This window comes from Brassica napus, chromosome C2 (assembly GCF_020379485.1).
Source record: "Brassica napus cultivar Da-Ae chromosome C2, Da-Ae, whole genome shotgun sequence".
NCBI lineage: Eukaryota > Viridiplantae > Streptophyta > Magnoliopsida > Brassicales > Brassicaceae > Brassica > Brassica napus.
In genome coordinates, this window is record NC_063445.1 from 27,841,428 (window position 1) to 27,913,516 (window position 72,089).

Here is a 72,089-nt window from a genome sequence, read left to right on the forward strand (position 1 = left end):
GTCGGAATTCCGTCGGCCATTTCCGACGGAATTCCGACAAAATATGGTTCGTCGGAATTTTCCGACGACTTTTCGACGACATTCCGATAAAAAATGTAACCGTTGTAGTCGTTGGAAATTCGTCGGTATATTCCGACGAATTTCCGACGACATCCCGATTAACAGCAAAGTCGTCGGAATTCCGTCGGTATTTTCCGACGGAATTCCGACGAACCATGTGACCGTTGCCGACAAATATATATGACCGTTGTATAGCCGTTTGAGATTGGACAATACCGACGGAATTCCGACGGACTGCTTTACATCCGTCGGAATTCCATCGGAAAGTCGTCGGAGGTCCGTAAGCAATTTCCTATAAATACAACCCCTCCTCATTCAACTCATTCACACTTCATTCTCTCTTCATTCTCTTTAGTCATAACAATTCCGGGAAAATCATGTCTTCAGAAGTTTATTATCGTTCGTGGATGGATAAACCTCATTTGGATCCGAACACCAATTTGCTTACGGAAGAATACGTTCAAGGGATTGGAGAATTCATGAGGCTTGTTCAACAGCAACCGGATGCAAAAAGTGGTATGTTAAGATGTCCCTGCTCTTCTTGCAATAATAATAAGGTTATAAAAGAATTGATGTTTGGACTCATTTGTATATGAAAGGGTTTTCACGTAATTATAAAGTTTGGTACCTTCATGGGGAAACTGGTTATGAATATGGTAGTACTAGCGAACCTCAGCCTGTTAGTGAACCTCAGCCTGATATTAGGTTAGAAGAATCTAGAACGGATATAGATTATGGTGTAGGTACTGAGCAGATGGTACATGATCATTATAGAGGGGAAGAACCAAACCCCGAGTCTAGGAGATTTTTTGACATGTTGGATGCAGGAAAACAACCTTTGTATCAAAATTGTAGAGATGGTCATTCAGTCTTATCATCTGCAACTAACATAGTATAGATAAATAATTTGTAAAGATGTTTCGTGATGTTATATTCCTTTATGATATAAATACAATTTAGTGTATATAAATATTTTTAAACATATTAATCATTCTCCGTAAACATAAGATCATTAGTATATATAGTATATCAATAAAGTTTAGAAAATATCTCTCGATCTTGCATATTCCTAGATACACAATTTCAGTTTTGTGAATATAAATATCTTTTACACATATATCAATTGTAGTTACTATATGTAATTAGTATACTAATAAACTTCAGCAGATATAGGGTAGTTACTAACAAAAATATTGGAAATAAAAATAAGTCTAAAAGTTAAGGGATGTTACATTTATCTTTAGTGAGATATGAATAGGTCCAAAAGTTAATGACAATATTTTGAAGTAGATAAAAATTAAGACTTTGTTTTAATAGATTAGATTACATTGAAATTTTAAAGTACATTATTTGTCTAACAAGAATAAAATGTCAAAATGACATTTTTTTATAAAACCGAAAGAAAATATATTTTCAAACCATATGTACTGTACTATAGATGTTATTGGTTTATATATTTTGATTGATTTAAAAATCCATATAGTATTTATAAATCCAAGTAAAATATGCAAATCCGGAGGTTTTTCCTCGGATTTGAGTCTTTGTGTTTTTAACTAAAAAATCCAAACAAATCCATTCAAATCCATTATAAAATCAAATATATTAGTAAATCCGTACGATTGAATAACACTTGATTTGATCAGAATTTATGAATCATTAAACCAATAACACATGATTTTAATACAGATTTGAAAATCATAGAACCAATAACACTAGATTTAGTTCGGATTTTCAAATCCATTAAAATACAATAACCAATAACTCCTACTAAGAATGTAACTCTAGGTAATAAAAAACAAAGATGTATGTAATTATCTTGTAATTTAAGGAAATCATAATTGAGAAAAAAACAAAATACTTTTGGAAAAGGTAATTTACGTTTTACTCCCTCTGTTCCTTAAAGATCCATTTTTTAGAGAAAAAAAATTGTTTCAAAAAGATACATTTTTTACATTTTCAATACATTAATTAATGAAAAATTGTACTTTTCAAAAAATACAATTGTGTTTAATAAAATCTCATTGGTTAAAAGTTATTGGGAATAGTTAATTAAGAAAAATAATGTATTGGAAAATACAATTTTAAATGTTTTCTTAATAAGTGTGAAAAAAACTATAACATGGATCTTTTAGGAACGGAGGGAGTACATGATATTGTCGATAACTGAACCCAAATAGTAAGAGATCAAGGATTTAAGTTTTAGCATTTTATTCAAACAAAAGTATGATATATTCATGTTCTGAAACATTAATTCGTAATGAAACTAATCCATTTTTGTGAATTGAGTCGTATTTCTCTTGTACATCCAATGGTATTCGCCAGCATGCCGTAGTCTAGTATATACGTGTGTTTAAATTGACTTACCGTCAAACATAATTATCCTGGAGATTATGGTTGATTTAGAAAATATCATAATTTTTTTTTTTGTTGCTAAATTGTAAATATCATTTCAGAAATGAAAGATGAGGTTTTACAAAATGTGATTAACAAATAAAACCTCTAGACTTGATTCTACGGCAAAAAAAAGTGAAAAACATAGAATCAAAAGCAATCGATACTTTAGCCGTTCTGCGTGGGAGCGAACAGGACTAAGAGCAACGATACAATCTTGTAAAATCCAAACTAGAGGTCGCGCCGAGACAGACTTGATGGGGGAGAACCCGAAGACTAGGGAACAAGAACACACAACACTCACAAGAAGTTGATTCATCCAGCTGCAATAACCAATTGTCATCTCTTTGAAGAGAAAACACAGGCCCGCTCAAGGACTGCCCTCAGATCCGGGCTGGGACAAGGTCTGAACCAAGATCCAACAATAGACTGGACAACACTAACCCAAGTGCTTAATAGCGCTCAACTTCCTCAACCAAGCTCGTCTTCTAAGCCAACGAAGAGAAAGGAGCAGCATCACCACTCATGAGCCTTACTACCTCCTCTAGGATTGAAGTGAAGAACCTGTAACACCAAAAAACCGAAGAAACCTCCACTGCCCGTATCAATTGAAACCTGCAAATCAAAGCCCAGACTAACAAGCAATGCCAAATCTGTGCGAAGGTGGGACGATGAGCTAATTAAAGCTACAACTCAACAGCAAGCACCTAAACTTAATTCAATAGAAGACAAACACGCCATCTCCATTTTAGAATCTGAAGTCCCGGGACCTAGAGCATAAGGTGTAGCACCCAAGAACCCTTGACAGATAAGACAATATTAACAGCGACATTTGAAATCCAAAACCGACAGAGTTTTGCAGTGGTCGGGAGATGCGGACTCAATCCGGCGAAGAAAGGCTGCGAAGGTACAATGCAGTCGCTAGAGGCACCAGAACCTGAGCTCTCTCAGCACGGCGAGGATTCCTTCGACAGACGCGACGGAGCTCGCCCTCAAGACCAGATGAGATCTGTATCACCGACCGAACCCATAACGGAGAGGGAGATGGACAAGACGTGAGCTAATACGGGGGCCCTCTCACAACACCGAGAGGCGTCAGAGAGGGTAGCAGAAGACGACGGAGGCGCCTCGAGATGTAGAGTTACGGGGGAGAGAGGAGATAAGGCGCGTGGTGGGCAAAAATATCATAATTTTAACCCCCCATGTTGTTTGGCTGAAAGAAGCACTTTTGATTTCATAAAACGTATATAACCCGTGTAACGAGACAATTATCATTCCACTTTGTTTATTATATCCCAATTGGTGCTCATACCACAGGATAATATATGCACCACTTGACACCAAACACATAGAGGGCTATGTATTTTTCTCATATGATATTTGCCATATTGTTTAAAAACGTGCCATTAGAAAGTTGGACGTATGTTGTATTGAATTTACGTCAAAATTTTGAATTTAACTCGGAGCTAAGCTCAAATCGAAACTAAGTTTGCAAGAATATAAATTAGATGTTATATGATACAGTAATTATATCAAATAGAAACTGAAGATAAAATTTAATAACTTAAATTTTAATAATATATAAGAAAGAAAGAGTAAAATTTCGGGATTAAAACAAAAACTGTTCAATTTCCTTTTTGTAGTTATTTAGGAATCCATCATATAATGGAAAATCCAAAATTCATAAAGTTCAATTTAGACAAACACTTTTCAAGAAGTAAACATAGATTTTTGTATGCTATTTTTTTTTTTTGACATAAAAAACCATCATTTTTCGTATACTAATTAACCTTTTCAAACCACCATTTTATACGATAGTAAATAAAATAACAACGGCGTTGGCGACTGAAACAATTGTCACATACATATTCCAGTAAATGCGTAGTTATTATTCACCACAGACAGTCAAAATGTAAGTGACAAATTAAGATCATAGGTTAAAATTTGTTAGTAGTTGATATGCAATGGTGCAGTCACAATAAAATTTGTTTGGAACGCCCAATTCTTTTTTTTTTTTTGAGAAAGGGCCTTGGAACGCCCAAAGTTTTCGGTTAAATTTTACCGCCCTGAATGCACATGGTTATATACATAATACATCTATAGTTTTGGTTAAAGGTTAAGCACTAGCTAGATGCATCACGAGAAAAAAAATGATAATACTATTAAAATATTGTAAAAAATAATAAAACTTCTGCATGAAAATCAGGGCAGATCTGAGAAAATTTAGCTACATAACATCACATTTCGCAATGGCAAGGGTCATATTAACGCATATGGCCTCCCCTAGATATACCCTTTTCTGTCTGTTTTTGTCATCTTTAATTGCAGTTTAGAATCTTATTATTGTGAAGACTATTTGATCGAGAAACGGTAATAAATAAGATGTGGGCTTAAACAAAGACGTCTTATTAATGGTCGGAGAGAAAACGTTCGGTCGGTTACAAGGAAAAAGAGGAGAGTGCGACAGAAAGGAAACCGGCGGCTCGATGAGTTACCGGAGAAGTACAACTAACGGCGAGATGAAGTAAGAGTGAAAACCCTAATCTAGCCGTCAAATGTTGGTCAGTGGTTTCGGATTCTCCTCTCGTTGTCTCTCCTTTTCTTTATATAGACGTCCCGATGCCTCGCCCTTGACCTAATTTACGCCATCTTGGTGGGCCTCCTCTGCTGGGCCAAGAGGCCCGTAGGCGTCCGATCAGCCGCTGAGCCGAACGCACTTCAGTCGATGGTGATCAACTAAAAGTACTCAAGAGTCAAGCCGAGAGACCTGACTCTCGAGCCGTCAGATCGAGCCATCGCTCTTCCTAATTCGGGCTAGGCCTTCCTATTCCTCGGGCCTTGTGGGATGGTCAAATCCATCCTCTACAGTAAGTCCCCCCTAGTCCATCAGTGAGCGGAGTGATTTCCAGCTCGTGATGGATTCTAAGGTTTGGGGGTTTGAGGGAATAGGAGGTCTGTCGGAAGATTAGAACGATTGGTCGGTGAGTCGCACAGCGTTGTCCTCTCGAAAGCGAGCAGCAGAGGCTTTTATCTCTCCTTTTGGTCGTCGTGTCGCAAGAAGGGTTCGTCGCGAAGGTTCGCTGGATATTTGGGAGAGTTTCAAGGCCCATTAAAGCCCGTTCAGGCTTAATGACGATACCTCGAAACCCCCACCCCCTTTATCTTCTTCTAGATGAACCGAGAAGGAAAAAGAGGAGAGTGCGACAGAAAGGAAACCGGCGGCTCGATGAGCTACCGGAGAAGTACAACTAACGGCGAGATGAAGTAAGAGTGAAAACCCTAATCTAGCCGTCAAATGTTGGTCAGTGGTTTCGGATCCTCCTCTCGTTGTCTCTCCTTTTCTTTATATAGACGTCCCGATGCCTCGCCCTTGACCTAATTTACGCCATCTTGGTGGGCCTCCTCTGCTGGGCCGAGAGGCCCGTAGGCGTCCGAGCAGCCGCTGAGCCGAACGCACTTCAGTCGATGGTGATCAACTAAAAGTACTCAAGAGTCAAGCCGAGAGACCTGACTCTCGAGCCGTCAGATCGAGCCATCGCTCTTCCTAATTCGGGCTAGGCCTTCCTATTCCTCGGGCCTTGTGGGATGGTCAAATCCATCCTCTACAGTAAGTCCCCCCCCCTAGTCCATCAGTGAGTGGAGTGATTTCCAGCTCGTGATGGATTCTAAGGTTTGGGGGGTTTGAGGGAATAGGAGGTCTGTCGGAAGATTAGAACGATTGGTCGGTGAGTCGCACAGCGTTGTCCTCTCGAAAGCGAGCAGCAGAGGCTTTTATCTCTCCTTTTGGTCGTCGTGTCGCAAGAAGGGTTCGTCGCGAAGGTTCGCTGGATATTTGGGAGAGTTTCAAGGCCCATTAAGGCCCGTTCAGGCTTAATGACGATACCTCGAATCCCCCACCCCCTTTTTCTTCTTCTAGATGAACCGAGAAGGAAAAAGAGGAGAGTGTGACAGAAAGGAAACCGGCGGCTCGATGAGCTACCGGAGAAGTACAACTAACGGCGAGATGAAGTAAGAGTGAAAACCCTAATCTAGCCGTCAAATGTTGGTCAGTGGTTTCGGATCCTCCTCTCGTTGTCTCTCCTTTTCTTTATATAGACGTCCCGATGCCTCGCCCTTGACATAATTTACGCCATCTTGGTGGGCCTCCTCTGCTGGGCCGAGAGGCCCGTAGGCGTCCGAGCAGCCGCTGAGCCGAACGCACTTCAATCGATGGTGATCAACTAAAAGTACTCAAGAGTCAAGCCGAGAGACCTGACTCTCGAGCCGTCAGATCGAGCCATCGCTCTTCCTAATTCGGGCTAGGCCTTCCTATTCCTCGGGCCTTGTGGGATGGTCAAATCCATCCTCTACAGTAAGTCCCCCCTAGTCCATCAGTGAGCGGAGTGATTTCCAGCTCGTGATGGATTCTAAGGTTTGGGGGTTTGAGGGAATAAGAGGTCTGTCGGAAGATTAGAACGATTGGTCGGTGAGTCGCACAGCGTTGTCCTCTCGAAAGCGAGCAGCAGAGGCTTTTATCTCTCCTTTTGGTCGTCGTGTCGCAAGAAGGGTTCGTCGCGAAGGTTCGCTGGATATTTGGGAGAGTTTCAAGGCCCATTAAGGCCCGTTCAGGCTTAATGACGATACCTCGAATCCCCCACCCCCTTTTTCTTCTTCTAGATGAACCGAGAAGCCGAAACGCCGCGAGGGTCCGCTGGGTTTTTAGGGGGAATTTCGAGGCCCATTTAGGCCCGAATAGACCTAATGATGACGCCTCGAGTTCCTCCCTCTCTTCTCCTTATAAATACGCGGACTCCCTTTCATTTCCTTAAGTTTCCTCCGCGATCAAAGGTACTTTCTCTCTCCTTCCTTTATCTCTCTAAGTGTTATAGCCTTCGTTCGACGTGATCTTCGCCGTCTTGCTTCGCCATGTCGTCGGTTCAGAGATTATCGAGGCAACAGAAAGGAAAGTCGGTTGCGGCGACGTCAACGCCGGCAAGGAATCCCGACGGAGGTCGTATCGGGGATCTCGAGTCTACCCACCATGCGGCGATGATGGACACCGTCAATTTATCTCGTTCCCAGAGGCTTCTGGTCGCAGATGCTACGAGGCTCGCGAGGGAAGGGAATGAGAACGTCGCTGTGAGAGACGCGACGGAGTGTGCGAGAGACGGGCAGAGCGGGGCGATGCCTGTCGACTCGGTTACTTTGAGGGCTCGCCCTATGGAGGGCGATCCTCCTGAAAATGATGACCCCGAAGTTGAGTTAGTGCCGACGACCTTCTATCCCGACGGGATTTTCGAGGAGCTTCCGCGGCTTCTGCCTGACCTACTCCGCCCTGCCTTCGTGGCTGGTCAAGATTGGGAGGGCGTAGAAGAGACTAAATCGACCCCGAGGAGCGTGGAGAAGGTTCTTCGGGCCAAGGGTGCTACAGGCGTAACCTTCCTTATCCCCACGAAGGAGCAGAGACCTTGGGCTCCTCTGATCGGATATCAGACAGTATACGAGTCCTACTTCCAAGAGGACACTCGCTGTTGGTTCCCGATCCCGCGACTAATCACCGCGTACGCTAGGCGGCGAGACATCGCGATTAGCCAATTATTGAATGGCTCGCTGCGACTGGCCGTCACCTTATCGGTTTTAGCGGAGCAGATCGACATGCCGATGAGCGTCAGGTCTTTCGAGGAGATGACCTCGATAGCCGACATGAAGGATGGAACCTACTCAGTGAAGATGCGACCAAACTGTAACGTGTGCGCCGGCCATCCGAACAAGACGCTGAATTGGCAGCGTTCTTATTTCTTTCTCAAATCCGATGACTCGGCTTTCGAGGAGCCTCCTCAGGAGGATTATCGGGTTCTTTGGAACCGTTCTTGTGGTAGAGTATCTTGTCGCGAACTACGTCTGACTTTGTTGTTTTTAATGAGACTCTTCTTTCCTTTTGTTCGCAGTTGGCCATCCTACGTCTCCTGTCTATCCCGAGGATTTACTGAAGAGCGTTCAAGCCGTCGCTTTGCTTAGAATCTACCGTTGGTCCGAGATCACCGTCGAGAGGACCTACGAGCTTAAAGACCGGATTGCTCGAAGTGCGTTCTCTCGCCATTTCTGGTATTCTTTTGGCCGTATGGTTTATTTATCGCGTGCTGACCTTTCTGCCTTGTGTTTTCAGGAGGGTGGAGATCTGATCTTCCGACAGCTCTTCCTATTCGCAAGAAGAGACTAGACATTTTTCCGAGGGATATCCAGAAGTAGGTCACCGAGGCAAAGAGAATGGGAACCCTTCCTGACTTAAGCGCGATGCTAGCTGCCCAACTGGGGCTGACTAGCGGGGGCGGGCCTTCGACGGCTGTCCCTCGCGCTGGCGAGGTTTCCCCTTCCGGTGCTGCAAATACGGGGAAGGGTAGGAAGAGGAAGAGGGGTAGATCGGGAGTCGAGGGGAGTGCCGAGGAGGCGAGCGACGTTCCCCCTTCCGGCGATCTTCAGAAGAAGAAGAAGAAGAGGAAGAAGACCAAGAGGTCTGTTGAGGCTCAGTCGGAGGATCCCGAGGAGCCAACTGGAGCCGAGGAGGAAGAAGAAGAAACTCAACCTGAAGAGGAGGTTTCTGAGGTTGAAGTCTCGAGAGAGCAGGACGATGCGGGGGAAGCCGATGGATCTGAGGCTTCCCTTAATGCCGCCCTCCCGGACGGTTCCGAGGAAGATAGCGGAGAGTCGCCGCTTTTGACGAGGAGGCACAACGATGAGATCGACGATGAAGTACGATCTCCTATTCCGGCGTTTCCTCGCGAGGGAACCCCGGTTCTTACTGGGGATGGGGCCGTTCAGATCGGCACGTCTTCTCGCGGCTCCGCCATCTTAAGGAGGGTTCCCGGGGCTAACTTTCCAGACAAGGTCTCCTTTCACTACGAGGGGCCGGCCCCTCTGGCGTATGTTCCCGAGAAGTGCGGAGAACTCCTTCGCCAACTCAGGGGGAGGGCGAAACCTCTACCCGCCGTGAAGGACCTCATCTTCGGGAGTGAATATGAGGAAGCTGCGAGGGCCAAGCTGCTGGTAGACGTTTCGATCTCTTTTTTTGGCTTCGTTACTTGGCTCTTTCTTACGATTTTCATCTCCTCGTCCGTTTAGGGAGATAGCGCGATGAACGTCGTGATCGACAAATACGACACTGCCCTGAAAGGAGTTTCGAGTGAATTTGAGCTGGCCAAGAAGGAGCATGCAGAGAAAGAGGAAGCTTCTGCTCGTCAGCTCAATACATCAAGGGCTAACGTCGAGAGGCTCAACGGGATGGTTACTCGCGCTATTGCTCGAAGAGATGGGCTCAAAGCCGATTTGGTGGCATCTCGCGGCATTATTCATGAACTCGAGCAGAAGAACGCCGAGCTTGAGGGCGAGAAGGCTTCGCTCGCTGCATCTCACGAAAGAGAGATGAAGCGCCTCAGGGATTCCAGGATCTTGGAAGTGACGAAGGAGAGGGGAAGAGTTGAGGCTGAGATGTCTGCGAAGGCTAACCGTCGCTTCACCAAGATTCGCTCCCGAGAAGAACGGCGAAGTCTTTACGACAAGGCCCGGTTACTTCATAGCCAAGCCTTCGGGACCAGGAAGTGCCTTGACGCCTTGAAGAGGGCCGGGAGCGACATCTCGCAAGCCACGATCGATCTATTCGCGGAGCAGGAGAAGAAGTACGAGCAGGAGGCCGAGGAGCTCAAGGTTGGCGAGATACCCGAGGGAGATCTCGCACTTTCTCCTCTTGTACTGGATTCTCAATTTGTGGATGCTCGAATTTTGGCGAGTCTCGACCCTTACGGGTTCAACGCCGGCCTGATTGACCCCGAAACCGCAGCGAATCTTCTCGCTCCACCTTCTCATCCGATCGAAGAAAGTCGCGGTGACCCGACGCCCTTTGTTGAGGGTTCTTCGGCTGAGGGATCTCGTCGAGGTAATGAGGAGGCTGTCGCTCGTGAGTCGAGTGTCCGGGCTTCGGAGCTATCTGCCCTTAATGATCGCGAGAGTGACCGAGAGGATTAGCTTCGCTTGTGTGTTGTTTCTTTTGAGTCATATATGACTCATTGTTGTAGCTTTTCGAACCTTCGCCTTCGAGGCTTTTATTTTGTTATTTTCTTTTCATCTCGAACTCTTTTAGTGATTGAACTGAATCTCTTAACTTAGATTTGTCTATCAAAAATCGTGATTTCTCAAGATTTGAAGTGACTCTGTTCGTTCGGTGTAAATGCTGACTCGAGACGTCGAATCATCATAGTTTTAAGCTCGTTATGACTTTGTCTCGGTCGATCTCTTTGAGTCGCGACCGTTTCCCACTTTGAGTTTTAATTGTTAATTAAGAGTTTTCGACTTTGACGGTTCCAAGTCGATCCTAACGTAAATTTCAAGCGTTTGGTTGGTCAGACCTTACTTAGTCAATTATAGGATGAATTGGAGTCGAGGAGCTCAAGGTTGGTTTAGGTCGCAATGCGGTCGATTCCCGTGAATATGTGTCTGGTCAGGACGTATTCAACGTGGGATGCGAGTGCCGATACATTTGTTCGAGGAGCCGGGGCGTGCTCGTGTAGGCATCACTGAAGTGATCGTCTGCTTCGGAGATCGATTCCTCGGGGAGGGGTTTTGTTTTTTTTTTTCGGCTGGACCCTTTTTCTTTGGGCTGCCTACGTATCCCTTTGCGGGAATCAAGCCATTCGTAGTTCTTTTTTTTTGCGAGTAAAAGTAGCCTTTGGGGCGCATTTACTCTTTTTTTTTTTTTTTTTTTTGCGAGTAAAAGTGGCCTTTGGGGCGCATTTACTCGGGTTGGTGCTTGCTTTGACTAAGGATGGAAGAGGCGGAGGTGTTTGGCGTTCCAGGCTCTCGGTACTGCTTCGCCTGTTGAAGTCTCGAGGCGGTATACTCCTGGCTTGATGACTTCGACTATCTTGTATGGTCCTTCCCAGTTGGCTCCGAGCTTGCCGGCTTTCCACTCCTTAGTGTTTTCGAAGACCTTTCTTAAGACAAGGTTGCCATTTCGAGAGGACGCGACTTGACCTTTTTGTTGTAATAGCTCTCGATTTGATGTTGGTAATTCTGGATACGGAGTAACGCTTGGTCGCGCTTTTCCTCGATGTCGTCGAGTGCGTCGAGGAGCATGTCGCGGTTGAGTTCGGCGTTCTGTGGCATTCGCAATCGGCGCAGACTTGTCACGTTCACTTCTGCGGGAGCCATTGCCTCGACGCCGTATGCCATTGAGAAGGGTGTAGTCTTCGTCGCCCCGCGAGGAGTGGTTCTGTGGGACCACAGGACACCATCTAGTTCGTCTGCCCAGCAACCTTTCTTTAAGTCGAGTCGTTTCTTCAGACCGTCTATGATGGTCTTGTTCGTCGATTCGGCTTGACCATTACTTTGCGGGTTTCTCGGTGTCGACATGTTGAGTCGAATGCGCCATCTGTCGCAGAAGCCCTTGAAATGATGCGAGATGAATTGCGAACCGTTGTCCGTGATTATCTCGTATGGGAGCCCGTATCGGCAGATTATGTTCTTCCATACGAAGTGTTGTACCTCCTTGTCGGTTATGCTGGCGTAGGCTTCGGCTTCAACCCACTTGGTGAAGTAATCGGTGAGGACCAGGATGAACTTCTTTTGTCGAGATGCCGGCATCGGACCAATGATGTCCATTCCCCATCGCATAAATGGGTATGGAGCAGTCAAGGTGTGGAGAAACTCCGTTGGGCTGTGTATGGTTTTGGCATGACGCTGGCATTTATCGCATTTGCGCGCGTATGTCTCGCAGTCGACGTTCATGGTTGGCCAGTAGAATCCGAGGTTTTTAACTTTTAGTGTGAGAGCTCGCCCGCCCGAGTGGTTGCCTGCTGCTCCTTCGTGTGTTTCGGCCATGACGAGTCTCGTTTCTTCGCCGGCGATACATTTGAGTAGTACCTTTGTTGCAGTCCATCGGTGTAGTTCCCCGTTCATGACAATGTAGTGTGCGCTGCGTCGTTTCAGTCGCCGGGCGTCCCATTTCTCGACGGGCAGTAAACCTTCCGCGAGGTAATCGATGAGTTCCTTGCGCCAATCTGTTGGGTGATCATCTGGCGAGCGAGATTCCACTTCGTCAATGTCCATCGCGTCGTTGATTGCTGCTATAATCGCGGCCTGTTCTGCCTTCGTGTCGATGCTTGGTTTCTCGATTTTGTGGATCGGGATTGTCCTTTTGACTTGGTCGTGTAGCTTGCTTCCCAGAGCGGCGAGGGCGTCGGCACAAACATTTTCTCCGCGAGGAACCTTCGTGAGTTCGAAGAACTCGAAGTCTCGCGTAAGGTCCTGGACGAGTTTGAGGTAGGCGTCCATCCTTTCGTTGCGGACGTCGTAATCACCGAGGTATTGGCTTACGACGAGTTGAGAGTCGCAGTAAGCGCTGATTCTTTTGGCTTTCACCGCCTTGGCGAGACGGAGCCCCGCGATGAGGGATTCGTACTCAGCTTCGTTGTTTGATGCCGCGAAACCAAAACTGAATGACTGCCGAATGAGTTCCCCTGTTGGTGATTGCAATTGCACTCCTGCTCCTGATCCTTTACTCGTGGATGAACCGTCGACGTGGAGGATCCAGTTTACACTTGGTAGGATGAGGTCTTGCTCCAGCTCTGGCGTCAACTCGATCAAGAAATCGGCAAGGACTTGTGACTTTGCTGCTGTGCGATTCTTGTATACGATGTCATGTTCGCTCAGTTCCATCGCCCATTTGGTCAACCGTCCCGATTGGTTAGTATTTTGCATAACCGTCCTGAGTGATTGGTTGGATAGTACTTTGATCGTGTGCGACTGGAAGTAGGGTCGCAGTTTTCTTGCCGAGATGACGACGGCTAGGGCCATCTTTTCGAGTGTTGGATATCTCGTCTCAGGCTCCGTCATTCTTTTACTTGTGTAAAAGATTGGTTTCTGTTCTCCCCTATCTTCTCGAATCAATACGCTGCTGACGGCGGAAGATGTGACGGCGATGTAGAGAGATAGTGTGTCGCCGGCTTCTGGCTTCGATAGCACGGGTGGGGTCGTGAGATAATGCTTGAGTTGATTGAACGCCTCTTCGCATTTTTCATCCCAGACGAACCTCTTGTTTCCTCTTAGTAGCTCGTAGAAGGGAAGACACTTGTCGGTCGATCGCGAGATGAACCTGTTGAGAGCTGCTATGCGCCCCGTTAGTCGCTGCACTTCGCGGCTGTTTTTCGGGCTTGGAAGGTCGAGAATCGCCGAGATCTGCTTGGGGTTGGGTTGTAGCCGATGTAGCCGAGGAATTCCCCGGAGGTGACACCGAAGGTACATTTGGCCGGGTTGAGCTTCATCCCATAGTCGTTCAAGATCTTGAAGCAGTCGTGCAAGTTATTTAGGTGGTCGTCGGCCTTGAGCGATTTGACTAACATATCGTCGATGTACACTTCCATGGTGTTGCCAAGCTGATCAGCAAACATTCGGTTAACGAGTCGCTGATAAGTCGCGCCGGCGTTTTTAAGCCCGAAGGGCATCACCTTGTAGCAATAAGTCTCTTTGTCGGTGATGAATGCCGTCTTCTCGCGATCATCGGGATGCATCAGGATCTGGTTGTATCCCGAGAAAGCGTCCATGAAGGTTAGGAGTTCGTTACCAGCGGTTGATTCGACGAGACGATCGATGTGAGGGAGTGGGTAACTATCCTTTGGGCATGCCTTGTTGAGGTCCGTGAAGTCGACGCATATGCGCCATTTGCCGTTCTTCTTTTTGACGACGACCGGGTTGGCTAACCATTCAGGGTATCGAACTTCGGTAATAAAACCCGCGTCGAGGAGCCTGTCGACTTCGTCGTTCACTGCTTTAGATCTTTCTGGACCGAGTTTCCGTCGTTTCTGTCGGATGGGTTTGAACGTCGGGTCGACGTGCAGTTCATGGGAGGTAACTGCGGGGTCGATCCCCTTCATGTTGGAGGTCTTCCAGGCGAACGTTGAAGCGTTGTCTTTGATGAAAGAGATGATCCTTGAACATATGTCGTCGGATAGATTGACGCCCACTCGGATGATTTTCGTTGGGTCGGATTCATCAATTGCGACTTCGCGAACTTCCTCCTTCTGGGGGTATATCTTGTGGAGTGGTTTGCTGACGGAGTTGACGAGGGAAGCCTGTTGCTGCATCTTTACAGTTGCAATCAGCAGTTCTCTCGCGGCTTGTTGATCTCCCCGAATCGTCTGTGTTTTTCCATCTTTGCCGGGAAACTTGACGCATTGATGGTACGTCGAGGGAACGGCTTTCATGGAATGCAACCATGGTGTTCCGAGGATGGCATTATATGGTGCTTTGGCTCGGATGACGGAGAACTTGACGGTACGGGTTATACCACCTGCGTATACTGGAAGACGAATTGTTCCAATCATTTGCTCCGAGGCTCCGTTGAAGCCAGTGAGAGTGCGAGAAGAAGGCTTCATATCTCTTAAATCGACTCCCATTTTGTCGAGTGTGTCGCGGAAGATGAGATCGACTGAGCTGCCGGTATCGATAAGGACTTTCGCGACTAGGCATTCTCCGATGTCGAGGTCGACGAGGAGGGGATCGTTGTGCGGCATGTGGATACCCTTGGTATCTAGTGCCGAAAAAGTGATCTGGTGATCATTTTCGACTGGAGGTGGCCACTTCTTGGAGGTGGTGGCTTGTCGTTTGTAGTCTTTGACAGCTCGAACTGAGTCGCCGCAAGGAGGTGATCCTCCCATTATGACGCTAATGTGCGGGGTGCGGGTAGCTCTCATTGATTCGAGTTGCTTCCTTAAATCATCGGTTGTGTTCTCGAACTGGGGAGTTTCTGCGGGCTTTTTCTTTTTTGATTCGAGACGTCGTCGCAGATTGGACCCTTTCGAACGGTTGAGTTGGGTTCGCAGGTCACCGGCCTTTGAATTGAGCTGGTCGCGAAGGTCGCCGTTTTGACCTATTCTCCTGGCGCTAGATTTTGAGATGGTCGCGCGGAGGTCGGCGCTTCCTACGTGCTCGTTCGTAGCGCTCTTTCGCTTCAATAGGGTGCGCAGGTCTTTGTCTGTTGTCGGGGAAGTGAGAGACTGCTCGACTTTGCTGTTCAGTTTGTCGCGTAAATCTGGTTGCATTGTCGAGGAGTCGTCGTCAGAGGAGTCGCAAGGGCGAGAGAGTATGACTTCCACTCGTCGCCGGCGACGCGGATATTCGTCTTCTGACGAATCGTTGGCGGGGCCAACGTTGTTGACAAGAGTGCGCTCAGGGCTCGCTCTTTCCTCGCTCGGGGCCGTGTTCTGTTGAGACTTCTGTGCCTTCTTCTCCTTGTTCTTACTCCAACTTTTGGTGTTTTTCGGTGTCGTTGGAGAAGTGGGCATTTGAATCGTCCCGTTAGTGATCCCGTCGAAGAATTGCCCGATGAGGACTTTGCATTCTTTTGTATCGTGGGAATCCCTTTTGTGGTAGAGGCACCATTTCTTTGGATCCTCGGAGTTTGAACTCGTTGGCTCGGACGACTTTGATTGCTTCGAGGCGGAGTCTCGATCCCAGTGATTCCAGCCTTTCTCTCGCGTGATGGCTGCTGATTTTGGAGACTCCTCATCATCGACCGAACTAACGTAGCCTCGCTTCTGAGTGGTATTTCCACCGGAGGAGTGCTGGCGAGGCTCGGAGCGGGTATCGTTCGTTCGGGAGGATCGCTGCCTCGCCGCTGCTTCTTTTGCGAACTTTGCTCTGGTGTCTTCTTCCATGCGGATAAAGTTTTGCGAGCGAGCGATGGCGTCGGAGACAGATTTGGTCGGGTATCGGTAAAGATCCTGGCGGAATGTGGAATCGACGTGCAAGGTGTTCATCAAAGATTCGACGGCGATATGGTCGGGGATATCGATCTTCGAGACAATAGCTTTGAATTTCTCCATGAAGTCGCGGAGACTTTGGTCGCTGGCGTGAGTGAGGTTCCACAAATCTGACACTGTTGCTTCCTGGTTGGTGAACATGATATAGTTCTTAAGGAAGGCCGTTGAGAGGTCGTGGAAACAGTCGACGGAGTTCTCTCTGAGGCCGGTGAACCAAGTAAGGGCCGGGCCTTCTAGGGGTTCGACGAAGAGTTGGCAAAAGCCGGCGTCTTTGTCTTCGTCGGTCAGGTTTGCGCGTCGCATCGCTATGTTGAAAGATGTGACGTGAGTGGAAGGGTCGGAGAGACCTTTGAAGGTTGGAAGACGGAGTTTCTCCATCTTCTGTAGCCGCACGCCGGTAACCTTTTGCGTGAAGGGTGTACGAAGAGATTCCGCGAGTACATGCTCGATCTGGGGCGCGGACGTCGTCACCTGGTGGATCTTAGAATTGATATCGAGGACCGACTGTTTTAACGCGGCTAGTTCGCTTGTGGTGTGCGCATCGGTGTCGTTACCGGCACTTTGGTTATCGTTATCCCGCGTAGGTGCCAAGTCGGTGGTTCGTTCTGTGGCGAACAGGTGTCGACGATACTGCGCCGTTGAAGCTTCGTCGTTTGCAGCGAGGGGAGCAAGGATCTTTGCTATCGCCGTGATTTGGTCAACTGCCGCCTTCTGTGCCGCTTCTTGTAGGGCGAGGCGCGCCAGGATAGTTTCCATAGCTGCAGGATGGGGAAGTGGAGTTACTGGTGTAGGCGTAGGTGTCACCTCGAGAGCTTCGCGCTCCTCGCCTGAACTGTCATTGCTAACGACCATAGTTCCGACGTTACTTTGCTAGTGGCCCCACGGTGGGCGCCAACTGTTTGATCGAGAAACGGTAATAAATAAGATGTGGGCTTAAACAAAGCCGTCTTATTAATGGTCGGAGAGAAAACGTTCGGTCGGTTACAAGGAAAAAGAGGAGAGTGCGACAGAAAGGAAACCGGCGGCTCGATGAGCTACCGGAGAAGTACAACTAACGGCGAGATGAAGTAAGAGTGAAAACCCTAATCTAGCCGTCAAATGTTGGTCAGTGGTTTCGAATCCTCCTCTCGTTGTCTCTCCTTTTCTTTATTTAGACGTCCCGATGCCTCGCCCTTGACCTAATTTACGCCATCTTGGTGGGCCTCCTCTGCTGGGCCGAGAGGCCCGTAGGCGTCCGAGCAGCCGCTGAGCCGAACGCACTTCAGTCGATGGTGATCAACTAAAAGTACTCAAGAGTCAAGCCGAGAGACCTGACTCTCGAGCCGTCAGATCGAGCCATCGCTCTTCCTAATTCGGGCTAGGCCTTCCTATTCCTCGGGCCTTGTGGGATGGTCAAATTGAAAACTTTAAGTAAAAGAATTGGAATGAACTCCTCATGGTTTTTAGAAGCATATCATAACGCACTGGTCCAAAGGATTACATTTTTTGGCTTATTTGCTTAACCATAAAGATGCAGTTCTTATAATAATCATACAGTTTTGGAACATAGTTGTTGGTAATCCGAATTTTTATATTTTTCTCTTAATAATGGATGACTGTGAGATTCTTGTCAGCAATTAAAATAAACATTTATAGCCTCGTTATTTGTATAGTAACTATATCTTAAGCTATAGTAAATCAAACAAATTGCAAAATTATTCATTAGGCAATGATTAGTAGGGATGGACATTTTGGTTTAATTATGGATCAAGTTCGGTTTATTTGAGTCTAAATTTTTTTTTAATCAAAGTCAACCCAAATTAGTTCGGTTTGGTTTAGTTTTAGTTCGGTTTAATTTGGTTTTGTTTGTATTTAATTTGTTCAGTTCAATCGAGTTGATGTTTTAGTTTTGTTCTAGTTCAGTTACCAAAATATAATTGATAAAACACAAACAAATTATCATTTGACATGAAAACATTATTTTCTTCGTATTTAAATGCAAAGAAAAACATCTTAATAAAAACCTAGAAGAAGTAGTCCAATAGTTTTATGTTATTATCTTCAAACCTACTATATTTATAAATATAGGTAATTTTTTGGTTTTGATGTTAATGTATGAAATTTATATTTATTTATTTTATTTTAGTTGGGTTTGTTTTATTCATTTAGAAGTAAAATGTATAAATATATTAAAATTTTATATAATTAGCATACTCATATTATCTAATTAAATATACTTCATTTTTTTCGATTCGGTTTTAAACCGAACCAAACCATTTGAGTAGATAAAATTTTGAGCCAAATGGTTTAAATATATATATTTTGGTTTGGTTTGGATCGGATGAGTCAGTTTGGTTTGGTTCGATTCAAGTATTTATTTGTCAATCCCTTTCCCTGGTGATTAGTGATTAGTGATCTGGTTTGGGGAAAGATTATCTAACTAAGGCCCAATATAATGCAATATGATTTGTTTCTATAAGCCATTAAACCCATGTTAGTGGTCACCACTTAAGTTTCATTAATAAATTAGTCAGCATTTTAGATCGTTGACCGTGGAGTGGTTAGACTATCATGAAAAGCCGAACGAGATGCTGACGCGTGTCATTCTGATTAAGAAAGAGATTTGTCTGTTGCCTGATTTGTGCTTCCCCCTAATAAACAGCAAAACCCCGTTTCAAGTTGAAGAAGCCAACTTCTGAAACAATGCAAATGGGAGATGATAATCCCAGGATCATGTTCGGTGTGATCATCACCGTTTATGTTGATCGTCAAACGACGACCGTCCGATCGTTTCGAGCGAGACCGAGAAATGATGGGATGTGGAAGCGTGGGATCGGAAGGACGAAGGGATATGATCGGAGAGCGAATCTTTTAGCTTATATTCGTCAGCTGAGGTCTGAAAGTCAAGCCGGAGATTCGAAACACGACGGCGTAGAGTGCGAAAACGTACCCGACCGGCCGAACGCGAAGGTAACATTTTACTGATTTTCATTTCTTTGTTACTCAATTGACACAATGGGCCTTTACTATAAGGAGGAGATATGGGCCATGGGTTATGAAAGTAAGCTTCTGTTTACTGACTTGTGTTTATACTTTACGCAAAGATTAAAGAGGAAGTAAGCGGTTGCATCTGGAATGTATAATCTGATTTATGTACCATTTAATCCTCTTGGTTCTTACAGCTAAAACCTTATTTCTTACTACTTTTTTCAGTAAATAAGTAAACTGTAGTTTTAAGCTAAATTCGGATGTTAAGTAATTTTACCTTGTTGTGATTATTAAAATGGCAGAAGAAGAAACAAAGGTGGATAAGAAAAATGATGAGTAAGTTCCGGTTACCGTTTCTCCGGCCATTTAGACGGAAAAACAGGACGTGGAGATACCGCCAGTTTGTTCCAGATGAAGAAGAGGGAGAAGCAAAGAGCAGAGCTTACAGTTCAGATCTTTGGGTACTACTTCTGTCTTTCGAATTATATTTTAGTATATGCAACTCGTTTTATTTGAAATTATTCTTAATTAATCTTGTTTTCTGAATGAAGAAAAAGCTTAAACATGTGGTCGGAGGGTTATCACGCGGCTGCATACGAAGTAGAAGAGACTCATGAAGACAATTTCAAGAAACAGACTGTTGTCCGAAGTTAGCAGTGGGGAATGATTACATTTCATCTATTTTTCTTTCCACATAGCCTTTTTATTGTTCTTCCAGAACTTGAGGAAGATGAAAATCAAGTCAATACATAAAAACATGAAATCAAAAGAAACTGGAAAAAGGCATAAGAGCCTTGTTAAGAGTACAACAATGCAGAAACAAGAATACAATTACAGAAAATACATATTTACTTCAAACTAAATTTTAAAAAGAGACGACTGCAAGTTTATTCAATTCCCTGTGTGGCTAATCATGTTAGCCTTTTTATACTGCTCCTGCAATTTTGAAGTCATGCTAGAGAGAATTTGGTTTGGTTAAGTTAAAAGTTACCGACCTCTATTGCCACCTCTCTGGTTCCTATGGACGAGAAAACCTGAACGGCTTGGAGGAGCAGGGGACCGTGAAGATGATGCAAAGTCGCTCGACTCCATATCAATAAACCTAATATGACGGTTTTGTCCTTGCCATGAATCAAGATCCAATCCGCCGTTGTTGCTCAAAGAATCATCTGAGCTGTAATCTTCTTCATCTTCTCCATCATAAACAACCTCCCCTACGCGGCTCGATGACATAATCTCCCAACACAACAGCACCTGGGGTCAACGACATTATCGTGCTGATCACGTCTCTCCTGTCTCTTTCTCTCTCAAGCCTCTTCCATTTGGTCTCGAGAGCTGGATCAATAGCTCTAGGGCAAGCATGTGGGTGTTTTTCCGACATGTGTTTCTTGAGCTTCTTGAAGTTTCCCTTGAAGAAACAGTTTTCCTGCATACAAGTCCTTCTCTTGAAGTTGAAATGCGCCCGTGCTTCTTCCACAACGGTCCAGCCTTTCACTTGACCTCTGCATAGCGGACACAAAAGAGCTAGTTGTTCACTGCCGTGTGATTTCCTGTATTGGTCAAGGCAGTTGGCGAAACGGGTGCTTGTTGGGCACATGTAAGGACGGCATCCTTTGTGGTAGGAGGAACAGAGTTGTGTGGAGACTCCAAACATACTGGGCATTTTGTGCCAGACCATTGTTTCTTGCAACAAGACGGTGGTGATGGGTATGGTGGAGTAATGTGAGCCCTAGGATTCACTTTCTTGATTTTCCCCATTCAAAACCTATTCAAACACAAGAGACCATTGTACACAACTCTACTTAAGTTGTGAAAGCTAATGAAACAGTAACATCCATGTGAAATGGTAACCAACAAGCAAAATCAACGAACCACCACTAGTAACGCTCTAAGCGACGAGTTGACCATGGAATTGAAAAAATGTTCAATGCTCACTAACAGCTATAGACCACGGATCTGGATCCGAAAATCCTACTCAGGAAGTCATGCATAAGCAGATAAGCTACAAGATGTCTACACTACACAACTTGTATGCAATCGAGTGAGTGTTAATCCGAAAATGGTAATCACAAATCAAAGCCACAACTAGATCCAAAGATATTGAGCAATTCGAATCAACAATTCACGCAAGAACAAGCAAATCATCAATGCTAAACGCAGATTTTCGATCCACGTGTTAAGATCGAGACGAATAATACAGTTCAATATTCGACAAGGAACAAACAATGATTCGAGATCTTTCGCTAAAACGGAATCCTAAGCGAGAATCTAAGATAGATCGTAGACCTGGCTTTACCGAATCTTATCTGAAGCGAAAATGGCTAGGTTTATTGGATGGGGAGAAGGCGCGAGGTAAACGTAACGGGGGAGATCACGGTGGTTTCCGGAGGATGAGAGAGCTCAGTAGCTTCAAGGATGTTCGAAAAGGGAAATGCGATTGCTTCTACTCATTGGCGTACGCAAACAAAGCCAGAGAGTCTCTTTTTGTTTTTAAACTTGCGGTTATATTCCTGAACGCCGTCGTTTTTAATGCAACTGTTTTGATATGTGGGCCTTACGCCATTTCTGTTCCTTTTTGGAGGCCAACATTTGAACCCACATAACCTCAACAATTAAATATTTGTTATGAAATAACTTATAATTTATAGTATCGAGAAATTTAAATAAGAATAGAATTTAATATCCGTAGAAAACAAATAACACTAATATAAGTGAGAGAGTTTATTATAAGTAAGAAGAAGAAGATGTAATGGTGTACAAAAGAGTGAGATGAGTGATGGTATTTATAGTGAGCAACAATACATAAAATATCAAAGATGGTGCTTGATTTGGTAAATGAGTGGGTGATCATAGTGCTTGATGAGTAGATGATCATAGTGCTTGAGTTGGTAAAGGAGTGGAGGATCATTTCAAAGTTTATCTTATAACACTCCCCTTGATCATCCATCTTGTATTAAATTAAGTTTCGTAACACTCCCCTTGGGGACCAGTGTCACTCTCCGCTCTCGATTAACGTCTTTGTTGCCTCGTTAAAAACCTTTCTAGGAAAACCCAATGGAAAAAACCATAGTTAGGTAAAAAGAGTACAACTACGTAAGCTCCCCCTCGATTGAGCAGTCATAGATCCTTCTGATGACGCATTCCAATGTTATGGACATGTTTTCTGAATACCGAAGTAGGAAGTGCTTTTGTGAAGAGGTCGGCTGCATTGTCGCATGATCGGACATATCTTACTTCAATCTCTTTCTTCTTCTCGAGCTCTTGAGTGTATGAGAAGAACTTTGGATGTATATGTTTTGTTCTATCACTTTTGATATATCCTTCCTTCGTTTGAGCAACACATGCTGCATTGTCTTCATATAGAATAGTTGGCCCCGTACTTTTGTCAATCCCACTACTTGAACAAATGTGTTGGCTTATTGATCTTAGCCATACACATTCTTTACTTGCTTCATGGAGTGCGATGATCTCAGCATGATTTGAAGAGGTAGCCACAAGCGTTTGTTTCTGAGAACGCTAAGATATAGCAGTGCCTCCGATCGTAAAAACATATCTTGTTTGCGATCGGGCTTTGTGTGGATCTGAAAGATATCCTGCATCTGCAAAACCAACCATTTGACCATTTAAATCTTTAGGGTAAAATAAGCCTAAATCAATAGTCCCTTGTAGGTAACGAAAGACATGTTTAATTCCATTCCAATGTCTTCGTGTTGGAGATGAGCTAAATCTTGCTAGAAGATTAACAGCGAATGATATATCAGGTCGTGTATAATTTGCAAGGTACATCAAAGCTCCAATTGCACTTAGATATGGTACTTCCGGACCAAGTATCTCTTCTTTTTCCTCAGGTGGTCGAAATGGATCAGTTTCAATGTTAAGTGATCTAACGACCATCGGGGTGATAAGAGGAGTTGATTTATCCATGTTAAATCGTTTCAACACTCTTTTAGTGTATGTGGATTGATGCACAAATATATCATTTTGTGAATGTTCTATTTGTAGGCCAAGACAATACTGTGTCTGTCCAAGATCTTTCATCTCAAATTCTCCTTTGAGATAGTCTGATGCGTTTTGTATTTCTTTTTGAGTTCCAATAATATTTAGATCATCAACATATACCGCGATTATCACAAATCCGGATGTTGTTTTCTTGATGAAAACACATGGGCATATAGGATCATTCACATATCCTTCTTTTGTTAAATGTTCACTGAGACGATTGTACCACATACGTCCAGATTGTTTTAACCCATATAATGATCTTTGCAATTTTATTGCACATAACTCTTTAGGTTTGGAACTTAATGCTTCTGGAATTTTAAATCCATCAGGGATTTTCATGTAGATATTAGTATCTAATGATCCGTATAGATAAGCTGTAACAACATCCATGAGACGCATCTCAAGATTTTTATCAGCGGCTAGACTCATCAGGAATCTAAATGTGATCGCATCCATTACAGGAGAATATGTTTCCTCATAATCAATACCAGGTCTTTGAGAAAATCCTTGGGCTACAAGGCGAGCTTTATACCTTGTAATCTCATTTTTCTCATTTCGTTTTCGAACGAAAATCCATCTGTACCCAACTGGTCTCACATCTTCAGGTGTGAGTACAATAGATCCAAACACTTTTCGTTTGTTAAGCGAATCAAGTTCGATTTGTATTGCTTCTTTCCATTTATTCCAATCATGTCTCTTTTGACATTCATATATGGATTTCGGTTCTGGATCATCGGTATCTTCATTTACCTCACTTGACACGATATATGAGAAAGCATCATCAAGGTCATTTTGTTCATTTATATTCCATATCTTTTTATTATGGATGTAATTAATAGAAATCTCATGATTATCTTTCGATTCATGATGCTCTGATTCATCAGAGTCCTTATCATTTATTTCTTCCAAAATATTTTCTGCTATTTTGGGTGCATCATATATTTCAGCTTTCTTCTGTTTCCTAGGATTCTTATCCTTAGAACCAGCAGGTCTACCACGCTTCAGGCGTATTTTTGGCTCTCGTGTGTCATCCTCCTTTTCTTGTTCATTTGACATTTTGATACGAGCAGGAGCATTTGCAGCTGGTATATGAGATTTAGTTACCGTCTTGGTATCTGCAAATGCATCAGGTAGCTGGTTAGCTATACTCTGTAAATGCATAATTCGTCGAACTTTTAGTTCTGACTCTTTAGTAGGAGGATCAAGATATAACAATGATGGTACACTCCATTTTATATCACTTCCAACATTTTTGTTTTCTCCCCCTAGAACTGGGAATACATTTTCGTCAAAATGACAATCAGCAAAACGTGCTGTAAAGACGTCAACAGTCTGTGGTTCTAGGTATCTTATAATTGATGGAGAGTCACAACCAACATATATTCCCAATCTTCTTTGTGGTCCCATCTTTGTACGTTGTGGTGGTGCTACAGGCACATATACCGCACAACCAAAGATTCTAAAGTGGGAAATATTGGGTTCTCGACCAAACGCTAACTGTAGTGGGGAATACTTATGGTATGCACTCGGTCTGATCCGAATGAGTGCTTCTGCATGCAAAATGGCATGTCCCCATACAGAGGTTGGAAGTTTTGATCTCATGATCAATGGTCTTGCAATCAATTGCAGACGCTTAATTAAAGATTCAGCCAAACCATTTTGCGTATGAACATGAGCAACCGAATGTTCAACTTCAATTCCCATTACCATACAATAGTCATTGAATGCTTGGGATGTGAATTCACCAGTGTTGTCTAGTCTAACTCTTTTAATAGTATAATCAGGAAACTGTGCTCGTAGTTTGATTATCTGAGTTAGAAATCTCGCAAATGCCACATTTCGAGATGATAATAGACAAACGTGTGACCATCTACTGGATGCGTCAATTAATACCATAAAATAGTGGAATGGTCCACATGGTGGATGTATCGGTCCACATATATCACCTTGAATTCTTTCAAGGAACTTTGGTGATTCTTTATCAATTTTGGTTGGCGATGGCCTTACGATCAATTTTCCTAGAGAACATGCAACACATGTCATTTTATTCCCTTGAGAAATCTCCTGGATTTTCAGTGAATGACCATGTGAGCTCTCTATGATTCTACGCATCATTGTAGTGCCTGGATGGCCAAGGCGATCATGCCATAATGTGAACTCTTCTGGGTTCCATTTTACTACAAGATTTGATTCGATCTCATCGATATAAGTATGATGTAGTCCCGAAGGAAGTTCTGGAAACTTTTCCAATATGTGTTTTCTGCCACATTTTTCAGAAATTACATACATGTATTTCTTTCCATCCTCAGTTGCAGACCGAGTATCATATCCGTGAAGATATATGTCTTTAAAACTCAACAAATTCCTTTTAAAACTCGGAGAATATAAAGCATTATTTATGGAAAATTTTGTTCCATTCGGCAAAGTAAAGTTTGCTTTACCAGTTCCTTCAATCACGTCTGCAGGACCTGATATTGTATTGACGACAATTTTTGTCGGTTTTATATCAGAGAAATATCTCTTTTGTCTCAGAATAGTGTGCGTTGTTCCACTATCTGGTATGCATATTTCACGAATCCGTTTCTTGGATTTTGCTCCATTAGCATGTTGATCCATTTCAGAAATTGTCATATTAATAAAAGAAAACATAAAATTCATTCATATAATGATCATAAATGGAAACACGCAATATTGATATATTAAGGTGACGTTAAAAACATCATTATTTTCTGAACAAACCAATTTAGTGTTATAACTTTGACTAAACGTATTATTATCAAACAAGCATATTGGTGACACACGTGTGCATGTGCATGGTTCAATGAATATACGAGCAAATCGGTAACGCAACTACACGTTATAAAGGTGTTTTCTGTTTGGAGTGTTAACCGAACCAAACCAATTAACAATAAGCGATACACATTACAGTTTGTATAATTAAATTAAACAAAGTCGTTTTAGTAGATCCATCGATCGATGCGTTATAGCCCATAAACCCATTGATCGATGCGTTTTAGGAGATGCACAACCATTAGTCATGGTTAATATATTATATTTCATATGACTATAGTATTATAGTGCATTGCTTTAAAACATGCATATATACAATCAGACAAATTAATATCATCGTCTAAAATGACTATATATATATTTTTTTTTTTTTTCTTAAGAATTTCGTAATTTAAAAACCGTTTACATTAATCATACAAGCAATAACAAGTAAATATAATGTAAACAAACATAAGGCGATGTTAATGCCAAAATATTTATCAGTGGTTCCTCCAACAAAAATAAAATACATAGCCGAAAAAATATAAATCGCACATAAAATTAAAGCTAAGCGACTCATCTTCATTGCGATTGAAAAACCGAAATATGGCGATTTGAAAATTTTGAGAGGAGATGAAATGTTTTGGATGAGTGAATGAAGTGAAGAATGAGTTGTATTTATAGATGAAAAAATCACTGTTCATGACCGTTTGAAAAAGGGTAAAAATTTGAAAATTTTTCTTTGTGACCGTTGGGGTTAAATCGAGTGCACCGAAAATCAGTCTGAAAATATTGTATTAAACGATCAATCAAATCTATTAAATTTCATAAAATTTTGATAAAAATAAAAATTATGGTGAATAAATATTTTTTGTTATGATAATAAATTATGCGACGGCTCAGCCGGTCAATGCAGAATAATAAATAAATTATACGGCGGCTCGGCCGACCAATTAGCAATAAACAAAATATAAGGTGGCTCAGCCGACCAGTTAACAACAAACAAAAAATAAAGGCGGCTCGGCCGTCCAGTTAACAGCAAATAGAAAATAAAGGCGGCTCGCCCGTCCAGTTAACAATAAATAGAATATAAGGCGGCTCGGCCGACCAATAAATTAATTAAAATATTAATAAATAATATAGGCGGTATTCCGGCCATTATAACATAATATAAATAATAGTACAGACGGTATACCGACGATTATAGCAGGGTATATATGATACAATAAATTTTACCGAATTGCAGAACGATCATGCTGATAACGTGTTATGAAATAACTTATAATTTATAGTATCGAGAAATTTAAATAAGAATAGAATTTAATACCCGTAGGAAGCAAATAACACTAATATAAGTTAGAGAGTTTATTATAAGTAAGAAAAAGAAGATGTAATGGTGTACAAAAGAGTGAGATGAGTGATGATATTTATAGTGAGCAACAATACATAATATATCAAAGATCGTGCTTGATTTGGTAAATGAGTGGGTGATCATAGTGCTTGATGAGTAGATGATCATAGTGCTTGAGTTGGTAAAGGAGTGGAGGATCATTTCAAAGTTTATCTTATAACAATATTCAAAATTTTGAAGTAATCACTATTATTCATGATTTAAAAATAAATAAATCAAAATCCATTATATGAATTTTAAAAACCTTTTCAAGATCCATTATTATTCGTGAATTTAAAAAAAAAAAAATTCAAAATCCATTCTTATTCATGAATTTTAAAACTTTTTCAGAATCTAGTGTTATTGGAATTATTATTTTACTATATGTATTTTAGAAGTTATCTACTAATTTTATGGTGTTTTGATGGAATTTCTTAGTTAAAAATAATAAAAAATCACATTTACATGGTTTAAAATCATGGAAAATTCTCTAATTCACTTTAAATCATTTAAAACTCATTAAAATCCAAATCACTCCAAATCAGTTCAAATTATTGATTGAATACACCCCTCCATATGTTAGTGTAATAGTGTGTGTTTTTATTTTGGTTTTTGATGAATTATGTAATGAAGTGACATAGAAAATATGCGTTGGTAAATCTTATAGCTATCAAATGATATGAAGATGCTATCAAATGATAAACCTTTTTGCATTGCGCACAACAGAAAATGTTTTCAGAAAACATAGTTAAAGTAATGAGATATTTGCAAAATATGGTTTTAGATTTCAGGTTTTTATATTCTGTTACTTTTCTTTTCAGAAAATGTTCAAAGCGGGTTTGTAACCAAAACTGATTTCTCGATTAAACGAATTTATATAAATAATATATTATATATATATATATATATTTTAAATGATAATATTGGTATGTCTTTTCATTTGTAGTTACTAAGTTTTGAATCTTTTGATTAATTTGCATTCTTTTCAGTAATCTTACCCTGACCATTTTATTTTCATAAATCACCAAAAGAAAATGTAGTTACAAGAAGCAAATGCACAAATAAATGTTCTAAACCAAAGTGCTTAAACAAATACTACTAAGTAGTAACTATAAATTATTAAATTATTATCAACATGCTAGTTTTTAAAAATCAAGCGGGACAAAAGAGAGTGTAGACTGGAGTCATATCAGGTGAAAACATCCCGAAGCTCTGCTCCACCGGACCTTGCTTCTGATTCTCCCTAAACATCTCAAACAAAAAAACATCCACCGTAGTCTCCGGTCGACGAGGCGTCCGCATCCGGGTAGCTCCTCCACATGTCAAGAGCCCCAAGTTATACGCCCTCGCGTTATCAACACTCGTGTACGGTGGATTACCTTCCGTAGGCCACCCAGATTCGGCCACCGTCACCACCACATTCCTAGCATTGATCTTCTCCAACGCCGCGTTGAATCCATCAACCATCGCCACAAACATGTTGCTGTACTTCAAATCTCCGTCGATCACTACAGGAGTGTTTGATTTGAAAACCGCGTAATCGAGAGAGATATCCTTCGGATCTGACGCGTACGCGAAGTACGGGTATATATTCGCCATGAGAGGCGAGTTCGTCTGGGAGAGGATCGATGAGATCTCCGTCATGATCTCGGTCAGATCCGGGAGGAAACTCGCAGCGGAAGGAGGATAAGAGTTCTCCAAAGCGCCCATCGCTACAACCGTCGTGACAGCGATTCCTGAGACGCCGTAGTTTGTCAACGCTGTGTTGACGTTTCTGATCGCGGCGGCGACGAACGGAGCGATGTCTCCTGGGAAGACTTCGTTCCCGATCGTGATCCATTTGATTGCCACGTCGTTTTTGTAAGGGAGGATCCATGTGGCGACGAAGTTAGTTGCGGCGGCGGGGTCTTGGGCTAGGGATTGGATCGCTTCGTTTCGTGGACCGAATGCGACGGAGAGACCTGAGCCGCGAAGAGCTTCGAGCATATCGGCGAAGGGCTCGTACATACGAATCGCGTCGATGTTGTTTCTCTTGTATAAAGCTATTGTATCTGCCGGAGATGGGAGGTTGTTGCCGTAGCGGCCGTAACAAACTCCGGTGATGTCCCCTGCAACGCCTAGAAAAAGGCGGGAGTTAGATTAAGTTTCGGTTTATCGGACATTAACCAGACCGGATTTTGAAAAGGACCAAATTGAAATAAAGACACCAAAGAAAATAGGCGGATGACTTAAACAGGATTATATAACCAAAGAAAACCAAATTAAATAACAACAATAAAGACGAATTTAATTATCTGAAGCCAACGTTTTTCTTCGTTAAAGTATGTAGTATGATTGGGAATATAGTTTGGTACGATTTATATACGAGAAAAAGACAAAAATAGCACTAAATCAAGTTTTTGTTCCCATACTAGCACTCAAGGTCAAAAGTCACAAAATATCACTTAATGTTTTATCAAAAGTCACAAACTTAGGGTTTAGAGTTAAAGGGTGGGGTTTAGGATTTAGGGTTTAGGATTTAGAGTTTAGGCTTTAGGGTTTAGGGTTTAGGGTTTAGAGTTGAGAAATGAGGTTTTGGGGATAAGATTTCAAATTTTGAAAAATAAAAAAATTAAAATTTTCAAAAGATAAAATGCTATTTTGGTCATTTTAGTTTTTGAGTGCTATTTTGTGATATAAACTTAGAAATGTGTTATTTTGGAGATTTGTCCTTTATATATACTCATTACCAGCTGGGCAAATGATTTGGATGAACAAGAAGAGCATCGAGATAACAGCAACTAAACCGGTCGGTTTGGAATCCATTGATGTTTTTTTTTTCTGGTGTGTGTAGGAGATTAGGAAGAATGTATATGATGATCCTTTTAATATTTGTGTGTGAAGATGGTCGTGTTAGTCGAATGCGGGATGTATTTAAAGGTAACATTTTAGGAAGCATGCATTAGTACTTTATGACATTTGATAGTAGATATTTCTACATTTGATAGTAGATATTTCTAGTATAATCAATGTTTTGGAGCATGAATTTGAGGCTTGCAGCATTGAAATAAATGAAAAATGACAACTAGTACAATGCACAAGCATATAGTTTCACTAGTTGTCAGTTTCTGAGAGAGTTTTGCCAATTAAAACCAGACTATTACCATAATATTGGAGATCATTATACAGTAGTAATCAACATCTCATAAAAATGTTTAAACAACATTATAAATAACTGAATAAACTAGTGAACTAAAAAACAACATTATAAATAACTGAATAAACAAAAAAAAAACATTACAAATAACTGCAATACCTAATTATATATATGATTTAATTCAACCACCCAAAATTTTTTCAGCCATCTAATTTTTTGGCTAATCAAATGAAAACCAAAGCATTCTGAACATAACAGATTCTAGTTTAATTAATGGGCTCTAAGATTCATTTCCATATCAATGCATAGATATGTACCACATCACATGCAATTTATATATACCTTCATCCTTCTGAACCAATCAAAATCAAAGTTCTTTTTCGATTTGATTCTGTTCTGACTTCTAAGACAGAGCAGATCCAACAGGAATCAAAAACAGTGGTACCGTCAGTCAAATCAAACACTACGAAAGCACCAGAAAGTTCAAAGAGAATCTAAAAGAAAATCATATTTGGATATGAATGAGCTTCTGGAAAAAGGTCTGACCAATATCTTCATTAACTACCAAAAGAGGGATTAAATAGTACTCCCTCTGTTTTTTAATGTTACATATTCTAGATTTTTCACACATTTTAATAAAACACATTAAATTTGCATATTTTTTTGTGTTTATCTTTGTTTCATAATTTTAAGCCAATAACAATTCAGTAAGTGCAATTAAGTTTTTTGAAATTTGCAATTAGTTAATAAAACATGTCTTGAAAATGTAAAAAATGAATTTTTTTAAAACAAATTTTTTTCCTAAAATATGTAATAGAGGGAGTACTTAATTAAAAGGGGAGGTAAAGACGGAAAAAGCATATCCGTACGCTTCTGTGAAAGAATGAACGTGTACGTATCTGGTGAGTCATCCAACGAGTCAAAACCCACCACGTGTAGAAACAGATGAGGTGCACGAGTGATACCCTACGCCTCACACCTGCCTATCATACTCTCTGAGTAAAAAGCCTGAAAAAACCGTTCCTCTGTTTGCCTGCAAATGACGCGAAAATATCTCTGACAAAAAAGAAATTAAAAAAAAAGAACCGAATCTGGGGGGAAGGATCCGAAAGAACACGAACCCTAGAAATTCGAAGAAACCCTAATCTTAGCCACGCTTTTTATTCATCTTCTTCAATCGTTTCGAATCTGAAATTGGCACGGCGGGAGCTAAGCTAGGGCTAGGTTTGGGCTTCGCGAAATTAGGGTTTTGTTTCTCCCGTTATCTGGGAGGAGGAAATTGACGGCGGATTCTCTAGGGCTACGGTTAAGTGTTCCGTTTCATGGGCGGCGCGGGAGTCTACGGTGGTGGTTTGTGTCGGTTATGAACGTTGACCAATGCCAGTGGCCGGAGAAGATGATGTGTATGGGAGTGGACGGAGGTTGTGGTGCTGAAGAGAAGAAGAATGATAACAAGGGAGTGGATTTGTTAGCTCAGGCTAGCAAACATCTCTCGGAGAGGTCTCCTTACGATGTTCCTGAAGATGGTTTAGCTCTGGGGTTAAGTGTGAATACTCTGCCAGTTGTGTTAGCTAATTTGTTGAACCAAAAGGATGACAAGAAGCGGCATAAGAAGTCTCACCATGGGACTGAGACGAAGCAGAAGAAGAAGTCTTCTAGGCAAGGGGAGAAGTTGAGAGCTGGGAGTATATGGGTTGAACATGATGACTACTTTAGGCGCTTAGAGGCTCCTGATTTAGAAACTTTGTCAGATTTAGCTTCTCTACGTTCTTTATCTTCTAGAAACTGCTTTTTAGTTCCACCCGCTAGTATTCAACAGAGGGAAACTGATGCGACTGCTAGAAACGAGGATGCTGTTTGTGGAGAAGAAACTCAAGACATTCTTAGTGAAGGGGTAAACGAAGTTGTTGGTCATCAGCCAATGACTGTTGATAATGTGGGCGATGAGATCTCTTCTGGTGGTTTAGAATGGATTGTAGGTTGTAGAAATAGGATTTTGTTGACATCAGAAAGGCCCTCCAAAAAGCGGAGACGTCTTGGTAGTGATGCAGGTTTGGAGAAATTAGTGGCTGCCGCTCCTTGCAGAGAGAATGCATTGTTATGTGATTTTTGCTGCACTGGTGAGGCCAAGGGATACCATCACCAGTTGATTGTTTGCACTTCCTGCAAAGCCACAGTTCATAAAAAATGCTATGGTGTGGTTGAGGATACGGATAAGACATGGTTGTGCTCCTGGTGTGAGCTGGAGAATGGTCGTGGTAATAGTGAAAGACCGTGCTCGCTTTGTCCGAAAAAGGGTGGCGTTCTGAAACCTGTTCTCTCGAAAACTGAGAATGGTGGGCCACCGGAGTTTGCTCATCTGTATTGTTCTCTGTGGATGCCTGAGCTGTATATAGAAGACTTGAATAAAATGGAACCTATCTTGAATTTGCCTGGGATAAAAGAAACTCGCAGGAAGTTGTTGTGTAACTTGTGCAAGGTGAAATCTGGTGCTTGCACTCGATGTTGTTATGGTATGTATTGTTTCTTTCTGTGCATCCGGTCTACTTCTGAGCATGGGTAACATTTGAGATTCTTTATGACATGCTCTGTTCTATAGTCTGGGTCTTTTGCTTAAGCTGCTGCTTCCTTGGAACAACTTAACAATTGTGCTAAACATTCGAATACGACAAAGAAATAGGACTACTGGTAGAAAAAGCCTGCATTCACCTGAAATTGGGTTTTATCTGCCTTTACTGTGTATTCTCTAGATCATCTTAAGTGGTGAATTTGATTTGTTGATTGTTCCCAGCAGTGGAGTGTTATAATTTTTATACCAGGCTACCTTGTGATGATTGCATCTCGGATGAAGCAATTTTTTTACATCTAGATTTTTTGTTCTTATATTAGTATCTTGTTATGCTTGGTTGCTGTGAAAGTGAAATTTCCCACTGCTTGGACCTAACTAAAGTGAATAGCAAATTTCTATGGTTGCATCCTACTTTTCACACTTTTCTTTGGTGAGTATTAGATGACTTATTAATGCTTTATTATAATTTCTTGTTCACAGCAACATGCCGAGCATCTTTCCATCCTATATGTGCAAGGGAGGCAGGGAATAGGCTAGAAATCTGGGGAAAACATGGGTGTGACACTGTAAGTTTCATCACTTACAGAACGGAATCATAGACATTAGTGCTGTTTTTCTTTAACAATATAATAAATTTTTAGGTTGAACTGCGAGCTTTCTGCTCGAAGCATTCAGATATTCAAGATAGTGGAAGGCCTATAAACGGCGGAAATATTAATGCAGCTGATCCTCCTGTATGTCATCTTCGAACAGAATCTTTAGGAGATCGCGTAAGTAATGATGAGACGGGAGTTGAAGTAGGAACACAAGGTACAGGTTCTGATATTTCGAGAAACAGTGAGTTGCAAGAACTGGAATCACCGCGTTCAGAATTTGACAGGTCTGCAACAGACATTGTTGAATCAGGGATGACTGAGAGGAGCACCGATAATGAAAAAAAAACTCGATCCGAGTCTCTTAGTTTTGTATTGATTCTGAAAAAGGTGTGTATAGCTATTAACTTAGATTATCTGTACCTGTTGACTCTCTTGCTCATTGATTAAACATTTTTTTCAGTTGATCAACCTGGGCAAAGTAGATGTGAAGGATGTGGCCGCAGAGATTGGGGTCACTCCTGATGCTTTGAATGCCAAACTTATGGTAACCGCGTAATACTTCTCATATACCTTCTTAAAACGTCTGTGTTCTCATTGTGGCTTTCTGTATATTGATTTCAAAGTTTTGCGTTACAGGACGGAGACTTGTTACCTGATTTACTAGGCAAGATAGTTAAATGGCTTAGCCAGCATGCACACATGGGTACTAGGGACAAATGCGGAAATATTAAAAGTACGAACACTACTAAATCTGAGCGTCGGGCAGCTAACTGTACTGAAGGCATTGTGATGTTAGATTCTGACATTGTAGACCCTGGTGTGTTTTCTTTGGAGCGAGCCTCTGCTGAAATTTGTACTGGTATTGGTTTTGTGGTTGATGAAGCTAAAGCTAATAAGCCAGTTTTGAAAAAAGAAATCAGTGGGAATTTGCCATCTGATCATTCTCCAGAAGAACAGGTAATCTCACATGGTTAGCATACACAAATAGTTGCTACTTATTAATTATCAAAGACTGGTTAGTTATGTTACCAAAGTTGAAACGTAGCTGCTTCGGTATTATTTTTTATGCGCAAGTATCTCCTGATGAGATTCTGGACGTTGTGCCTTGTTTCGTATATACAGAAACCAGTAGTGCTTGATCAGGAGTTTCGTGGGAAAAATACAGTTCATCTTTCTGGTATGTTCTTCTATCTTTTCATTATATCTTCGTGCATATCCCATGTTATACATAGTTGCGTGGAATTGTTTCTATTGAAGATACCTCTTCATGGTTTAATGGATAATCACAGTTCGCTGCTGCTTATCTTATTTTAATTTGTTGCATAGATGATCTCGGAGAAAAATCAAATCCCAGCTCGTCTGGACTAATGGTGGAGAATGCCTTTTCCGTGGGGCCAAATAGTTCTCAAAACCGTGGAATTTTGAACGATCCAAGTCCTATGATCTTGGATCTCCTGTAAGCTCTAAAAACATTTGGATTACAGCCTCTGTTCTTCTCCTGGCTTTACAAACATTCTACCTACTAAATCCCTTTTTTTTTATCTATGATTCAGTGATCATGAAGCATATCCTGGTTTCAGTCCTCATCCTTATATTCACAAAGAATTGTCAGAGATGGGCAAGGGAAAGACCGTGAAAAGCAGCACGGATGCTTATGTGGATAGGATGACAACCGAACCTGATGGTAGAGACTCTATGATTTATGCCCAGATTTTAGGACTTTTGGTAACATTATAACATTTGGCAGGCTCTGAAGAAGGAACCAAGCATCTGCAGGACGCTGGCGATCATACTACCTGTTGTAATTCCCAAAGTCAGAGTGCAGACTGCGGAGACCCATTTTGTCGGTTAGCTAAAGCTAGGAAATTGGGCATACTGGATATGTATCCTAAAGATGAAGTGGAAGGAGAACTTCTATATTATCAACTTCAGTTACTTGGCACCGGAGTTTCAAGAAAACAACTATCGGGTGATGTTTTAGCCCATTGTTTTATGCACTGTATAATAATTTATGTTATATTATTCTGAAGTTAATCCCTTTTCTCAGACGATCTAGCCTACGCAGTTACCAAAAAGCTGCCCCTGGAGATTGATGAACAGCATGGACGAAGATGGGATGATGTTCTGGTCAACAAATATTTCCATGATGTCAGGGAAGCAAGAAAGCAAGGTAGGAAAGAGAAAAGACACAAAGAAGCCCAGGCTGTTCTAGCAGCTGCTACTCAAGCAGCAGCAACATCTTCTCGGAATACATCGCTCAGGAAAGATACGTCAGAAGAACCTGCTCAACAAGAGGTTGTTGCTTTATTTTGCGTTTTTACTGGATGTATGTATGTTATTCTATGCCATAAAATGTATGTTACTGCTCAACATCTGTGGCTTTATCTTCTTGCTGGTTATAAATTGGACAGATGAGTACGAATAGACGTGGCGGCGCCCACCTAGTGCCGCAGACAAAGGAAACACTTCTAAAGGTGCCGGTTTCCGGTCCACCATCTGAGAAGCGTTCTGATCAGCGTACACGAGAATTTACATTAGAAAATCCACGAAGTTGTGACATCTGCAGACGCTCTGAAACTATATGGAACCTGATTGTGGTGTGCTCTAGTTGCAAGGTGATACGACATTTCCTGATTTTTTTTCTTATGTTTAACTAATGAAAGAATTGTGTTTTCTTAGACATCTTTAATGCACGGTATGATATCTGATCAGCCTCCAATTACAGGTTGCTGTTCACATGGATTGCTACAAATGTGCTAAAGAATCTACTGGTCCTTGGTACTGTGAACTATGTGCGGAATCTACTGGTTCTTTCAATTTTTGGGAAAAACCGTATTCTACTACAGAGTGTGCTTTATGTGGAGGCACAACTGGAGCATTTAGGAAAGCCACAGATGGCCAGTGGGTTCATGCATTTTGTGCTGAGGTGAAGTTTCTTTGTGCATCAGTATCTGAATTACTATTTCAAGTAATGAACATTGCAAATAATTTTGTATTTAATTTCTTGCAGTGGTCTCTTGAATCAACCTTCAGAAGGGGTCAAATAAATCCTGTGCAGGGAATGGTGGGTTTATATTACTATAATACAGAATCATTATCATGTTTAAGAATGCTAAAGCTTAATAGATGATGCTTTGTTAGGAATCTCTGGCTAAGAACACCAACACTTGTTGTGTATGCCAACGGATATATGGTGCATGCATTAAGGTACTGAGTACTGACCCTTCCTTACGTAAGTATAGGGATAAAGATTGATCAAAAGCTTATTTGTCATTTTACAGTGTAGTTATGGTAACTGCCAGACGACATTTCACCCCACCTGTGCCAGAAGTGCTCGCTTTCATATGACTGGTGGTGGAAAACTTCCGCATAAGGCTTACTGTGAGAAACACAGCTTGGAGCAGAAGGCAAAGGTCTTATTCGTCATCTCTTTACTTATTTTCATAATGTCCCACTTTCTTCACAAGGTTACTTATATGTCTTGACTGTTGGCAGGCTAAATCTCAGAAACATGAGGCAGTGGAACAGAAAAGTCTCAAACATTATAGGGTATTAGTTCTTAGCAAAGGAAAAAAATGGCTTTTCCACTTACAAATTATTATTAATTCTTGGAAATTTTGCTATTTCTCTTCCAGGTTGAACTTGAGAGGTTACGCCTTCTGTGTGAGCGTATAGTCAAGAGGGAGAAGTTAAAAGTAAGTTTTAATACTTAAACCTTGGATCTTTCTTTCATTGAAACAAAAATAAATAAATGGGCACTTGACGTCTTACTGGTGTATATTTGCAGCGAGAGCTGGCTGTTTCCTCGCATGAGATACTTGCTGCCAGAAGGGATCACGCTGCACGTAATCCATTTTCTCCTCCTGAAGTGTCATCGGACTCTGCTACAACGTCAATTAAAGGTTATCCAGATAGTAATATATCTGGCAGTGAAGCAATACAGAGGTCAGATGATATCACCATCGACAGCACAGCCTCTGTTAAGCAGCGGCGAGGCAAAGGTCTCGTTTTAATAGACACTGATCAGAAAACAGACGATAGTGCTACTTCCAGGGGTCGGTTTACTCGTAATCCAACCGAAAGCCAATTACTTTCTGTGAAAACCGTTCCACGCAAACATTGTATAGTCTCGCCAAGTGTTTCAGAGGAAGGAGATGAAGAATCAGAGACCAAGAAGGTGAGAAGAATATTTTTGTCCTAAGTTGCATGCATTGTAAGTTCATGACCTCTTTCTACTCATTCATGACATCTTATACATGTTTTGTCTTGATAACTGATAATAGCAGCATGTAGAAACATTTGCGAAGGAGCTTGTGATGACATCGGATGAAGCTTCTTTCAAGAACCGGCGGCTCCCAAAGGGATACTTTTATGTTCCTGTTGATTGTCTGCAAGAAGACAAGCCAGATTCATCTGATAAGCCAATCAACCAAACTGTGCCTTATGGTGAGTGTGAGATTTGAGAGGAGAGAAAAAAAAAGGCTCCTTTTAGATTCAGGGTAGTGAGAAAAAAGAGCTCCCCCTGTGACCTTATAAAAAGGAACAGTCACTTCATTCTGTTTGTATACAGCAGCTTAAGCAATAGGGTAGAGCAGAAGTGTAAATATTCATCAATTGTGTCTACAATTTCTTTAGTTATGCATTTTTATTCACACTTTTATTGCTCTGCTTGACACGAGTAGAAGAGGGACAATTAATATATATAACAAAAGAAGCCACTCCATCTTATAGCGACTACTCTGTGTGCGCGCCTTTTAATCGAATCTATATATGGTTGAACTGAAGATATTAAAAAGTAAAAACTGAAAGAAAAGTGAGATGTTTCTTACAATCATATCTATACTATTAAGTATGGATTTGAGAAGTGAATTTGTTTACTCGTCATGTTTTCCATGATTTTAGTTAATTTGTCTATTTGTCATCTTTTCCATGATTTTAGGATAAGTCATTAGTTTAATTAATATTATTATTTTAATTATTATTTTAATATTTATATATTATTAAGATATTAAGATAATTAATTAACATTAACATATTCCATTGTTATATATATCTATATATATTTTATTATTATTTAAAAATATTTAAATATATAATTATCATGATATTTAAGATTTTAATTAATAAATTGATATTAACAATATCTACCGATAATATCATCATTACTTTTATTTTATATTTAGTTGATGATTTTAATGACTAATATTATAGTCAGTTTCTCTGATTTTTATTATAAATATTGATCAAATACATATTATTAAAAAAATTATATATAAATATACTAATATATTTGAATTAATCGTTTTTTGTTTATTCGGCTTGATCGCTTAATATGCTGAACCATATCTATATATTGCGATTTTTTAAAAATAACATCCATTCAATTTATTCGATACTACCAAATCCAGATTGTTTTCTCTATTTCGATTTGGTTCGGTTTTAAATAGTTCAGTTTTACCGGATTGAACACTCCTACACTATCATTATTTTGTTGAATTTTTTATAGTTGTGATTTTATAAAATCCTTTCAGTGTCACATGATTTCTTTTCAGTCCAAATACAATATATATGTGTTTAATTTCAAATACAAATTTCGTAATTTAATTATTACTATAGAAAATATTTTGATCCGAAATCTACATCACATAAATAAAACTATGAAACAAAAGAACATAATTTAATACATTGATTACCAATATTAATATTGAAGTTTTATGATCTATAATAATATAAAATTTCTATCAAAATTAATTATTATTTTTCATAAAAAAAATCATTAGAACTAAAAATGTGTTAGGTATATAGATAAATTAATCCGCACAAGGTGCAGGACATCAACTAGTAATCAAATATAATGTTTTAATAAAAAATGAATTTTACGTGGCTCTTGAATTTTACGGACATAAACAAATTAAAAATGAATTAATCCGCACAAGGTGCTGACAATGCATCTCTTAGATGGTGTGGCTCTTGCTTATCAAAACGAGTAACCTGAAACAAAGTACAAACTATACTATACTAAATTACATTAAGTTCAGGTTCAGTATATCAATCAAGAAGTCGAATTAAAAATGGATCAAACATCGATGCACCAGTTGGAAGGCAAGAATTCGTATGTTTTAGTGCATTTAGTTTTTGTAGAGTTAGTATTTGAATTTGTAGGACAAAAGAATGGCATAGTTTTAATTTCACGAGTAACTAGATGTTCAAAGAAGGCTTATCAATGGGTGGGCGTTTGGGTTCAGTTGAGACTTATTTCGATTTCGGTTTCTGAAGTTAAAGATTTCAGTTTCATTCATTTCGAAGACCTATTTGATTCAAGCTCTATCTCGACATCTTGTAACCTTAATTGCTTGGCAGTGGGTAGGTGGAATGGATGTTTGGGTTTAAAATCTAAACATAAAATTAATATATAACATATAACTTTAATAATATATGCTGGAATACCGAAATTTAATATAAAAATTGATTTAGCTTAAATATTTGGATAGACAGTCAATAGACATTTCAAATATTTTGGTGTTTTGAGTATTGTGTAGCTATTTTAAATATTTACTTTGGACTGTTTATATATATTTTCAAGTATTTTGGGAAAAAATATCCTATATATTTGAATATTTTTTGGATATTAAATATAAAATTAATTAATATAGTTAAATACATAAATCTGATTCGGATATATTGGGGATACCCAATAAAGTTCGTGTCGGATTTGGTTCGTTTTTATAGATAACTCGTTCAGATATTTAACCAGTTGTGGTTTGGTTTCAATATTATTTTGAGGATCGGATATTCGGATTCGGTCTGGTTCTTCGAATTCAGATTTTGTGCCCAGCACTACTTATCAGTTAGCTCATTCAGATTATTTTTTTTGTATTATCATTGCGTATTTCTTATCTTGATTAATGTAATTTTAAAATATCTAATGCTGCATTTCTTTTTAGTAATTACTAATATGTTGAAAACTTATCACCGAATGAAGCTTAAATAAAGAGAAAAACAGGACATGCATAGAACCCACAAAAAAAAATGAAGCACCAATTAATTACACGAGTTTCTAACATAGGAAATGGTACCCTACCAACATTGATGATTTTTCTCAAAAAGAAAAGAAAAATATTTATGATTTCATACGTATCTCAAAATCAATCTCAAAATTCAAGATGAAGGGCATTCTATATTTTTATCAACATAAAGTTATTATTATATATATATACACATATAATAACATAAACATATACAACACTTCTCATAGGAACTATACCAGTTCCTATTTAAAAATCTATCTACATATATAACATAAATGCATTAATTAAATGTTGGAAACAAATAAAAATAAAATATTAAAATTACAATATACACACACTCAACCTACAACCTACATACGTTAAGAAATATGAGATGCAAAATCAAAATTAGATATAAGTTAAAAAAAAAAACGTCAATACTATTTAAACATGATAGTTGGGTTTGGTAGTGAACCTTCGTCTCTTTCAATGATATCAACCTCTTTCAATTATTATAGATATATAAATCAAATCATTTACATGAGTATATTTACATCTGATTTCAGAACTCAGTTAAACATTTTCTTATTACTTTAACTTAAAAATAAATTTAAGTTATCTGCTGATGTAGATTGCAGAGTAACGACCAGAATAAATCATAAAAATACTTTTAATTTATGAAAAGATTATAATACATGAAACATTTGGCAAATAGAAAAACAAAACAATGATGATCCGATAATATGTTTCTCTGTGTTTAATACTTAAAGAGATAATTTTAGAAATTATATACATGTTTATAGATATTAAGAGAATATAGAGCCAACTTTAAAAAGAAAACAAAAAACTACTTAACGGCTTCATCTCTCTTCGCAGAGAAACGTTGAGAGAGAGAAACTTTCTTTACCTTGGTTTCTTAAGAAAAGTGACAAAATATCAAATCATCATCGAAGACTTCATCTCTCTCTCTCTCTCTCTCTCTCTCTCTCTCTCTCTCTCTCTCTCTCTCTCTCTCTCTCTCTCTCTCTCTCTCTCTCTTCGCAGAGAAACTTCTTGAGAAAAGGTGCCCAGCACTACTTATCAGTTAGCTCATTCAGATTTTTTTTTTTTGTATTATCATTGCGTATTTCTTATCTTGATTAATGTAATTTTAAAATATCTAATGCTGCATTTCTTTTTAGTAATTACTAATATGTTGAAAACTTATCACCGAATGAAGCTTAAATAAAGAGAAAAACAGGACATGCATAGAACCCACAAAAAAAAATGAAGCACCAATTAATTACACGAGTTTCTAACATAGGAAATGGTACCCTACCAACATTGATGATTTTTGTCAAAAAGAAAAGAAAAACATTTATGATTTCATACGTATCTCAAAATTCAAGATGAAGGGCATTCTATATTTTTATCAACATAGAGTTATTATTATATATATATACACATATAATAACATAAACATATACAACACTTCTCATAGGAACTATACCAGTTCCTATTTAAAAATCTATCTACATATATAACATAAATGCATTAATTAAATGTTGGAAACAAATAAAAATAAAATATTAAAATTACAATATACACACACTCAACCTACAACCTACATACGTTAAGAAATATGAGATGCAAAATCAAAATTAGATATAAGTTACAAAACAAAACGTCAATACTATTTAAACATGATAGTTGGGTTTGGCAGTGAACCTTCGTCTCTTTCAATGATATCAACCTCTTTCAATTATTATAGATATATAAATCAAATCATTTACATGAGTATATTTACATATGATTTCAGAACTCAGTTAAACATTTTCTTATTACTTTAACTTAAAAATAAATTTAAGTTATCTGCTGATGTAGATTGCAGAGTAACGACCAGAATAAATCATAAAAATACTTTTAATTTATGAAAAGATTATAATACATGAAACATTTGGCAAATAGAAAAAACAAAACAATGATGATCCGATAATATTTTCTCTGTGTTTAATACTTAAAGAGATAATTTTAGAAATTATATACATGTTTATAGATATTAAGAGAATATAGAGCCAACTTTAAAAAGAAAACAAAAAACTACTTAACGGCTTCATCTCTCTTCGCAGAGAAACGTTGAGAGAGAGAAACTTTCTTTACCTTGGTTTCTTAAGAAAAGTGACAAAATATCAAATCATCATCGAAGACTTCATCTCTCTCTCTCTCTCTCTCTCTCTCTCTCTCTCTCTCTCTCTCTCTTCTCTCTCTCTCTCTCTCTCTCTCTTCGCAGAGAAACTTCTTGAGAAAAGGTGCCCAGCACTACTTATCAGTTAGCTCATTCAGATTATTTTTTTTGTATTATCATTGCGTATTTCTTATCTTGATTAATGTAATTTTAAAATATTTAATGCTGCATTTCTTTTTAGTAATTACTAATATGTTGAAAACTTATCACCGAATGAAGCTTAAATAAAGAGAAAAACAGGACATGCATAGAACCCACAAAAAAAAATGAAGCACCAATTAATTACACGAGTTTCTAACATAGGAAATGGTACCCTACCAACATTGATGATTTTTGTCAAAAAGAAAAGAAAAACATTTATGATTTCATACGTATCTCAAAATCAATCTCAAAATTCAAGATGAAGGGTATACTATATTTTTATCAACATAGAGTTATTATTATATATATATACATATAATAACATAAACATATACAACACTTCTCATAAGAACTATACCAGTTCCTATATAAAAATCTATCTACATATATAACATAAATGCATTAATTAAATGTTGGAAACAAATAAAAATAAAATATTAAAATTACAAGATATATAGACTCATCCTACATCCTACATACGTTAAGAAATATGAGATGCAAAATCAAAATTAGATATAAGTTACAAAAAAACGTCAATATTATTTAAACATGATAGTTGGGTTTAGCAGTGAACCTTCGTCTCTTTCAATGATATCAACCTCTTTCAATTATAGATATATAAATCAAATCATTTACATGAGCATATTTTGCATCTGATTTCAGAACTCAGTTAAACATTTTCTCATTACTTTAACTTAAAAATAAATTTAAGTTATCTGCTGATGTAGATTGCAGAGTAACGACCAAAATAAATCATAAAAATGCTTTTAATTTATGAAAATATTATAATACATGAAACATTTGGCAAATAGAAAAATAAAACAATGATGATCCGATAATATGTTTCTATGTGTTTAACACTTAAAGAGATAATTTTAGAAATTATATACATGTTTATAGATATTAAAAGAATATAGAGCCAACTTTAAAAAGAAAACAAAAAACTACTTAACGGCTTCATCTCTCTTCGCAGAGACACGTTGAGAGAGAGAAACTTTCTTTACCTTGGTTTCTTAAGAAAAGTGACAAAATATCAAATCATCATCGAAGGCTTCATCTCTCTCGGCTTCATCTCTCTCTCTCTCTCTCTTCGCAGAGAAACTTCTTGAGAAAAGGTACTCTCTCTCTCTCTCTCTCTCTCTCTCTCTCTCTCTCTCTCTCTCTCTCTCTCTCTCTCTCTCTCTCTCTCTCTCTCTCCAGCTTCAGAGAAGGGGTACTTTCTTGGCCTTAGTTTCTTTAACGAAGTTTATTGCTTAAAGTGACTGCATAATCATATGATCATCGATCTTTCTTCTCTATCATGTATTGAGTGCAACACATGAATTGGTTTATGCTTTACATTACAGGAGGACTATGGATCTAGATGCAGCAATGTTAGTACACACCCACATTTGGCTCAATCAACCGGTTGCACCAGGTGGAGTGTTAAGTGTTGTTGACGTCTTTCTGCACACACTAATCGAGTTAGAAGAGAACCATCCACCACTCTGGTTTTTGGTTTCTAATCTTCCAACTAAGAGAAGCAGTGGAGGTAGGTGGAAGAGGCTGAAATCGGAAGTAACACTCTCTAATGTACATAGCAATCATGTGGGAATCATCCGAGAATATGAGTTCAAGTGGAGCAGAGGAATATAACCAATGCTAATGTTCATGAAGACTAAGTTTATGAGGAGTAAGAGAAGGAAACATACAATTTGCAGTGTCAGAATAGTTGAAGATGAAGCTGGAGCACAATAGCAAATACATAGTAATTATGCATTTGTTGTGCCGACATGGAAGAGATACCACATGAGCAGAAGAAAAGGAGTTGAAAGAAGTAATAATACTTTTGTTTGATAAAGAAGGAGAGTGAAAGATTGCATTCTTTCTTGGGAGAGAAGTCAATGTTTATTGTCTCACCAGCCTAAGGAAGTCTTCCTCAATCAATAGCTCTATCCAATACAAATACACTACTCACTCCTCAAAAATACAATCTCAAAGAAAGAGGCACTTATGTCCAATCATGAACTTTATGACAATCACTGGTGTCACTCTTGGTTTTAATCGAAAGCACGTCTAGGTTATGTATTTGTCAATTACCCATTATTGAGATAAAGACCAAAAATTAAGAATTAAATGAATAGTAATAGCATAAAAATTTGAAGCTGAGCTATGCATGTACCATTCAAAATACATCCAGAGTTGGAATTCTATTAGTTTGAATAACTTTTTGGGACAATTATTGTACTTAACCATTCAAATTGTTTGTTCAGAAAGAAAATCACTCAAAACAAAAACTTGTAATGATTTAGACAAAACCTTATTTATGTTGTGACTCGCAAACAATGAGAATCTCTCTCTCTCTCTCTCTCCAGCTTCGAAGAAGGGGTACTTTCTTGGCCTTAGTTTCTTTAACAAAGTTTATTAAAAGTGACTGCATAATCATATGATTATCGATCTTTTCTCTCTATCACGTATTGAGTGCAACATATGAATTGGTTTATGCTTTACACTACAGGAAGACTATTGATCCAGATGCAACAATGTTAGTACACACCCACCTTTGACTCAATCAACCGGTTGCACCAGGTGGGGTGTTAAGTGTTGTTGACATCTTTCTGCACACACCAATCGAGTTAGAAGAGAACCATCCACCACTCTGGTTTTTGGTTTCTAATCTTCCAAGTAAAAGAGAAGCAATGGAGGGTAGGTGGAAGAGGCTGAGATCGGAAGTAACACTCTCTAATGTACATATATGAGTTCAAGTGGAGCAGAGGAACTTAACCAAGGTCAATGTTCATGATGACTGAGTTTATGAGGAGTAAGAGAAGGAAACATACAATTTACAGTGTCAGAATAGTTGAAGATGAAGCTGGACCACAATAGCAGATAAATAGTAATTATGCATTTGTAGTGTGGACATTGAAGAGATACCATATGAACAGAAGAAAATGAGTTGGAAGAAGTAATAATACTTTTGTTTGATAAAGAAGAAGAGTGAAAGATTGCATCCTTTATTGGAAGAGAAGTCATTGTTTATTGTCTCACCAGCGTAAGGAAGTCTTCCTCAATCAATAGCTCTATCTAAAAATACACTATTCAGTCCTCAAAAATACAATTTCAAAGAAAGAGCCACTTATGTTCAATCATGAACTTTATGACAATCACTGGTGTCACTCTTGGTTTTAATCGAAGGCACGTCTAGGTCACGTATTTGTCAATTACCCACTATTGAGATAAAGACAAAAAGTAATAGAAATAGCAGAAATATTTGAAGCTGGGCTATACGCATATACCATCAAAATACATCCAGAGTTGGAATTCTATTAGTTTGAATAACCTGTTGGTACAATTATTGTATTTAACCATTCAAATTGTTTGTTCAGAAAGAAAATCATTGAAAACAAAAACTTGTAATGATTTTAGACAAAACCTTATTTATGTTGTGACTCGCAAACAATGATGTTCGTTGATGTAGTTATTTATTCAATTTTTTATATTATATGTATTATGAGTTACTTATGCGTTATGTTACTAGCACTACAAGAAAACATTAATTTAGTGACTACAATTGCAACGACGGTTGGTAGTGGCAAATATGTGAAACTACCTTCTAATGGATTTGCAACTATTATGTTATTATGTGTAATGAGTTGTACCTTAGTTGCAATTTTTCGACTAAAACATGCAGTAGTAATACAATTGCTAATTTGGGATTCATTTGTAACTCTCTTGTAACTGAATTATGTAGTCACAAAATAGTAGTAAAAAAAAGCAATATATGTTCAACTAAAACTTATATTCTATTTAATAGTTATAAATCAGTTACTTGTATAATTTAATTATCATAGTTGCAAAATAGTAGCTACATATTTATTATACGTTTGTGACTTTAATCAAAAGAATAACATTTTTATTAGTATGTTTAATATTGTGGTTGCAAAATAGTAGTATGTGTATTCAATTTGTAACTGCTTTGCTACTACTGAATTGTAGGAGTGGAAAATTAGTAGCAACAATTTTGTGACATTTTTTACTGTAGTAAAAAGAGTAACAATTCAGTGGCTAGATAGTGGTATGAAAACATATCACACATGCCAAATATAGTAAAAAATTAGTTGTAATGTCTGCTACATATATATGTATAAGTGCAGTTATTTTGTGACTTATTTGCAACTTCTAAAAATTTATTTAGTCAAAATTAGTAGCAATTTTTGTCACTATTTTGCGACTACTATCATATTTGTTTCAATAATTGTCTAAAATACATTATTTTCACACTTTCTACTATGTATCATTAGAGAATAATGTAAGAAACCCATAAATGGGTATCTTTTATATAAATTTAAAACATTCACAAATATTTACAAACATGTATCATCTATTTGTATTACATTCATGTATAGTTTTGATTAGGTTTACATTTATCCAGTTAGATTGTTTTACAAAATGATTCAAGTTATTTTATTTAAATAAAATCATTTCTTTTTACATATAAGTTTTAAAAATAAAAGGATGAAATTTAGAGTTAAGAGTATCTTTTATTAGTGTATATCCATAATGAAGATAATGATCGTAGATAATTATCTCTTACTCTAGAACTTGTCTATAGATTTGGTCTTATCAAAGATCTTGTACATCATGTATAAATAGGCTCTCACGTTATCAATAATATACACACATTGAAACCTATCTTACATGGTATCAGAGCAAGCGATTAACCTATGACCTAATTTTTTTTTTCTTTCGTTTCTTTCCTTCTACCACAAACTAAATGTCAAACTCAGGCAATGCCTCAGCCGAGATGGCTCTTGTTTTCAACCCCTCGGACATGAAATCGTCCATCATCTCACTCAACATGAATGGGATCACAAAACTAACCTCCGCAAACTTCATCACGTGGAGACTCCAAGTTAAAGCTCTACTTGAAGCGCATGAACTTCATGTCTTCATATCAGACACAGATCAGACACCAGAGGACACAGTCACCGATGCAGACGGAGCAGTCACACCCAACCCGGCGTTAGCAGTATGGAAGCGGCAAGATCGTCTTCTGTACAGTTCCATCCTTGGAACTCTCTCACTCAACGTTCAACCAGTTGTTGCTAGAGCAACCACAACTCGAGAGATCTGGACCCTACTACACAACACCTACGGGAAACCATCAAGGGCACATGTCAAACAAATCAAACAAAGTTTGAAAAAGAGCAGTAAAGGAACACAATCTATAACAGAGTATATGCGCAGTGTCCTGGCCAAAGCCGACCAACTAGCACTACTTGGAGCGGCTCTTGACCATGAAGATCTACTCGACTACATCATAGAGGGACTCAGTGAAGATTACAAAGCCATAGTTGAGATGGTAAATGGTCGTGATGTTCCAATTACTCTTGAGCAACTTCATGAAAAACTTCTGATCCGAGAAAACACTCTCACAACAACAGAAGAGATCAATGGCTCTTCAGCTCCAGTAACTGCAAACACAGCTCAAACTCGTCAATTCCAGCAACCTCAACAAACTCAACGACCACAATACAGAGGACAATCATCAACTCGTGGAGGCTATCAAGGTAGAGGTCGTGGCTACCTTGGTAAGTGTCAGATATGTGGGATACAAGGACACAGTGCACGCAGATGTCCACACTACTCCTCTGCTTCTCCTCAACATCAAACTCAATATCGCCCAGGAGCACCACTACTACAGACACCGCAATGGCATGCTCCTCCACAGATGACTCATCCTCAATGGAACCCTCAGGCTCACTACACAACCGCAAGCACGTCTGATATGTCTGTGTCTCCATGGTTATTAGACAGTGGTGCTTCACATCACATTGCCTCAGACCTTCACAACCTGTCTCTCCACGCACCCTATCAAGGAGGCGATGATGTCATGATTGGTAATGGAACCGAACTGCCTATCACTCATACTGGTTGAACTAAACTCCCTCTCTCTTCGCGCCCTTTAACACTCAATAATATTCTTTGTGTTCCATCAATGAAGAGAAATCTTATCTCAGTCAACAAACTCTGCAAGACTAACAATGTTATGGTTCAAATGTGTCCTTATGAATTTCAGGTGAAGGACCTCAGAACGGGGGAAACACTGGTCAACGACAAGGCCAATAAAGGCGTCTACGAGTGGTCGACTGAATCTTCCTCTGTTCTTAATAATGCTTTGGTGTTTTCTTGTTTTAAGACCTCGAGATCGGGCTGGCACTCTCGTTTAGGCCACCCGAATTCTCAAACTCTTGGTCCATGATCTCTAGCTTTCATTTACCAGTGTCGTCTTTATCGTCCTTGCCCTGCAATTCTTGTCATAGCAATAAAACACATAAACTCCCATTTTCAAACACCACACTCTCTTCTTCTCGCCCTCTTGATATTATATTTTCTGATGTTTGGACGTCACCAATTTACTCTATTGATGGCTATAAATATTTTGTGCTCTTTGTTGATCACTTTACAAGGTACACTTGGATGTATCCAATGAAAACCAAGTCACAAGTATCTCAAATCTTTCCAGTGTTTAAGATGCTAGTGGAGAATCGATTCAAATCGAAAATTACAACTCTATATTCTGACAATGGGGGTGAGTACGTTGGCCTAAGGTCATATCTTGCTCAACACGGCATAGCTCATCACACGAGTCCACCGCATACGCCAGAGCACAACGTAGTGTCTGAACGCAAGCACAGTCACATTGTGGAGACATGCCTCACTCTTCTCCAACACGCAGGCATTCCAAACACATACTGGAGTTACTCATTTGCAGCAGCAGTATATCTCATCAATCGCATGACAACTCCAGTACTGGCGAATTCATCTCCTTTTCAAGTTTTGTTCCAGACACCACCAAACTACAGCAAACTCCGAACCTTTGGATGTCTCTGCTACCCCTGGATACGACCCTATGGCACCAAAAAATTCACACCTCGCTCGACCCCCTGCGTCTTCATGGTTTACTCTCTTACTCAAAGTGCTTTATTATGCCTTGATGTCTCTAACTATCGCGTCTTTGTTTCACGTCATGTCATTTTCCATGAGTCCATCTTTCCATTTTCATCTCTTTTAAAAGCCTCCACTGCATCTGATACTCTTAATATATCTAACTCTTCAAACTCAGCTTCTTTTGTTCCTATATTCAGTCAATCATCCGCAGTGCCTTTGGCGCCTACGGCGACAGTGTCAACTCCGGTCTCAGGAACTTCACCAACAACAACACCGGCATCAACATCACCTCCTGAGACAACAACAACAACAACGGTCAATACCTCGACCTCATTGCCTCAATCTTCAGCAACTACAACTGAGGCAAGCAACACTCACTCCATGACAACACGGTCTAAAAACAACATCATCAAACCAAACCAAAAGTATGGTCTGGCGGCTATCCTCGCAGAACTAGAACCAGCTAATCTTGCTCAAGCCCTGAAAGACAAACGATGGAGATTGTCCATGAGCGACGAGTATAATGCAATAGTCAGGAACAGAACATTCGATCTAGTTCCACGGTCAATGGCCACAAACATTGTTGGCTGCAGATGGCTTCATCGCATCAAATACAACCCTGATGGAACAGTCAAAGGCCACAAGTCGCGTCTCGTCGCAAAGGGCTTTCACCAACGACCGTGAATCGACTTCCATGAGACATTCAGTCCTGTCATAAAACATGCTTCAATACATCTGGTTATTGGACTAGCAGTAGCACAGAATTGGGCTCTCAAGCAGCTAGATGTCAATAACGCATTCCTCCAAGGGGATTTCGATGAAGAAGTCTATATGACCCAGCCGCCGGGATTCATTGATAAAGACAAACCCGACCATGTCTGTCGACTACACAAGGCTATATACGGCCTCAAACAAGCTCCTAGAGCGTGGTATAATGCTCTCCGCGATGCACTCGTCAGTGTTGGATTTGTCAACTCCATGGCCGATGCATCGCTATTTGTGTTCAACTCAGGTAGCCTGCTCATGTACATCTTAATCTATGTCGATGGCATCATTGTGACTGGCAACAGTCTACTGGAAATCACCAAGTTCATCAAATACCTGTCATCACGCTTCTCCCTTAAGGATCTCGGTGATCTCTCTTACTTCCTCGGCATGGAGGCTCATCGAACTTCTTCAGGACTTCACCTCACACAAACCAAATACATTACTGATCTCCTCGCAAAAACAAAGATGACAGAAGCTAAAGCTGTCACCACTCCTATGTGCTCTACGCAAGTGCTGACTCAGAAAGGCGGTGTCTCTCTTGGTGATCCTCTATCGTTCCATGCAATCGATGGTAGCCTGCAGTATCTCTGTCTTACACGGCCTGACATAGCCTTTGCAGTCAACAGACTGTCTCAGTTCATGCAACACCCTACAACAATCCACCTCGAAGCTGCAAAGCGAGTACTTCGATACCTTGCGGGCACTGCAACAAAAGGATTATTCTTCTCTCGCAACACGCCACTCACACTCCATGCCTACTCAGACGCAGACTGGGCAGGTGATCATGATGACTACACATCCACAGGAGCATACATTGTCTACCTTGGCAAGCAACCTATCTCTTGGAGCTCTCGCAAAATGAAAGGAGTTGCTCGATCCAGCACAGAAGCCGAGTACAGAAGCCTTACTGGAGCAGCAGCAGAAGTACTGTGGATCACTCACCTCCTCCGAGAACTACAGGTTCCCTTGAAGACCACACCAACCCTATACTGTGACAACATCAGAGCAACCTACTTGGCAGCAAACCCAGTGTTCCACTCGCGAATGAAACATCTAGCACTGGACTATCACTTTGTTCGGGAGCTGGTACAACGCAAGTTTCTTCGTGTGTCACACGTTAGCACCACAGACCAACTAACTGATGCACTCACCAAACCTCTTCCGCGGGCACGGTTTCATGATCTATTTGTCAAGATTGGACTGTCTACGACTCGTCCATCTTGAGGGGGCGTATTAGTGTATATCCATAATGAAGATAATGATCGTAGATAATTATCTCTTACTCTAGAACTTGTCTATAGATTTGGTCTTATCAAAGATCTTGTACATCATGTATAAATAGGCTCTCACGTTATCAATAATATACACACATTGAAACCTATCTTACATCTTTAGCTACTAATTTACAACGGCAAAACATATAGAAGTTACAAAATAGTCACAAATAGTAATTACTACTTTGCCACTGTAATCATATTTGTTTAAATAGTTATCCAAAATACATATCTTTTTAAAATTATTTTACTATATATCATTAGTAGGTAACAGAAGAAATCCAAAAATGATTATATTTTGTATAAATTTGTATCGCTAGGTAAAGTTGGACATGCAAATCTTCACAAAACCCATGCTACCCACTTGTAATACATTCAAGTGCAATGATTTAGATTTGGGTTAAAGAAATCAATTAGATTATTGTACATTAATAATTTGATAAGTTTTTTTTTGTCTGGTTAATTATGCTATTACAAATTATGAGAAACATTACATAGATTGATATTACAGTCGACAATTCTACCTGCCTTACGAGGATTAACGCCTGACTGCATCACCCTGAGTAGCCTTATGAGATCCATTCCTGACGGTATTCCTTTCGCCATGCTGAAAATCTCTTGTAAGCATTTTCTCTAATTTTCTGCATAATTCGCCTTCTCCGGGAATTGAAACCCAGACCTTCCTGTAGAAATTGCGTTGTCTGGGGTTCGAACCCCAAACCTGGGTGTAGAAACCTTTAAACCTTGACCACTAGGCCACGGTGCTTCCACAGTAATTTGATAAGTTTATAACAAGTGTTTTCTCTTATATACTAGTTTAAAAAGCAAATAAATGATATTTAAGGTTTAGGGTATTGTTAGGGTTACTTGTTAGCCACTAATTTGAAACTGCAAAACATGAGGCGTTAAAAATAAGTGGTAAATTTCATTGTAATTTTCTTTTACATATGTCACTATTTTGCAACTATATGCCTTTAGATAGTTACACTTTGGTCGCACAATTTGGCTCTAAGGTCCAATTTTGTTTTTAATATAGCGCTCATTTTCTAGGGAATAGATTTTCGATACCCAAATGCTCTTTCTTCCTTCTAGACCTTTATGTTCATCATTTTTTTCTTTTCTTCACACTCCAATCTCAGAATTTTCTCTTCACCTAATTTTGATTGTCTTCACACTCCAGTTTGCTAAAGTCTTTAGATAATCACATTTCATACTCAGAATTATGTATAACATGAAAAGGTTGGTGTTTGGTGACAGTTGATCTTTGGTCTGAGATAATTAGATCAGAGGAAGAAGACGGAGATGGGTTCAGAGAAGTACCTCAGGTCGAGGTTTATCAGAGAAGGAAGAAGCTTGAGAAGCCTTCCGCAGCCGAAAATTTGTAATTTTGGGAAAAAAACCCTTCCTTTTGTTGTTGTTTTCGGCTCTGTAATCTAACAATGTTTTAATTTCGATGTGTGTCTGAGAAACAGAGTGTGGTCGGTGAAAGGGGCTCGAACTAGTTTTATCAATGGACCCAAGAGAGATAGCTGGACTCGTTCCCTTTCCACCAGGTTTCTTAGCCTAACCCTATTTTTGTTCTTCTGTTTCTCATTTTTTTAGCACACCATGTGTTCGTTGAAATGTCAAGGAAGTGCCACCAATTTTTTAAATTTTAGTAGACTGATGAAAGGGTTGATAACTGTGGCAGAGGGAGGGGAGTATAGCAGTGGGAGCTTATGTCAACAATCAGCCTCAGAAGAAGCCTGTTAGGAGAAAGAAGCCTGCACCACTCGGTAATGGGTTCTCTCCTTTTCTCCTTCATATTGTAGATTTGGGTTCTTCTAATTCTAGATGTTTAATAAAATAAAATTGCGTGGTCTCTTTGATTTGTGGATTTGTACGAAGGTAATGTCGTTCCTTCAGTCGGTGGAGTCTGGTGTTATTTGAGCTTGTAAGTGTCAAATGGTGAGCACTCACTTTATCTTAGCTCCTTGCCTGCGATCCATTTGATTATTAGGTCTTTCCTTTCCCATCCAATGATGCCCGGTCTAATTCCAGAGAAGAATACCTGCAAACACACATATCCAGTTCATATTTGCAAAAGTGAGTCATGGTTTTGTCTTAAACTCTTCATTTTGGTGAGTTTAGTTGTGTGTTTAAAACATATCTCAATAGTTTGGCTGATTTCCACCACTTATGGTTACATCGTCATGATAATCCACTTCATTTTGGTTAAGTTTTTATTGTGTTTGGTTTATTTATCTGCCTTAGAACTCTTACATTAACTTCATGATAATCTATTTGTTTTTGCCTTACCCTTACGACTAGTTAAAATGCTTGAATTTGTCAAGTTTAGTCTGTGCCTTACTTATGGTTTGTTTGCTTTCATAATGATATGTTCTAGCTTAAAGTACGACACCTCTTGGGATTACTACTTGCTTATTTGGCTCATAAGCCTTACAATTTGTTTCAGTGCTTGAATTTGACATGTTAAGTCTTTCTCTCACTTATGGTTTTCTTGTTTTAGTAATGACATCTTTAGCTTTGATTATGTTTGGTTCAATTTTTCATTTCTTTGCTTTCTATACATTCTTGCCTTACTTGTAACTTTGTTTTTATCTTTTCACTAGGGGTGTTTTCGGCGCTACGCGCCGGTTTTTCAACGTTATATTTTTTTTTATGTAACAGTTTAAATATATATATATAATTTGACTGTTAATATGTATTTAATGTGATTTTAAAAATTTAAAATTATTTTCTTGGCATATTAAAGAAAAAATATTTTCTAAAAATATATTAATTTTGCTTTATTCCATATCAACTGACTTTAGCATTATTGGCTGAATAGGTTATTTAAATAAATTAGTGGATAATATATTGTATTTTAAATAAAAATATGTTGTAGCATTCGGTACTTTTCAATGCTTCTAAAATGTTTAATAATAATTGGGTATAATGTTTATACAATTTTAAAAGATGTATATATATATAGATTTATTTATATATGGGTAATAGATAGTCACATCGCTTGTAACTCATAATTGTCTTTTCAAATATTAAAAGTGGATTTGTTTTGTTAATTTGAATCTCTAGTGATGTAGAAACAAAAATGAATATTATTGAACAAATTATAATGACATACATAATTGATATAATATACTATACATTTCCTCACGGGGTCAAAGTCATTGAGTATATCATTCTATCGTTAATCATTTATCCCCTCACATTCATCCCTCTTCTCAAATACGTTTTCGCTGTATGCAACGCTAATGACAACATATGATTAAATTTTCACGTGTTCTTATATATATATCTCTCACTCATTATCTAAATGGTCTCTTGTTTGGTGAATTAGGTGGAGCATTTTCTTTATATTCTTTGCTCTGTAGACACGCAGAAGTGAACACTATCCCAAACCAATACCGTAAAGTGAAGAGCTAATAACGTACTACATTTTATGAGCATACTTTTGCAACACAGACCATGCGATGGTTAGAAAAAGGTTCCTCTAGCAAAAAAAAATCATTCTTATTCTCGTTCTTGTCGGTACGTGCATGGTCCTCGGCTATGGAATCCCTACTCCTTCCATCACTGGCACATCAATCACTTGCCCCTTCTTACACTCTACAGAGACTATTTTCATTGCTTTTTGGATGTCATAGTTCTGTCCACTGCGGGTAGCCTGACCTCAGTGGAAACCTATATCATATAAACAATGGTATTAGCCACTATGTTAAAGTTCTCTTTTAAACAGTGAGTGTTGGCGCATTATGACTTAACTCATACAAAATGTTGTTCATGTCCTCAAAATGTGATCAGCTCTTCTTGCTTCTTTCATCATCCTCGAACTTCTTCAAAGAAAAAAAACATAATAGAACAATCTGTCACATACATCTACATATATAGGGAAGCTTTAAAGGTTTTCACCGTCTTTTGTATGCTTTGTGATTTCTCATATCTTGTTATTGAGACTTTTGTTATCCCCTGCAGATAGAGTAACATTTATGCTTTACACATATTTCAAAATGCTATACAATCAATCATACAGAAAAAGAAGCTTTACATACCGTGGAGGCTGTTGGAAGAGTTTTTTTTATTGTACCATTGCTTCCTAGATTAAAACTCTATTCAGCAATATTGGATGATCAGTGAGAACCCAAGCATGCACCTTTCTTCTGTGAACCAAATTCTGAAGAAACGACATACCTACAAAAAAGGTGGTTATGGTTGATGACAATGTCTTATTCACCATATTTAAATGGTTTGGCCCAAGCAGTGTAAACTGCATATATAAAGAAGCTTCTCCTAACAAACCATGGAGTTTTAGAACTGTATTAAGTGTAAAACCATAATGATTTCCAGACTGAGAATAGAAGTTCAATAAAAAGAGTTTTACATTTAGGAAAGTTATGCTACGTATAATATCTTCCCAAGATTAAGATGGGTTTGGAGCATATACTGATTGGTTAGCACCTGAAGTCCAAAATACAAACTGTTCAAGCTACGATTTAGCTTTACTCAAAAACAATTGATGAATCAAATATATACAAATAGCAAATATAGAACTACAATTGGTTTCACATGTTGCACAGTACCATTGGATCTAACAATTAGAGATCTACAACATAATCTGGATAATCTTTTTGAGAAGACACGTAAGAATACGCAAGAGCCGGGACTTTGTTGCTTTTCAGAACAAAAGACCCGGATTGGATTCACCCATGGAGGAAACAATATTATTGATTCAATCTAACGCATCTCTGGTAAGATTTCCACGAACTCAGAAATTCGATTTCATCCTCCCGTTCACCCCGTATCCTTCAATGAATCCACATAGTAAGTTATTTCGGACTGAAACCGAACAGAACCAGAGAGAAAGACATAATCAATACCTGTAGATCTTCCAACCATGGCTTGAAAACAAAAATCACCAAGCCAAAGTCCTTCCCAATCATGGAAGCCGAAGATGTCTCCAAATAGGATTGTGGAAAGGATTTTTATACATTTGCGGAGACTGGAGAGAAATCATCAATAAATGAGAGGATTAGTGGTAAAAATCTGAAACGTTGAAGAGGCGTTTTCGGAGACGGTGTGATCTGAAGAGGCATGGCCATCTCCAACATCGAGAAGGAATAACACGATGACGTGGCACTTTAGTTTATTTTTATTGGTTGATTTTTTAATCCGAGGTGGCATGCCTCTACGTTAAGTATATTAACCTTTTAGTATTGTTAGATTTTGTAGGTTTGGTCTTAATGGTTCCGGTTCGAAACTGAAACGAAAGATTTTAAAGTCGACTTCTTCTGCATTTATAGGAATTTAAAATATTTCAATTGTTGTATTTCTAACTTTTGACTTTCAAATTAATTTCGAAGTTAATATATAAATTCTGATTCCAAAACTAATATTATAATACATTTTTATTTCTAAATTAATATTTTTTTTAAACAAGAAATTCAAATTATTTTTTTACTGGTCACTAAATTATGCAACTAATTTATAAGCATATATCAATAATGTGGCTGCTAAATAGTCGCAAACCACTGCAACTAATTTGTAACTAAAAATAAATATTGTAGTCACAAATTAGTTACTTAAATTAGCCACTAACTTATAAATGTTTTAAATTAGTCGCAAGTAAAAAGAGACTAACTAGCAACTACTATTTACTAACTAATACGAGACCAAAACCGTGGTCTCGAATTATTTTTGCAACTGCGACCTTAGTTACAAAGGAGTTGCTAATATACCACTAACTATATAGTCTTACTTTAGTCGCTCTTTTGGGACTAATTTGCAACCAACATTATTTGCGACGAGCTATTTCTAACTGAATCAAGTAGTTGCAAAATAGTCATAATATCTATAGTTGCAACTATCTTCCAACTATTCTTGTAGTTACAAAATTGATGTTTTCTTGTAGTGTAGAAATATCATTAGAATGTGATTCAGTTTAGTTATTCCATTAAAATTAGAGCATATTAAATGTCATACACCAAATCACATGATTATTAAACATTAATTATCAACTAAAATTTACATTAATGTTTGTATTCTTTATTTTATCTCATTATATTATATTTTATTAAAAATAAGAATAATCATATCATCCATATAGTAACAAAACTATTTTCATATTTTATGATTAAAAGAAATTAACAAACATAAAAATGAGGAAGAATAGTAAGCAAGTGTTTTAGTTGATTCTCATAATATACTACAGTAAAATCTATAAATTAATAATGTTAGGATTATGATAATTTATTAATTTATAAAGTTATTTTTTATTTTTTAGATTTATATTTTCTTAAATATTTTATTTAAAAACAAATAATATTTCATTTCATGATACACCAGTCCAACTTAAAACCAGATAAATTTATTATTTTATCGAATATTAATTTATAGAATGCCTACTGTATATGATAAAATTATATTATTAAATATATTAACTTGACAAAAAAACCAAAATAGATTAAAGGAAAAAATAAACATATTTTGATTGTAGAAATGGTAAAACAAACATAGAACAATATGAAACAATTTTTAATGGATTGTATTTATATTTTACAAAATATTTATAAATTCAATAATAAAACATAAAAATACCATTCTACATCCAGAACTAAAAACTGTAAGTTCTTCCATTATTTTAGGCTCATGCATCTTCAATCCGGAGACTCCTCTGAAGATTGTGGCTCATGTTACCGGTTTAACAAAACACACCTCTGCTTTCTGACCAGTTTCACTGATCTGGTTTCTTTCGGCTAAAAAGACACCAGATGGCGCTGCAGAACATTGGTGCATCAAACCGAGCGGAAAAGGTAATGAACATCGGTACAATAATTCCAAAGATGGTTACCAAGTTTGAAGGCAAAGGTAACGGGCATCAAGACCAACAATGTAGACATTCCAGAAGCCTTGGGGGAGGCTTGCTTCTTACACGATCGGCAAGTACTTTGGTTGTGAACTTGGGGCTCAATCCAAATATGACGACAAGATACATCTGCTGATTGTAAATCTCAAGACGTTACTTCTGGAAAACTGACATGTTCATTAAGAGAAAGACAATGGCTATATAGCCTTACAGGAAACAGAGCGTGAAACAGAATGAACCAACTACTCCTAAGAAATAGCAAGCGTGATCCAAACACGATGATCACGTTTGACTGAAACAGAAACAACAAACTTCCTAAAGAATAGGACAAAGACAACAACTTAAAACCCCAACACTGATCTCAATAGAATCATTCCGCTGAAAGAAAGGAAACGAAGCGGCGGTAAAATAGTTTGACTCTGGTTCTTAAAGCATTGTACGATCAAGAGATCATTGAGGAAAAGTTTGTACTGGAATGGTACTAAAAGGGTCTAACCGGAGTTGACAAAAGCTCGCATGTTTAGAATAATGTTAAGCCTTTTGTGGAGTGGCTCTAGAGCGCTAAGTCCGAGTCCAAAGAGGAGTTTCAAGGAATCAATAAAATGGACATGTGATGTTTATTTTTCTATTAAGCTGGATTAAGGTATAGTGTAATACTTAGTGTAACGACTCTTGTTTATATATAACTAGCTATCTACTAGACTGCTTGTTTCCTAACACTCTTAAAGCTGGCTATCGTCGGAACTCGGTGGAAACTGGTAATTAATAAATAAATAAATAAAAGCTTTCTATCAAAGGGCACAAGCCCAAAACTGTATTCAAGCCCATTATATATGTATCTAGGATTCTTAGCTTTATATAAATATGTGCAAGGGTAATTATGTTTGGGTATTTTGGCCGCCTAGAGCAGCCTCTCTTCTTACACGTTTATATAATCTGAAACATTGGTTTTTGGTGACAAATCTCAAGTCTTCCCTTCTTTAGTTTTTACTGCTCAATAAAGCTCATTCATGAGCTATTTTCCTTTCATCTTTACGATTAAAATTTAGTTAAGTATATCCATTCGACAGAAAATATTGATCAACTAGATAACCACCAAATCCATACGAGAATTAAATTTCTCATTTTCTAATACAAATTGGTGTAACTTAAGTCTATTTGGGCCATGTTGTTATTAAAGTTGTTCTGCATAATTATATGCAACATAAAAAGTTGATCGGAAAAAAGTCAAAAACCAGTGCCTATTAAAAAAAAAAAAACATCTTCTCTATTGTTAAATTAGATTTATGAAGTAATCATAACGTAACCAAAACTTATTACATGAGACAAGATTGCACTATGCCACTGAACACGTTGTGTATAGATAAGTTCAACAGCACTAAGGTGATCCCATATTAGACAACTAGAAACTTTATGCTAATTAATTAATATTGATAGCATATCAATCAGATATTTAGTAGTTTTAACTTATCAACAATGTTTTAAACCCGACCCGAACACTGAACCAGACGACTTACCGGATCGCTGGATCACTGGGTCGACCGCGGGTGAACCGCGAGTTAATATATTAATTAATTTTATTATATAATAATATATTAGCTATGAAAATAAATATATTAAAACTAAAGTTTAATATTTTTTAAATATTTTTAAAACATAAAATAATAGTTTGGATATGTATATATTTTATGTTTAAAAAGTATTTAGAAAATACTTCACTTTAATTTTTATATTTTTATTTTCATTTGACATACAAAATATCAAAAAATAGTTTAGATTATTTAAATTTTTCTGTAACAAAGTAAGAGTTATGACATCTAAAAAAATCAAAGTTCATAAATATTTAAATGTCTAATGTGAATAATAAAGTAAACTTCAAATTCAAAATAAACCAAAAGTAAAAGATCGTTGTAATAAATTATCAATATCGGAAATAAACTAACACCAAATCACATCAACTAATGATTCTCTCTACCATCGTTGACTTCATTTTCTTCAAGTGACAAGGTGAAATCTTCATCAAAATCTAAAAATCACAAATATAAAACTGAAAAGGAAAAACCTAACTTTTTTTTTGTCAGCATCTAACTTCTTAATTGGAAACTTAGAATATAAAACATAATCTAAAAACTAAAAAAATGACGTAAAAATTATTTATTGGTTCAACCGGTATCGGGTTCCGAGTTTTAGTGGGTTTTTGTGGGTTTTTAAATATTGGGTTTTTCACAAAATCCAAACCGGATTTTTTCTGGGTCACCGGGTTTACCGGTTCAACCGCGGGTCCGGGTCGGGTTTCAAAACACTGCTTATCTCAAATTCTTCATACAAACTATACATACATCAATTTGGAATGATAATTAACAAATCAATCAGATATTAAGTAGTTTTAACTTGTCTCAAATTCAATTCATACAAACTATACATACATCAACTTCGAATGGATGTCAATATACTAAAGTTTAATTACTACTTTTAAATCAATTTAATATTTGTTGGAGTCAAAAACGGTTACGACGAAGTTAACGTCCAAATTCCCGAAGAAGAAAAACGTAGAAAAATTCTTCGACAAATATTTTTTCGAAAATAGATTCTTCTTTACGAAAAAAACCTTTGCCGAAGAAACGCGAATCATCGGACAAGAGCTCGAGAAGGATCGTTACGCAGCGACCAAACGCGTGCTCCGCTCGGTCGCTACGTAGCGACCGAGTTCGAGCCAAAACTCAGTCGCTACGTAGCGACCAAACGCATTCCGCTCGGTCGCTACGTAGCGACCGAGCTCGAGCCGGAGCTCGGTCGCTACGTAGCGACCGAGCTTGAACCAAAGTTCGGTCGCTACGTAGCGACCGAGCTCTTCCGAAACGTCGATACGACATTAGTCCATGCATTCTCGTCTACCATTCGATGCTATCTCCCGAATACCGTAGCGAACCCATCTCACGTTCCCCGCCTTTTCTAAGTTATCAATCAAACTCTACCGTAAAAAACCGCGGAAAGTTCATTCTTTATCGAAAGAAGCCGTAATAAACGCTTCGAGTCGAACGACGGCCCAAAGGGACCTAAGACACGACTCGAGGCCCAATTTACGATTTTTTAACCAACAGCCCGTAAACCGCATGTCGGTTTACGCTTGGTCCGCAAGGGAAGATAAATGTCAAGTTTCCGTGGATAAATACGAAATTTTGAAGATAATTACGAAGATCGGAAAAAATGGAATATCTCCATTTTTATGCTATGGCGGCTTAAGGGGCAGAAGAGGAAAGGCGTAAACCGCTTGGAGCCAGTATATAAGGGGTCTTAGGCGAGAGGCATGAGGGGAGGACTTTTTCAGAGAGAGGACTTTTTCAGAGAAAACTTAGCACTTAGAGCAATTAGGCAACTTTCCTTTTTTGTTATTTCGAGCTGCGACTCAACTAGGTTTTGCAGTCTTAGGTTGTTAGAACTAGGAATCTCGCCGACAGCTCTCGTGGCCAAGTAAAGTTGTAAACTGGGCGAGCTCATGTCCATTAGCCCATATCCATTTGTCCATTTATTGTTTGCGGACAGAGAGTGACCATATCCCTTAAGAACCATGTCCATTAAGGACCATACCCACTAACACCCATATTTTCATGGGCTGCCATGGAGTCCATAATGACCATATAAGAAATTTTAAATTTTAATTTATAAGCTTACAATTATATATACAAGTTCATAAAATTAAAATTCATCCATAAATTCAAAAGTACAACAATACATAAGTTCATAAGTACAACAATTCCGGTTTTGGCGGGAAAAATCGATTTTGCGGTTTTGGCAGAAAAACTTAATTTTGCAGTTTTGACGGGAAAATTCGATTTTGCAGTTTTGGCGGAAAAACTCATTCTTACGATTTTGGCGGAAAACTAGATTTTCTGATTTTGGCAGAGAAACTCGATTTTTCGGTTTTGCCATGGGGTCCATAATGACCATATAAAAAAATTTTAATTTATAAGCCTACAATTACATATACAAGTTCATAAATTTAAAATTCATCCATAAATTCATAAGTACAATAATACATAAGTTCATAAGTACAACAATTTCGGTTTTGGCGAGAAAAATCGATTTTGCGGTTTTGGCAGGAAAACTCGATTTCCGATTTTGGCGGAATAATTCGATTTTGCGTTTTGAAGAAAAACTCAATTTTGGGTTCTGACGGAAAAACTCGATTTTCTGGTTCTGACGGGAAAATTTGATATCAAAATTTAAGCGAAAAAATCGATTTTACGATTTTAACGGAAAAACTTAAATTTTAGAAACCCTAGATTTTGTGACCATTGGTCAGTCCACGTCCGTAAAGCCCAAAACCAACAAAGACTATTTTCTTAATGGTCTTCCACATTTTGTCCAATAAAAACTAATGGAAAAATGGGTTTGTCCATATTAAGTCCGTTTGTATATGGACATGGGCAACCATTGGACGGCCCGCCCATTTGACACCTCTATGGCCAAGGCTTCTACCTTGTTGTAACGCTCATACGCGGATTCGGAATAAAACTCCTTTTGCTCTCTTTTACGATTTCTTATTTCTTTTCGTCTTTAATTGCGTGTTCTGATTGCTTAGCGTGTGGTTTAACAGATATCCGGGACATCTGGGAAATTAGGGTGTTCCTAACTTTCCTTATTTAAACGGAAATCGACAGTGCAAATTTCGGTTCCCACAGTTTGGCGCTAGAAGGAGGGGCGGTACGGATCAATCTAACTCTCGACCACATCACGCTCAACCAGACATGTCAACTGACGACACGGATAACGTGCAGACTCCTCTCAATGGAGGCAGCGGCACTGATCTCCACACTCCCGCAGCGAACGTATCCGCGGCCAATGCACCAGCCAACGCCGCGGCACTCGAGGAGTTCCAAAAGATGTTCGCCACCTACGAAAAAAGGTCGGAAGAACAGGATAAGCTCGTGAGCACCTTGACCAAACAAGTTGAAACTTTAATGGCAAGGACTCGAGCAATCCGCCCCCGTGGAACCACTAAAGTCCGCGGAAAAATACTCGACTTTGCGACCCCACTCAACAGGCCTAGAGCCTAGCTTGAAGTCTCCCGTCGAAAGGGGAAACTCCGAAAGCCCTCCGCCTCCAGCGAAGGCTTCAGAGGACAAAGGAGTCGAGCAAGTCGACCTGGATCCTAGCGATGTGTCCAACAATACTGATGAGGACGCCGACAGACATCCAAGAAGGACCAGAAGCCGATTCACTCGGAAAAGCTCCCCGTTCGACAAACCAATGACAGAAGAGGAGGAAATCCTCTATTGGAACAAATAGGAAGAGCTGGCTGAAAAACAAACCGAGCTCACTCGCAGTAAACGCCGACAAGCGCGGAAACCTGCTGACGAAACGTCGAATATACGCGATCTTCGCGACTATATTACCAAGACTGCGGCAGAAGTAAGAGCCGTAAAATCTCAAATCCATCATGCTACGAGCGCGGCCCCCGAGATCGACAGACTGCTCGGAAGACCCCTTTCACCGCTCGCATCTCAGACACGAGGGTATCCGATCCAGGAAAGATCAAAGTACCGAAGTATGATGGAAGGACCGATCCGAGAGCGCACCTTCAGGCTTTCCACATCACGATGGGAAGAGCGAGGCTGAAGGACGGCGAGAGAGACGCCGGCTACTGCCGCCTGTTCGTCGAGAATCTAGAAGGAGCAGCCCTCGAATGGTTTGCGCGTCTTAAACGAAACTCTATCGGAAGTTTCCGACAGCTCGCATCGGAATTTCTCAAGCAATACTCTATGTTCATAGATAGAGAAACTTCCGATGTCGATCTCTGAAGTCTGTCCCAGAGGGAAGAGGAACCCCTCCGCGAGTTCATCAGCCGGTCCAAGTTGGTGATGTCCAGGGTCAGCGGGATAAGCGACAAGGTGGCCATCGACGCGCTCAGAAAGGCGCTCTGGTACAAGTCGAAATTCAGAAAATGGATATCCCTCGAAAAACCGCGGACGATCCAAGACGCCCTCCACAAGGCGACGGACTACATCATGATCGAGGAAGAAACGAAAATCTTATCGCAGAAGCATAAGTCGGCAAGATCGTCCTCGAAAGATGTAGACCCGAAAACAAGGAAGAAGAACCCTCGTAACGACAAGTATGTCCATCACGAGGGGGAAGAACTCCAAGGAGCACATAATTACGCGATCGGCTCAGACCAGGGCCAAACCACGGGTAATACGTGGACTCGCAACCAAGGATATGACGAAAACACCTTCTGCGAGTTCCACCAATCCCGAGGACACTCCACGACTAACTGCATGGTCTTGGGAGCGAGACTGGCCGCGAAGCTACTAGCCGGAGAAATCTCGGAAGTAACCAGCGTGAAAGATCTCATCCTCGAGACCGATCACCCTCCGAAGCCGGACAAAAATCTCCCCGCGGAGAGATCTCCCCAAAGAAACCAATCTGGGGATAAACGCGGTAGGAGGCCAGGCGACAAGGGGAACAATAACAATCGTCGTAGAGTCAACATGATCATCGGAGGATCGCAATTCTGCAACAATACGGTCTCCGCCATCAAGGCTTACCAGCGGAAGGCGGAGTCGAGCGCAAACTAGCCTACATGGTCTCCTACCAAAGATGATCAGAACTGCTCAATCACCTTCATAAAGGAGGAAGCCAGCGGGATTGATCAGCCTCAGTGCGATCCGCTCGTCATAGACCTCGTCATACGAGATCTGGAAGTCGGAAGAGTACTCATTGACACGGGGAGCACGTTGAATGTAATCTTCCGTGACACTCTCAATCGGATGAGCATTGAACTCGGAGAAGTAACTCCAACTCCGAAACCGCTCACAGGCTTTTCTGGCAAAGTATCGATGACCCTCAGATCAATTCAGCTACCTGTCATGGCCAAGGAGGTCACAAAAATCGTAGAGTTCGCGGTAGTCGATCATCCTGCCATCTACAACGTGATCATGGGAACCCCGTGGCTCAACGCTATGCAAGCCGTTCCGTCGACGTACCACCTGGGCGTCAAATTCCAGATCCCAAACGGAGTCGCAGCTATCTGGGGATGTCAGAAACAGTCGCGACTGTGCTTCCTCGCATAACACAAGTTAAGACAGATGACAACCTCTGCAACGGCAAATCGCAAACGCACGAAGATCGATAAATCTTCGACCAACAACGTTTTGAGAAAAGGCGATTTCATATCGTCTGCCGACGCAGACGCTGCGGGCGTCGAAACTCAAGATGAGGCCGAAGCCAACACTACAATTCAACCGGAACATCCGGAAGAGAACACTGACCCTGCCACGATTATCTCAATCAAGGCGGTCAGCACGGCGACAACCGCCGAGTAAAAATGCTCGCGGCATAAAACAGAACTACGAGATGACTTGATCCTCGAAAGGGGTACGTAGGCAGCTCGTCGAAGGACGAGTTCAGCTATCCCCCTCTCCAAAAAGGGGGGGGGGGAGTGGGTGCGTATACTCGCATTCTCCCACATAGGAAAAGATGCGTATTGTAATCGAATTCTATCAAGATTTCAAAAATTTTTACGAAATATTCGTCGCTCTTTTTAAGACAAAATCGCAAAACAATCTCACTTCAGCAATATACGTATAGTCTTCGAAATAACTGCGAGACGTCGCCAAGTTAAAAATCGAGATGATACGAACAAATTGTTGGAACGCGACCACTACAAATCTTACACTCCATTCGTCGATTGGCCCCGACGAACACATCCGCCGTCTTAAACAAACGCAACCTGATCACTCTTTTGATCTTCAAACGTCCAACACAAGGACGAAAGCGCGCTACAAAAAAAATCCGAAATTTTGGTCTAGCACTTCCAGTTTGCTTAAAAATTGTCTCTGGAAAGATGCTCTATTCGTACCATACAAGTCGTATAAGCCGAGAACCTATCGCGGACTTTAAATCGGTACGAATCAGGTAGAAATCGCAACAGGAAAACCGATAGCCGGCTAGTCACCGCACAAACCTTAAAACTGAGAGTAAACCTAGGTCTTGCCCTAAACCCATCGCATTGGTCTCAAACATCTCAAAGACATGATATCTAAACGATACGAGATTCCTAAAACATGTCTCTTCGTTCATAACTCAACGTTACCGAAAAATCGTAAATGATTTCTACGAAAACTCACCTCTCGAACGAACTAACATATTGAACGCCTCAACGAAGATAAATATGAAACGACAACTCATGTTCACTTTAAACCCACTCTAAACAAAGTTAACCCAAACAGACATCCATTAGTTAAACCGCATAGCGGTAGGGGTTCAAGGCCACACTCGGCCAGAAATATATGAACAAAGGCCACACTCGGCCGCTAAATACTTGATAAAGGGAAAAACTCCTTCCGGCCAAAACACTCACAGGTCAAAGTTAAAACTCCCGGACAAGGAAGCCCTGAATGCATCCGCAGGAAAGTTCACTTCCTCATCATCACCAGCAAAATCAGCCGTAGTCTCTACGGTATCAGGGGAAACCGGGATGGGATCCCAGAATCCCTGGATCTTCCCGTCGATCGGATGAATGGTCGCCTCAGCGTGAGCATGATCCTTCATGCCACCCTTCATTAACTCCATCTCCCTCTCGAAAACGTAGTCATCTTCCTGCGTCTTCTAAAGGCTCCCGACGGAGCCGCGACACTCACGGAAGTCGCCCAGCGAGTTGAAAGCACCCTTAAGATTCCCGCACTCAACCTGAAATTGAGAAGCGCGAGTCTTCATCACTTCGACAATTTCCCCCTTGCCCTTCCGTTCCGCCCTGCGAACAGCCCTGGCATGATCACGAGCGAGTTGAGCGTCTCGCGCCAACATCTCGTCTCGCATGCGAGCAAGATCCTTTTCCGCCTTCTCCACTTTAAAGCGATAGATCATGGCCTCTCTATTGTTCGCCTCAATGGCCGATCCAAGCAAATTCAAACCCTGTAAAACCGATTGACACGTTATAAGCAAAATATAATAATAACGATCGTCGAAATTCTTAAAAATTATACCCGGTTAATGATGCGAGATCCTTCCACAACAACTTTCGGCCTCCCTGACTCGCTCGTGGCCTGAGGAGCGTCAAAGCCCGACGGAAGACCAGCGAAGAAATCGTCGAAGTCCGGAATAGGGACCTTGCTCGTACCACTTCCATCGCCGAAAGCAAGGTTCGGATCCCAACCTGGAAGCATGCAATCGTCCACCGAAAACTCCAGGTCGCCGAGATCAATATCTTTCCCCTTCGAAGAATTCGGCCCTGTCACAATAGTGGGAGCGGCGTTGGGACCTTGGTCTTCAGGTTCGGAATCACTCCTTGTTTCTCCGCCCAAAGCAGGACCATGATGCACAAAACCTCAACGCCTTACGAACTCTATTCGGCGTAAAAGAAGTCCAGAAAAAAGGACCATTCCTGAGCAGATCCCTCATCGCAATAATATCATCAGGAAACGGAGCAAGAGGGTTGATAGAGGGACGATCGTTCGGCAACCTCCGAAACAGTGGGATACAACTCTCCTCAACGGACGCTGTGTCTACACGAACGAAGAAGAAAAACTTCATCCACGAGTTGAAGTTAGAAGTGAACCCCTTTACCACTGACATGAAGTTCTGAGGAACCAGCCTGTACGTGTCCGTTTCCCTAATAATCTGTAATCGAAGAAGCGCTTCGAAGTGATCAACGGTGAGAGAAAGACCAGGCTCGTAGCTCAGGACCAAGATCCCTATGAGGTGCTGGATGCCAAGAGGATTTAGTTGGCTTATCGCCACCCCAAAGCGACCCAACACACGGACGATGATCTCGGGGATCAGAAACCATAAATGACAACGCACTAAAAATGCCTCGTAACAAGTAAAAAAGCCCTCCGGGGGACTACTAGTGCACTCTCCTTGACGAAAAACCCTGAATTCCACAGCGTCCGAAATATGGTAGAAATCCGCTAGTGCTCCTACTCGGCGCACCTGCCTCCACCGGGCGATGGTTCATGACCGGGAACGATTTTTCTATGGGAGGCATAATCGAACCGTAACACGCCACCCACCATGCCTCGTTCTCGGCGGGGTCTACCGAATGAGGAACGAATTCCATCTTCGGCACTCGAAGCTCTTCAGAAACATTTGTGGGCAAAGACCCTTTCTTCGAACTCCTCTTCTTACTCGACATCTCGTGTTTTTCTTTAAAATCAAGGAGGAAATGACAGAGAGAAAGAGAAAGAACTTTTCAAGAAAAACCTCTCTATGAGAATGAGTAAGTGTGAAGGTTATGAAGAAGTTACCTCCCTTCTTATAGGCATGAGAAATTACTATTTACTTGCGGATTTTTGGACACGAACTTCGCCCAAATGCACAAGTCTCGTCCAAACTCGCCATACCACGCATTGGGACCTCACTAGAAATCCACGTTCCCAATGTGCTGGGGGGCTAACTGTTGGGGTCAAAAACGGTTACGACGAAGTTAACGTCCAAATTCTCAAAGAAGAAAAACGTAGAAAAATTCTTCGACAAATATTTTTTCGAAAATAGATTCTTCTTTACGAAAAAAAAACTTTGCAGAAGAAACGCGAATCATCGGACAAGAGCTCGAGAAGGATGGTTACGCAGCGACCAAATGCGTGCTCCGCTCGGTCGCTACGTAGCGACCGAGTTCGAGCCAAAGCTCAGTCGCTACGTAGCGACCAAACACCCATTCCGCTCGGTCGCTACATAGCGACCGAGCTCGAACCAAAGTTCGGTCGCTACGTAGCGACCGAGCTCTTCCGAAACGTCGATACGACATCAGTCCATGCATTTTCGTCTACCCTTCGATGCTATCTCCCGAATACCGTAGCGAACCCATCTCACGTTCCCCGCCATTTATAAGTTATCAATCAAACTCTACCGTAAAAAACCTCGGAAAGTTCATTCTTTATCGAAAGAAGCCGTAATAAACGCTTCGAGTCGAAAGATGGCCCAAAGGGACCTAAGACACGACTCGAGGCCCAACTTACGATTTCTTAACCAACAGCCCGTAAACTGCATGTCGGTTTACGCTTGGTCCCCAAGGGAAGATAAATGTCAAGTTTCCGTGGATAAATACGAAATTTTGAAGATAATTATGAAGATCGGAAAAAATGGAATATCTCCATTTTTATGCTATGGCGGCTTAAGGACAAAAGAGGAAAGGCGTAAACCGACCTTGGAGCCAGTATATAAGGGGTCTTAGGCGAGAGGCATGAGGGGAGGACTATTTCAGAGAGAGGACTTTTTCAGAGAAAACTTAGCACTTAGAGCAATTAGGCAACTTTCCGTTTTTGTTATTTCGAGCTGCGACTCAACTAGGTTTTGCAGTCTTAGGTTGTTAGAACTATGAATCTCGCAGACAGCTCTCGTGGCCAAGGCTTCTACCTTGTTGTAACGCTCATACGCGGATTCAGAATAAAACTCCTTTTGCTCTCTTTTACGATTTCTTATTTCTTTTCGTCTTTAATTGCGTGTTCTGATTGCTTAGCGTGTGGTTTAACAGATATCCTGGACCACTGGAAAATTAGGGTTTTCCTAACTTTCCTAATTTAAACGGAAATCGACAGTGCGAATTTCGGTTCCCACAATATTCTGATTGCCATGAAGCTGTTAATGCAAGCTGCTTCGTGTGTTAAATGTTTGTTGGTTTCATAGATAGCAAAGGAGTAATGAAATTGGACAATATATATATATTTTTTTTGCTAAATTGTAAATGTCATTACTTCAAGAAGAATGAAAGTTTGGTTACAAGATGAATTGAAACCAGAATATGCTGTAAACAACCATTCAGATTCTAAAAGACCGCAAAAAGTTTAAAAGGTCTCTAAGAACCTAGGTGATTTAGTCCATGCTTCTAGCTATAGAGAGCTTGAACTAATTAACAATACAGTACAAGAGACAGCAATTTGAATCTCTATTCAAAGCCTTCTTGCTTAGCCTGAACAAACCTGATGAGGCAAGAGGAATAGTCGGTGGGTAGGATCAGTCGAGCACTCACCGAAGTGGCTCCAAGCAGGCATCGACGGAGGCGGCTGGCTCACGTCCCGGAGCTCCACTAGAGGAGGACGTCGACAGAACCAGACCCTAACTATCTCAACAGAAGATTGAAGTGGAGACCCGTGGCTTTGCTGCTGTAGATGAAGCTCAAGTTACGGTCAAGCGCAAGCGGAACAACATGCTCCCCATCCGGTCACGCAACACAAGAGATGCGGCAGAGACAACAGGAACACCCAATTAAACTGTCGGAGCTTTGACACCAGAGAAAAGAAGCACAGAAGGAGTTGAAAGCTCCTTTAAAAATGCGACCCAAACGATGAGAGAGAGCTTGGCCTTGGAGCAGATGAAGCCGCCAAAGAGGGTTGTCCTCAAAACCCTAGAAGTCGACGCCGGTAGCTGGAAGGAAAGCCCAATCAATCTTCAGAGGAGCGTCATGGTCGCCATCTCTTGGACTAGGGGACAGAGGTTCTCAGTGGTGCGTCTCTTAACCACCTTACACTCAGAGACTGAGCGGAGAAGCTCTACAAGCACCATGGAGCAAAACCATAGAGGAGACCAACTGGATTGAGACAACGAGGCAGGAACGTGAAGGCAGCGACGCTACAGAGGCTCCGGCGGGTCTCGGATCTCAGATCTGACCCAGATCCTAGCGAAGACGGCGACTACAGCGAGATCTATGACATCCAAGGGTCCTTCTAATCATCTCGCCCTCGCAAGTGTTCCCGAGAAACCAAGACGCCTTCGATTTCTAACAGATCCGGAGAACGAACTCTATTGAATCTACAGCTTGGATTAGAGACGAGAACAACATCGAACTCACCACCCACGGTGGCCGGAGACAGAGAGTCGCCGACCACCGCGAGAGAGAGCAAGATACACGGCGGCGCTAGGTTAAAGGAGGTAAAAAAGAAAGAGACTCTGGAGAGAAATTTTCTCTCACCTCTCTCTTTTTGTTCAAATTTTTTGGACAATATTCGACTCTAAACGATTCTCTTCCAATGGAATAAACGTTCTCATTGTTATTATATATAAAAATGCAAAAGATCTTTGCGCAGTTGCGCAGCCTCCTTGTGTTTTATACCACATTAACACTATATGCACGCCGCCAATATTCCCTCAGAACATGTTTAATGGGGGTTCTTAGGGTGAGGTTCTTAGCAGAATATAAGAACCCCGCCCTAAAAACCCCATTAAATATGCTATCACTCTTTAATTTAAGTTGTGTATATATACGTTTGAAAATATACAT

At 39.8% G+C, this 72,089-nt stretch overlaps 3 protein-coding genes, 1 long non-coding RNA gene and 1 pseudogene across 11 annotated transcripts; 2 read left to right on the forward strand and 3 right to left on the reverse strand.

Moving 5' to 3' along the window:
- Positions 1–18,824: 18,824 nt before the first annotated feature.
- Positions 18,825–20,302, forward strand: LOC106412289. Its single transcript, XM_013853204.3, has 3 exons — positions 18,825–19,187; positions 19,508–19,666; positions 19,757–20,302. Exons 1-3 carry the CDS (start codon positions 18,921–18,923, stop codon positions 19,820–19,822), a joined length of 492 nt encoding a protein of 163 aa, XP_013708658.1. The 5' UTR covers positions 18,825–18,920; the 3' UTR covers positions 19,823–20,302.
- On the reverse strand, positions 19,952–21,483 carry LOC106412288 (annotated as a pseudogene).
- Positions 21,484–27,370: 5,887 nt separating this feature from the next.
- On the reverse strand, positions 27,371–29,822 carry LOC106412718 (glucan endo-1,3-beta-glucosidase-like). Its single transcript, XM_048747402.1, has one exon. It carries the CDS (start codon positions 29,371–29,373, stop codon positions 28,519–28,521), a length of 855 nt encoding a protein of 284 aa, XP_048603359.1. The 5' UTR covers positions 29,374–29,822; the 3' UTR covers positions 27,371–28,518.
- Positions 29,823–31,519: 1,697 nt separating this feature from the next.
- Positions 31,520–38,327, forward strand: LOC106415380. Of its 7 annotated transcripts, none has more exons than XM_048747400.1 (19): positions 31,521–33,015; positions 33,552–33,637; positions 33,713–34,054; positions 34,128–34,211; positions 34,304–34,624; positions 34,790–34,844; positions 34,994–35,123; positions 35,221–35,351; positions 35,415–35,636; positions 35,715–35,962; positions 36,079–36,282; positions 36,393–36,593; positions 36,678–36,731; positions 36,809–36,874; positions 36,949–37,080; positions 37,163–37,216; positions 37,303–37,362; positions 37,455–37,880; positions 37,954–38,327. In XM_048747400.1, the coding sequence occupies exons 1-18, from the start codon at positions 31,866–31,868 to the stop codon at positions 37,866–37,868; spliced, it is 3,954 nt and encodes a 1,317-aa protein (XP_048603357.1). In that variant the 5' UTR covers positions 31,521–31,865; the 3' UTR covers positions 37,869–37,880; positions 37,954–38,327. The 7 variants fall into 7 exon arrangements, 6 of the variants coding, with proteins under 6 accessions (XP_048603357.1, XP_048603356.1, XP_048603352.1 ...); XM_048747399.1 differs by having other exon boundaries at positions 37,961–38,327; XM_048747395.1 differs by having other exon boundaries at positions 37,455–37,844; positions 37,951–38,327.
- Positions 38,328–55,556: 17,229 nt separating this feature from the next.
- Positions 55,557–57,234, reverse strand: LOC111208676. Of its 2 annotated transcripts, none has more exons than XR_007319232.1 (5): positions 56,889–57,234; positions 56,064–56,202; positions 55,924–55,980; positions 55,777–55,847; positions 55,557–55,695 (listed from the first exon to the last, which is right to left on the reverse strand). It is a non-coding gene; the product is annotated as an uncharacterized LOC111208676 (long non-coding RNA). The 2 variants fall into 2 exon arrangements; XR_007319231.1 differs by having other exon boundaries at positions 56,064–56,814.
- Between the last annotated feature and the right edge of the window lie 14,855 nt (positions 57,235–72,089).

Coding starts and splice junctions, on each gene's coding strand:
- LOC106412718 (XM_048747402.1), bottom strand. CDS start 29,373: ATGTACGAGCCCTTCGCCGATATGCTCGAAGCTCTTCGCGGCTCAGGT.
- LOC106412289 (XM_013853204.3), top strand. CDS start 18,921: ATGCAAATGGGAGATGATAATCCCAGGATCATGTTCGGTGTGATCATC. Junction 19,188..19,507: donor CCGACCGGCCGAACGCGAAG/GTAACATTTTAC, acceptor TTAAAATGGCAG/AAGAAGAAACAAAGGTGGAT. Junction 19,667..19,756: donor CTTACAGTTCAGATCTTTGG/GTACTACTTCTG, acceptor TTCTGAATGAAG/AAAAAGCTTAAACATGTGGT.
- LOC106415380 (XM_048747395.1), top strand. CDS start 31,866: ATGAACGTTGACCAATGCCAGTGGCCGGAGAAGATGATGTGTATGGGA. Junction 34,625..34,789: donor ATCATTCTCCAGAAGAACAG/GTAATCTCACAT, acceptor TCGTATATACAG/AAACCAGTAGTGCTTGATCA. Junction 34,845..34,993: donor AAATACAGTTCATCTTTCTG/GTATGTTCTTCT, acceptor TTTGTTGCATAG/ATGATCTCGGAGAAAAATCA.